This window comes from Ascidiella aspersa, chromosome 5, assembly GCF_963924565.1.
Source record: "Ascidiella aspersa chromosome 5, kaAscAspe10.2, whole genome shotgun sequence".
NCBI classification, from domain to species: Eukaryota; Metazoa; Chordata; class Ascidiacea; order Phlebobranchia; family Ascidiidae; genus Ascidiella; species Ascidiella aspersa.
In genome coordinates, this window is record NC_139451.1 from 24,646,669 (window position 1) to 24,698,176 (window position 51,508).

Genomic DNA, 51,508 nt, shown 5'->3' on the forward strand with positions numbered 1-51,508 from the left:
TGCATAGGAACTAATGAAATACGCGTACCATCATTACGTAACACCTGGGTAAAATTTCGATATTCATTGCCAGCTGACAAACTACCATCTCTCTACGTTAATTCGTTCACCTTATTATCTTTGTTTTTAACAACTTTACTCGAAAAGTTTGTACGGATAAAAGCGGTAGTAACGGTTGGGTCTGCCTCTTACCTAACTAGAAATACGTCGATTGACGATTTCGTTTACTCTGTAATTCCTAATATTTGTGACACTCATCTCACAACCCGATTACAGGTTTTAAATGACGCAGAACCTTGCAGCACAGCAGGTTGTGTTGGTGCCCTTCGCCTTTCAATCCCTGTTGGCACGATAGGTCATTATAGGACAAATGTACGCGTACATGACGACGATAATAATGTGCCCGGATGTTCAGAGCCTTATCTCAGTTTTTGGTCGACCACCCAACAGATTGGCACCATTCACCGAAAACCAAAAACTGCCCCTCGCATCTTTGTAAACATATCGCTATTTGAACCTCGTTTTTCTCACTTTTCGTCTAATGAATTAATTGTTACTATACAACAACGGGGTAATTTAAACGCTCGTCTCCTTGATTTATTTTTGTTAGCTTATCCACAAGAATGGTTTCCCAATAACACCATAATAACGAACCGTAAAGCTTCCTTTCCTGTTCGTTAGCTACGGACCGCGCATGTCTAAAAAAAAGTCGCGCCCCTTCATGTCGTTTAGCAACTGGTTCTCCAAGGGTCGCCATAGCACATAAAATAACCCTTGCCCCTTTTTGGCAATGCAAGTAATATTCCAGTAGCTCCCGTACGTTTTAGACCGACTCACTTTCGTACAAAGCGTTTTCTTTTTATGTCTTTGATTGCTTGTTTGTTTTCCGAGGCAACGATTCACTATGAAATGCACAAATTTAAAACAGAACTGAATTCTAGGCTAAATACCCTCCAAAAACAAATAGACCAAAAATTCACGGCTACTGAACTCCAGATCCAAAGCATGGCTTCTTCCTTACAACAAACAAGTTTTGCAGTTGAAGATTTACACGACGGGACAGAAGCACTCGCCCGCGACTTGCGAAACTTTGAACAAATGCAACTTTCCGAAGACCGTCAATTACTCCGCCTAATACAACAAAACCGTCTCCTTGGGCTACAAAACCAACGTGAGCAACTTGAGGCGTCTCAAATTTCTCTCGCCACTTCCACCGCTGAACGTGATTTGCTCCGTGCCTGCCTTCGTTCACTACACACCCTTGGAAACCTCACCCGGGATAACACTTCGGTTTATTCCTTCACCTTATCAAAAGGCATTCTAAGACTTTCTCGCCTTGCAAAAATTGAGTCTATGGAAGCCTCCAACACTTCCGATACGAACTTCACCGGAATAAGCGCGATCCTTCACCGACAAGACACAAACATCTCTAAGACACTTGAAGAAGACATCGCACGTCTCGACAACACAAGTATGAATCTAACGTTCACCTTTCGTCCTTTGGTTTTCACTGAGGATAGCCACCTATTCAACTTCTCGCATGACGATTTTTTTGCCGATGCTGGTGCAGGACTCAACTCAATCGAAGGCGTCCTTGACACAGGACTAAACGACGTAAGGGACGTCGTTGACAACACAGTAGATGACGCCACCGGACTTTTAGGCCAACCCCTTTTAATGGTTGCAATCATCGGAAGTTCGGCGCTAGCAGCATTTTTACTTCTCATCGGCGGATGCTACGCATGGAATCGTTTTCGTCACAGTCAAGACAATGGCAAACACCGACAAGGAATTGCGTTATCAACTCTCTAAAAAGGGGGGAAGCATGTTGCGGTCTTGCAACATCTTTAGCCGTTAGTAATTACTTAAGGAATACTAAATTAACACATTCAGTACCCAATGGGTTTTAAACATTCGTGCATTTCATAGGCGCCGGTTACCACGATATTACCTCGCGAATCTGTGTATGACTATAGCATGTGAGGTCACGCGAGGATTGTGAAATTTAAGCAAAATGGTTTGATTATGTTTCGTTATTGTTTCAGTAGTGATAAGTTTTTGTTCGAGAATGTTATAGATTGTTAGCGTTTTGTCTTTTTGTATTGATGCGGTTTTGAAGATATATTTTATGATAGGTAAAGTGTTATGTAAAATTATTTGATTAGTTGTTGATTGTTCAGTTGCTAATGTATGTAAATTATCGTTATTTGCAAGCTCGTTGTTGTGTGAATAATTAATAATGCTAATTACCTTTTTTGGTATTTTTGAGAATCAGGCAGATATTCTTACTAAGGCAGAACATTAGCGCTAAGATACAAATTATCAGAGCTCACGCTAAATTGTTGTTACAAGTCGTAAAAATAGTGTTGCTTTCTTTGCCAGAAATTACTCAAATATTCTGGATGCCCGATTTGCTAAAACTATCGAAAGTTAAATATTCGGCACATTTCTTTTTCAACAAATTGTTTGCTTGGCATGAAGTTATATTTAGATCGATTTTTTTAACTTGACGCTCGATGTCGCCTGTCTTTTTATTTTTCATCGAATGGCCTGCATTATCTTTGCTTTGTAAAGAAGTTTCAAATTGAATATTTTGCTACTAATACTTTTTTCATATAGCACTCTTTATAGTAATCTATCATCATGTCTGTTTACTCGTTTTCGAATCACATTTCCTGAGAACAAAACTTGTGCACTTTCGTCTATTTATGCTATAACCGACCTAATTTTATTTTCACGTTTAAGCACAAATACATTTTTGGTTTAGCTCTATATTATGATCAAACTTTATAGTTTCATGTAATTGAATCATTTAACATCCATTATAAGCGTTATTTGCTCACTGCATTTGTTGAAATGAAAATGTTAGGACTGAAATGTTAAGTTCTCTCTTAAACTAAAAAGAGCCCTTGAAACAAACTCTTAGTGCACCATTAACAATGCGAGAATAAATGAATGACATCGTTGCAATATAAACCAGGTGTAAACGCAATTAAACGGCACCAATGGATAAATAGAGTATATGTCCATTTTCTCCACACTGCACAAAGCCAGGAAATCATTAATTGCGGGCTACAGTGGCATAAATGGAAAACGATTCAACCGCAATTGCGTATGAATTTTTAAACTGAAAACAAAAGATATACAACAATACGTTTCTTAATACATAAAGGTTAAACGTATACACTGGTCATTATTTTAGAGAAAAATGTCACGGCTTTTTGACACTAATTGAATTGAATTCGGTTGATTTTACAGTTTTACTAATCGCAAACAAAGTGCCACGAACATAAAGGCTGAAGGTTTAGTTAAACGAAGCAGTGTTGAAAATCAATAAAAATATATCCAAAATGTTTAAAATGGTAACTATTGTGTTTGGGTTTGATATTCCTATACTAGGATGCCAAATGGTTAGAATGCTTTTTACTAAAAGACAAGAACACATAAAATTAAAAAATCCGCGTTTGACGTACAACTTAAAAATCTGCGTTTGGAACTACATGAACCGAAAAGCATTACTACAGCTGAAACGCCCACATAAATAACGTTAACCCACAGTTGTTCCCATTTAGAGTAAAACCATAATTTTTTGGAACTTAAAAAATACACACTTGCATAATACATTTTCAGGATACAACTTAACACAGCGGACGACTGAGAAAAAAACGAATGTTACGTAAATTAGGCCGTTGGCGACTCGACTATTAGCCTATATTGCAGCATCTACAGTACAAATTAAAGCAGGGTCTGTAGAGCCGTAGTCGGACTCGAGACTATTTTGGACTACGGAGTAGAGAAAGACTCTTATAGACTCTTATAGTGCGCTTGTGCAGTAAGTTTGGAATCGATAAGATCGCAACTGCAAATTGGAATGGTTGAATAACAGATGGTGAAAGATCATTCAACACCAAATTGTGGTGCTTTTGAGTTAAAGACAACCCTATAAGCGGATTACTGTATGTTTGCTTTATTTTTAGGGGGATAAGTAGCACATAGGATGATAGAGTCGGTTTCGGATTTGGGACTCGGCGGAATCGTTAAATTTGGCTCGAGTTGGACTCAGGACTCAGGAATGGGACTCATTTTTATGTTTTCGGTCAGCGTCGGACTCGGGTTGTACAAAACCGACTCCGCAACCGGCTTTAAAGCAGGGTTCGGAGTCGGACTCGAGACTCGACATATTTGGTTTGTTTAGCTAGAGTCGGACTCGAAACTCGGGACTCGAGTAAGACATTACCAAAATTTCAAACTAACAAGGCAGCCAACTGTAAATTGTAAAGGTGTACGAAAATCGCACATTTTGCCGGAGTCGAACTCGGGACTTGGAATCGGGTTAATTGTTTTGTCCGGAGTCCGACTGTTATTTTAAACCGACTCCACAGTCCTGCTGCAAAGTATCAGTTTCTAAGCCAGTCCTCCTTTCCGACACCTTTCGGTGCACATCACCAGCGCGGCGCTGAGCAGCGAACAGAAACCGATTATATAATACAGGCGTGAAGTCGGCAGAACGATGCGGTCGTTTCGTGGGAGGTAATCGAACCCATAATCGCTTTCCTCGAGCTCTATCAAGTAGCCGAAGTTGTTTAGAAACAGTTCGACCCGATTCGAATCGTTGGCCGGCACAAGAGCGGCGTCCGTGATTTGTGCGGCGAAATTCTCGGAACCGGGCCAGAAACCGCGGTGGATGATTTTACCGTTGCCCGTCGCGCGATCCATCAGGTCGTAGACTATGTGCCAAGCCTGAAAAAAAGCCTTCTTGTTGGAGCCGATGTGCCACACGAACGGGCCCATGTAGTGCAGCGTGCTCGGGTACACGTTGTCGTCGTACACCAACTTTATGTTGGTCGTGTTCTTGCCCAGTTTCGTTCGCAGGATTCCGGTAATGAACACGTCCTCCAAATGCATGTCGTACCTGTCGATCAAACAGTCAATCAAATTTTATTTGTTTAACTAGTTGTTTTCGTTTTTTTATTGTTTTTTTAAGAGCGACCCCCTAAACTAAAGTTTTAATCTATGAGAATTACATCTGATTTAACGTTCTGTCGATAACCAAACGCAAGCGTTAAAAAAATGGGTTTGAAGCAAAAATTTGCAATTATCTGATAGACCGCGCTGTTAATTCACACAAAAATTAATACGGCAATTTCGCAAATCAATTGGTGGACCTTTTGTTATCGCTAACCTCCAAACTGTGACAAGCTTTATTTTATTATTATGTTCAGAAAATAAAATGTACTGGCATCATGTTTTAAATAAATGAACAAAATACTCTTATGTTTTATATTACGATCGTGAAGCATCGATACGTTAGCTATAAGCCATCTAGTGTCACCTTGGAGTGATTTGAGCTTGCCGGTAGATGTCGCTCAACATGGGGAACATCATCACGATAAAACCTCCGTGACAAAACGGAGCCAGATGCCCGAATGAGTAGGTTTCCTTCGAGAGAGAGTACTTCCCCTCTCTGTAAAGAAAGCTTTAAAGTTAAAAAGATTCTGAAAGACTAAAACAGGTGTATTGCAGTCACGGCTGAAGTGTAAACGTTGAAATTAGTAGGACAAATACAAATACACATATTTGTCTTCAAAATAATGGAATCAGGCGGTTATGTTTAAGAAAACATTTTTGAAATTTAAATGTCTTGCTTACTTAAACCTCTACATTAAGATAAACTTTATAGTTGAAATTGTATTACATATTTATTGCCCCAATGATTTAAGACAGGGGGTTTCTAGCAGCTTATACACTGTCATTCGATTAAACACCAAAATTAAACACCTGAAATGGGCGAAAATGTAACATGTTTAAAAATAAACGTGTTTAAATTTCAGGTGTTTAGACGTTTTGCCGTTTATTCGGTCAGGTGTTTAGGGCTAGTATTCAGTGTTTCCAAATCAATTCCACAAAAATTTCATTAGGTAAACCAGTTTATTGTGCGAAAAAGGTGAAAAACAACACAAAAAGCTCAACACAGTTAAAGTTGAAAAAAAGGGTTAAACTTGAAAAGGAAAACTATACATTAAAAATTGAAGTGCTCATATTAGAAATAAAAAGAGGTAGGAAAACAGAAAACATACAATGGAAGTGTTTATGCAAACAGAAATATGTATGCGACATAAAATAAAAAAGAGAAAAAGTAAATAAAAACAACAAAAGATATATATATATATTTTTTTTAATAAGGTTGGGTCTTTAGTAGGTTGTTTGAAACCAAATTAAGTAATAGTTCAAATTTTTTTTGCAAACAAAATGTGATAAAAAAACAGAAAAAGTAAAAAAAAGCACAGAAAAAGGAGATATATTACAAAGTTAAAACCTTTATTATAAGATTTATAATTGCTATGCTTGGCAAATTTTCACGGTGGGGCCTTAATTAAGTGGTTTAAAAACATATAAACACAGAGCAACAGGGTGGATAACTTAAATCCAGTGCATATTAACAGGCTCGAATATTAATGAAATATAACTTAACAATTCGTTCAATAAGTGTTGTTCTTCCACAAATTTAATGTCCATCCACTAATATACAAATGCAGAAACGCTGCTGTGCCGTACAAAGGTTTGCCTGTTAAAGGCCTTAAAGAGTTCTTCTTTAAGACGAGTTGATCATGGCTGCCTAAAAAATAAAATGGAGATCAATATAATATACTGCAATAATTAAATTATACACTGTCACTGAACAACTTTTTATTCATTTGCTGTTATTCACCAAAACCACTACATGCCACGTCATAAAACTATGTTTTAGTTTGTCACCTATCACTACACAAGCATATTATTATGATGTGTTCTAGGTTTGGTGGCAATGTACTATTTAAGCATAGCATTAGAAAATGTATTAATTAATAGTTATGTTACACTGTAACTTAATGACAGCGCAATGATTACAAAATAAGTTCATTTTTATTTGTATTGATATTTCCATGACCCTCTAAAATTAAAAAAAAGGTTTAACCCTACTTTGAAAACCAATTAAACCATTAAATAATTTCAGATAAAAAGTAAAAATGTGGGCCAGAATATTGTATTGGCCATTATGTTCTATTAAAATAGTTGCTTAAACTAGTGATACACAATCTGACCTAAAAAATTTGCCCATTACTGGGACATGCAGACCAAACATTATACACAAGTTGTGTAACACAACACACATAAATTAAATATCCATTTAACTATGTATTTACCACAAATTTTAAAGTTCGATAAAAGAACTTAAGAAGAAAATTTGAGTTTGTTTACCTTGTGTATCAATTTCAGTAGATCTGTACTCTTTTGTTGTTTTCCGCTTGAACTTTGTCACAGACTTTCATTTTACCATCTTACACTGGATTTAAATTCCTGTAAATAAATAAAAACTATAATTATGAAAACTATATCATTTTATTAAAGGGTGAGTAGCATACCAAAAGTACTACAGATTAAATTTTACATTTAAAGCTTGAATGTAATATTTAAACAATGGAAATCATAAATTAAAACTAAAAGACATATTAAAGTACTTCAGAAATTGTACAGAGATTAAAAAAAATAATTTTCTGGCTGCTACTACCAAAATAAAAGCCAAAAGCGAATAAACTATATTAATGTAAAACATGTAAGTAAAATTTACTTACATTTTTAACCTAATCTCCTGTGAACCAAGTTTTTTTGAAGCCGAAAGAGCAAAAGTTTGCTGTCAATGATCAGCACCCTGAAACAAAGAAGTGTAATCTAAATACCTTTAATAATTATGAATTTAATAATACTTGATTGTTCAACAGAATAATTAAATTACTAGTTAGGAGTGGACAAGAAATAGCTTACAAACCTGTTTCATTTAATCTCTTCATGTCTACATGTGTAAGCACCAAACTATTATGAAATAGTCTTTTAAAACTTTCATTGCTTTTGGATTTATGAATGAAATACCTTTTCGTTTTCGCTTGGAAAACTTATTTTAACATACTTTTCACATCCTAGACCTGTCAGTCTTGCACAGCTAATGAAACATTATTACTACACTTCTATCAAAAAGCAAACCAAAATAAGTAATATTTATATACATCACCACTATACACTTTAGTATTTGTTTAACATCAATCTTAGCAACTCGAAAGCCAAAAATACGCAAAAGCTTTAACTGTAATGTATAACTTGAACGGTTCAAACTTTTTTCGGCATTTTGAAATCCCGCGTTCGTCACAGCGTCACAGACTAGTGGATATGCTTTGTTAATGTTCATCGGACCGAATCAATTTCAAATAATTTTAATCATGAGTTGATCTATTGAATGTACTTTATATGTACAATATGAAAGAAACTTGTTTTAAAACAAAACAAAATATACTATAAATAGTTAAAATATATCGTAAATCAAACATTTAATAAATAATACTTACTATTCGTCATACCTTCTTGAAAAATATATCAGCTTCATCGCGATACAGCTTTGCCCTAGAAAAAATCCTTTCCAAAGATTGTTTTCGTCACGCGTATTTTATTGCTCGCGCAATTTAAGTAGGTCATGGCGGGACAAGACCACACAGCTTCGCTTTTTTACTTTGGTGGTACAAAGTTATTCGCAAGCGACATCAATCAAATTAAATATTGGATTTAATGGCACGTCAAGAACACAAACCCGTATTTTTATGATTGTCGTTATATTTATAAAATGTAATGATGCCAAATAGGCCGAACAGATGTCAAGTTAGGAAACCAAAAATTAGGTCATTTTGTTTATTGTGTTCTGTTACGACAATACATGCTAACTTGTATGGTTAAATAAAAAATTGATAGACGAACTCGTACATAAAACAACTGATCAGTGCTTTAAAGTACCAATACCCCTCATCAACATCTTCCAACATAAATGGCTTGAGCTATTACTTACCAAGAATGTATCGAATTAAACATGTCTAACAATTGGCGTGTTGAAATTTGAAGTGTTTAATCGTAAACATGTTTAAATACGTCAATTGTGCTTAAAATCACCCAATAATCGTTGTTAAACACGTCAAAATATCAGGTGTTTAACATAAAATCGTTCAGGTGTTTGTAATTTAAACACCAAAACTAAAATTAAACACGAAGGTGTTTAAATTAGGTGTTTAAGTGTTTAGATTTTAAACGTGCATAGACCGTTTTGGTGTTTAAATTTAAACACCGTTCTGACAGTGTAGTTTTAGGAAATGCTCCACTGTAATAAGCGGTGGCGAAAAAATTAACTTCAACCCTAAACCCCGTGAACACAGTTTATTTTTTTTGTTGTTATCGTAATTTATTTGTTTATAATTCTTGTAAAATAGCGTTAGAGAAACGGAACTCTACCTTGCAGGTCCAATTTGTGCGCTGTACATGAATGGACAGTGCATCGTTCCGTCTTTGACGAACTTCCGCTGATTGGTTGTGAAGTAATCGTACGTCAGCGCCATATTGATGACGCAATCGTCGTCCGTAAACGCGTAGTAATCGCTGACATCACCAGTGACGTAGGTGACCCATTGGTAGGCTGCCAACACTTTGTCGGGCAAGGTGGCGTAGTCATCATTGATGTCACATTGGAGAATGTCGCCGTATTCTTTGTTTTCCGCTTCTATTGAAGCCTGTAGTGTTTTGTTTTCTACTCTTCCCACAAGGAACAATGTGACAAACCTTTAAACAACATGAAAATCGTTAAGTTAATCGGAAGCCAATGCCCGATACCAAGGTGTACTATTAGTATTCATCCAATACTATGGGGCAGACTTGGGCAACTAGATTTATTTTAGCTTTTTAAACTTAGATTAGAATTAAAATTAAAGCATTTACTGAAATTTCTAAAAAAATAATTTTCAACTAGAATTTGATTTAATGGTAATTTATTCTTATAAGAACGTGAATAATAAGTATTTGTGTGCAATTTTTTATGGTTTTTAGACAGTAAAAATTACATAAATGTCGTTCAAACCAAAGTGTTTAAATTTAAATTCTGTGTTTTAACTAAGAGACTAAAAATGCCGTTGGACAAAGTAGGATTTTTGGTGAAATCTGAATTAGATTAGAACTAGAATTTCACAAATTAGATTAGAAATCGAATTAGCCGCATTTGCTCTAATTCAATGAATTTAAAAACTAGAATTATTTGGAAGTCTGTGGTATCTGATATAGGGTGGTAAGGACCGATGCGATATAAAATTTATCTAGGAATCTCAGCCGTGATTTGCTATTCAATGGGGGAAATCCGAAAGATAAGTTTATCAAAAAATGTTTGGGTAGAAACTGGAAGTAAATAAACTTATTAACGATAAATTTCGGTCTAATAACCTAAAACAATACTTAATTTAATTTGGTATCGAATCAGATCGCAATAATTTTATGATAAATATCGGGAATTCGGTATCGGAATAAAATGACAAATACAGGGAATCCCTATTAATATGTATATAGCTTTGATCTTACCACCTCGTGTGATATATCAGCGAGTTGTTTACTAAAGAAGACTTGCCTGCGATGAGGTAATAGCACCTCAGCCAAAGTAAGCTACTTTAAACCAGTGTTTTGAAAGCACGTTGTACGAAGGGTACATTTTATAGTGTCTACTAAAATTACATCGAACGCTATATAGTTCTGGTAGTTTGGTCAAGAGTTGTGAAATTGGAGCTTTTGTACACCAGTGCTCGTTCGAAATCACTTCAATTTCGTACACCTGAAGCATATAAACTGGCACCTGATATACCGTCAAAAACGGCAGCCTGCATTTATTAAAATTTATGTCGTCAGATAAGCAAAAATCAAATCGAAGACACAAACCCATGACATTTGTCAGGGCGGTCTACAAATGCGTTAGTTTAGCAATCACGATGCCAGGATGATACAATGCATGTGGTTACCCCAAAGCGCCCAATCGTTCTTGGCCGATGCGGCTTCCTAACCAGCACGGTGTTAATTAGCACAGATGTTAAAATCTTCATTTAGCTCACACCTCTTACTTTCTGTTGTTAATTTTTGCTACAGCGCCCCACGACTGTCTAACGTTGTTTCTTCGCTCTCTCGAATGCACAGCCGTTTTCACGATGATCAGCATGAATATTTTCCCTTTACTGAAGTCGAAAGCATTCGGTCTGCACATGAGAGCACAACAATAATAATCTGTTAGACACAGACACGGTGATAAATCCGCAAAACATAAACTTGCATTATACATGCGCAAATTTAGTAAGCGCACTTTTCGTAGCCTTGAAAATCCATTTTACTGGTCACCCCAACCTTTCGTAAACATATTTTTATTTAAAGAAATCGACAACTTAAAAGCACCGCAAGTCCATGTGCTTCGACAGTAAATTAGTTACATTATATTAAATTACCTATTATATTCATATAAATTACAAGGCCACGGACAGCTGATCCTTCGTCTCGTAAAACTTTAGCATGAAGAGAAACTAGGCCTACTTGTGAGGATTCACTCGATAAACGCTCTAGTCCAGTGGTTCTTGGTTTTTATGTGGTTTTCTGTGCAGCCTTACTCCTGTGGAGTCAATATCTTCGCAACTTGTTTGTCCAAATGAGCTCGACAAAAACCAACACAGAGAGCTCGAGCAATTTTTTGTGTGCCCATTACGTCTGGTCTTCTATATAAAAGGTTACCCTAATCAAACCAAATAAAGGCTATTTTTTGTCGCGCGATTAAGAGTTAATTTTTTGTATTTTTCTGTTATCTTAGTGATACGTAATCGCAAAATACGGAATTGCTTTTAGTATGATATTTATTTTATGTGTACGGGGACGCATTACCAAAGGGGGGACGGTAGAAAAAAGAACCACTTCTGACCCTAATTTCTAAAGTACTTATTCGCGTTCATTTGAGGACTTGCATAATATAAAAATGGGCGACTTCCGAAGTTCATGCTTCAAGCTAACGATAGGTTAATATGTGCGTATTACCTTCAGGTTAATTAATTCGGAACTTAAAATCTTGTTTAATTGTTGTCGCCCCTTTATGAGGATGCAGCTGACAGCGATATCGCCCGATAGTGTCGCGCCTTCCTATTTAAAGACGGCGGTAAAACGACACTCCACATATGGTTAAGTCAGTGTTTCTCAACCCTTTTTAGCGGCCACCCTAATACTAAGCGTAGGTACAACAGTAGTCCAATTATCTTCACTGAACTTTTTATAATCGAACAAGAAAAGAAAATAACATTTTTAAGTTCAAATTTAGTTAACATAATCCATGTCTTTGTATTGCTTTCGCAGTTTTCCTAAATTTAGAAAAATTAAACTATGTCCTGCTCAGAACCAATTTCAATAATTCTAATCAGGTGAACTACTGCAGTCGGCGACCAAACAAATACAACGGCGACCCAATTTGGGGTCGCGACCCATAGATTAAAAACACTGGAGGTGTTTTTGAACTATCCCACAGGCTAAACGCGCTAAATGTATATTAACCTGCCCAACTTACGAAGTCACCAACACCAAATTTGGTGGAACTAACACAAATTTGGAAACCCGGTGTTTTAAAAAAGACTGATTTTAATCCGTTCCGGTGACCGATGTTTATGTTGAAGTTATTTTTCAACATGACTTACCTATCTCAGGTTAATTCAACAAAGTCAAGTTAAGGTATTCGAAAACTTCGACACCGTACGCGTCTGGTAATAGTATAAATTGCTTACTGCAACAGCCATTTGCTGGTAATATTCCTGGGCTTGTGTTCCTTTTTAAAGTTGTCCGGCACATTATTGAATTCCGTTCTTTTGTCTGGACCGTCCAGCAACTTACGCTCCAATTTCCTAAAAACAATAGTCCAGATATAAGGGCATCTTTTCTGCTGAAAAGAGTTGTCCATATCGTGGTGCAATATGACCATATTGTATCGTACATAACGCCTGAAAAAACTATTTTGTCGACTTTGCGAGTTAGGTCGAACGCAGGAAAACAGCAGGTTTTTAGTAATTATTTGTTTTGACGGCGCCACGTAATGACGAACCAATTTTAACATGAAAGTTTAAAGCATTTGACACGCGAAACGCGTGTATTACATTCCTGGAGTTAGTATATTCATGGTTTCATTTGGCACTAAAAGCGGTTTGAGTTTGATTGTTCTGGTGCGACAAAAAAGTTTACCTGTTTCATATTATTCTAGTTCAGTTACAATGGCCCAAAGTGTCTCGATATTAATTGCAAAGCTTATACACACAGTACAGTGTTGCCAGTTGCCCCATGTCTGATTTAGCTACTTTCTACTCTACTGTGAGTTTTTCATATTGTGAGGCTCACCGGACAACAAAATGTGGCTAAATAACAATTGCCCAATACGTTGGGTTTTCTTTGTTGTTTGAGCATTTTCAAAATTTAGATCAATAGTAAAACAATCTTGTAGCCATTTAGAGTAAAATACTTGGTCTATTTAAACCAAAAAGCTCAAATATATTTTGGCTTCGCGCGGGACTATGGTGTAGAATCATTTTTTATCTTTCTCTAGTAAAGGATGGCAAAATATTGTATTTTTAATAGGGCCTATATATACATTTGTTTTTTTTAGTTTTTTTTTTAACTCGAAAAACAAAACGCTATGGCATAATATCTAAACCTGTTAAATTAAGTTTAATATGTTTGCCGCCTTCTTCTTGCATTTATTTAGACTTTACTTCAGTTATATATTTTTTGACTCAAATTAGCAGGTTTCTTAGGTCTTCCTGTTTTGTCAATTTATGACGTCCTCTCTGAACAATTGCATGCCGACCCTGGTCCACGCGAACCAGAAATATTTTTAGTGGTTCGGGTTAAAAAGAAGTTTAGGAAGTTTAATAACCCCTGCCTTAAATCGACAAAATTTCTCACCTGAGTCCTTTATTTCTTTGCGTTTCGACAATCAGACGTGCTGGCTGAATGTGTGAATATATCTTGTTGCTAGTAAATAAACAAAACAAAAAACGTTTGAACAACAAAAGCCGTTTATTAGGATTCAATAACTATATGTATTTCAAAATCACATAGCCTACTTTAGGGTCGGGGTAGATTTGAGCCCATTTGTTTTAAGTGGATTAGGGCCTATTAGTTTGGAACTTTTTAGTTTGTACGAAACTTCGCATTCAAGCATTCAAAAGACTCGTGGAAACTTTACAGTCGTCGAAATCGCACCACGACTTTGGCAGCAATTTGTCAGATTTAAAACGGAAATTTTCGTGTTCGACGTTGTCAGTTCTCATCGTTATGTAGTTAAGCCGGAAATACTATTAGGATGCTACATTGGTATTGCTCGCAACATTACACAAGATAAGCGTAGCACATTTTTGCCGGTCATAGACCCATCTAAACTTTTTAATCCTAGATTTCTGGCAGAATATTTGGCAACAATTTAAAGCTGCCTTACAGCACTTACATTTTAAAGCTCATTTTAATGCCATTGGGTCAAGAAATACTTTATTACATAATTGTTCAGCATTTAGATGTTCTGAAACTGCCTATATAATCGATCGCGTTGAAACTATGATAGAATTTAGTATGACCCCTTTTTGAAACAATATTTAGCATTCTATTTTCTAACCATGAGAATTTCGCTTTCGACAACATTTTATCGACAAATATGTTTGTTTTGTAAAAGTTGTCTAGAAAGAAAAGACCCTAATTAATCTGTCAAAATAAGTTATCCAATCGTACAATGCTGGACACAAAGAGTTATTGAAAATGTTATGTACTTGTAAACAGGAATTCCGCGCTTATGGTCTGTCAGAGTTGGCTGTCTTTTCTGTCGAGGAAGCTGTTTTTGCCACAGAGAATTCACGTTGCGTTCCATCGCGATGAACAAAGCAGTGCATGCGATCCCGATCAAAAATACGCTGAACAAAAAACGATTCTTGTACATAATTGACCCTAAACCGACTCTGTAAAACATAGTCAACTCACATAAAACAACATTCATTTGTCCTCGATTTATTTCTAAACCTGATGTTCTACGAATGTCGCATCTGTCTTAAAATTCTTCGAAAGATAATTAGGCGGCCTCTTATGTTTCAAGCTTATGTTGCCTTTTCGACTGGTAGATATGATAGACTGCATAAACGTCGTTTTTTATGGACCGTTCTTGTTACATCTAAGCTGCTTTCAATACGTTCACAAAAGCGTGTTTTTACTCATACAAGTTTCTTCCACCAAAACGACAACCAGACGTTTTCGTGAAGGATTAAAACAATGCTGGTCCAACCAGGGATGACGTCAAAGTTACAAGCTGCGACTGTTTTCCAATATACAACTCATTTTTTATAAGAAGAGTTCAATTACGGTATACTATAGACCAGTGATCGGCAACCGCCGGTCTGCAAGGAGTTCGTTACCGGTCCGTAGCAGGGTTGCCCGATTGAAATTTTGATTTAAACCCAACTCATCGGTTGTATTCATAATGTTTCTTTCTTTGCGAGAAATTACTCAAATATTCTGGATGCCCGATTTGCTAAAACTATCGAAAGTTAAATATTCGGCACATTTATTTTTCAACAAATTGTTTGCTTGGCATGAAGTTATATTTAGATCGATTTTTTTTAACTTGATGCTCGATGTCGCCTGTCTTTTTATTTTTCATCGAATTGCCTGCATTATCTTTGCTTTGTAAAGAAGTTTCAAATTGAATATTTTGCTACTAATACTTTTTTCATATAGCACTCTTTATAGTAATCTATCATCATGTCTGTTTACTCGTTTTCGAATCACATTTCCTGAGAACAAAACTTGTGCACTTTCGTCTATTTATGCTATAACCCGACCTAATTTTATTTTCACGTTTAAGCACAAATACATTTTTGGTTTAGCTCTATATTATGATCAAACTTTATAGTTTCATGTAATTGAATCATTTAACATCCATTATAAGCGTTATTTGCTCATTGCATTTACTGAAATGAAAATGTTAGGACTGAAATGTTAAGTTCTCTCTTAAACTAAAAAGAGCCCTTCAAACAAACTCTCTTAGTGCACCATTAACAATGCGGAAATAAATGAATGACATCGTTGCAATATAAGCCAGGTGTAAACGCAATTAATCGGCACCAATGCATAAACAGAGCATATGTCCATTTCCTCCAAACTGCACAAAGCCAGGAAATCATTAATTACGGGCAGTGGCATAAATAGATTAGGCGCAAATTAATAATTAAAGTTAGAATTCGCAGTGGACAAAATGACAACAAAAATACGCTACATCGCAAACAAAGTGCCACGAACATAATGGATCAAGGTTTAGTTAGACGAAGCAGTGTTGAAAATCAATAAAAATATATCAAAATGTTAAAAATGTTAACTATTGTGTTTGGGTTTGATATTCCTATACTAGGATGTCAAATGGTTAGAACGCTTTTTACTAAAAGACAAGAACACATTAATTTTTTGGAACTTAAAAAGTACACACTTGCATGATACACTTCAGGATATAACTTAACACAGCGGACGACTTAGAAAAAACGAATGTTACGTGAATTAGGCCGTTGGCGACTCGACTATTAGCCTATATTGCAGCATCTACAGTACAAATTAAAGCAGGGTCTGTAGAGCCGTAGTCGGACTCGAGACTATTTCGGACTGCGGAGTAGAGAAAGACTCTTATAGTGCGCTAGCGCGGTAAGTTTGGAAACGATAAGATCGCAACTGCAAATTGGAATGGTTGAATAACATATGGTGAAAGATCATTCAACACCAAATTGTGGTGCTTTTGAGTTAAAGACATTGATGTAAGTCCACCTTATTGATGTACGTCCACCTTATTGATGTACGTCCACCTTATTGATGTACGTCCACCTTATTGATGTACGTCCACCTTATTGATGTACGTCCACCTTATTGATGTACGTCCACCTTATTGATGTACGTCCACCTTATTGATGTACGTCCACCTTATTGATGTACGTCCACCTTATTGATGTACGTCCACCTTATTGATGTACGTCCAGCTTATGTTTAGGTAGATGTGTTGCATATAGGACTATAGAGTCGGTTTCGGATTCGGGACTCATCTGAATCGGTAAATTTGGTTACTTCGATTCTATTTTTCGGCCGAAGTGGGATTCAAGTGTGTTTAACCCCGAAAGCCCGGCTTTAAATCACAAAGATATTCAGCAATCCACTCATAGGTGTCACATAACTGTTCCACCCATAATACACGGTGGGGAAATATTACACCATTTGCTATTACACTTTTACAATTTACAGTTGGTTGCCTTACCAGTTTCGAAATTGGTAATGCGTACGTCGGACTCGACACCAGTTTTTTGTAGTCTTACTCGAGTCCCGAGTCCCGCGATTAAAGCAAAACAAACCGAATCCATCGGGTCCCGATTCCGACTCAGCAACCCTGCTTTAAAGCATAGCGTTAAGGAATCGGGTTAAATGTTTTGCCCGGAGTCCGACTGTTATTTTAAACCGACTCCACAGTCTTGCTGCAAAGTATCAGTTTCTAAGCCAGTCCTCCTTTCCGACACCTTTCGGTGCACATCACCAGCGCAGCGCTGAGCAGCGAACAGAAACCGATTATATAATACAGGCGTGAAGTCGGCAGAACGATGCGGTCTTTTCGTGGGACGTAATCGAACCCATAACCGCTTTCCTCGAGCTCTATCAAGTAGCCGAAGTTGTTTAGAAACAGTTCGACCCGATTCGAATCGTTGGCCGGCACAAGAGCGGCGTCCGTGATTTGTGCGGCGAAATTCTCGGAACCGGGCCAGAAACCGCGGTGGATGATTTTGTCGTTGGTGGTCGTGCGATCCATCAGGTCGTAGACTATGTGCCAAGCCTGAAAAAAGGCCTCCTTGTTGGAGCCGATGTGCCACACGAACGGGCCCATGTAGTGCAGCGTGCTCGGGTACACGTTGTCGTCGTACACCAACTTTATGTTGGTCGTGTTCTTGCCCAGTTTCGTTCGCAGGATTCCGGTAATGAACACGTCCTCCAAATGCATGTCGTACCTGTCGATCAAACAGTCAATCAAATTTTATTTGTTTAACTAGTTGTTTTCGTTTTTTTATTGTTTTTTTAAGAGCGACCCCCTAAACTAAAGTTTTAATCTATGAGAATTACATCTGATTTACCGTTCTGTCGACAACCAAACGCAAGCGTTAAAAAAATGGGTTTGAAGCAAAAATTTGCAATTATCTGATATACAGCGCTGTTAATTCACACAAAAATTAATACGGCAATTTCGCAAATCAATTGGTGGGTCTTTAGTTATCGCTAACCTCCAAACTGTAACAAGCTTTATTTTATTATTATGTTCAGAAAATAAAATGTACTGACATCATGTTTTAAATAAATGAACAAAATACTCCTATGTTTTATATTACGATCGTGAAGCATCGATACGTTAGCTATAAGCGACTGATCAAACCATTTAGAAAATGCAATTTTTTAAGCTAGGTTGTAAACCGACCGTGTCCCTCTAGTGTTACCTTGGAGTGATTTGAGCTTGCCGATAGATGTCGCTCAACATGGGGAACATCATCACGATAAAACCTCCGTGACAAAACGGAGCCAGATGCCCGAATGAGTAGGTTTCCTTCGAGAGAGAGTACTTCCCCTCTCTGTAAAGAAAGCTTTAAAGTTAAAAAGATTCTGAAAGACTAAAACAGGTGTATTGCAGTCACGGCTGAAGTGTAAACGTTGAAATTAGTAGGACAAATACAAATACACATATTTGTCTTCAAAATAATGGAATCAGGCGGTTATGTTTAAGAAAACCTTTTTGAAATTTAAATGTCTTGCTTACTTAAACCTCTACATTAAGATAAACTTTATAGTTGAAATTGTATTACATATTTATTGCCCCAATGATTTAAGACAGGGGTTTCTAGCAGCTTATAGTTTTAGGAAATGCTCCACTGTAATAAGCGGTGGCGAAAAAATTGACTTCAACCCTAAACCCCGTGAACACAGTTTATTTTTTTTGTTGTTATCGTAATTTATTTGTTTATAATTCTTGTAAAATAGCGTTAGAGAAACGGAACTCTACCTTGCAGGTCCAATTTGTGCGCTGTACATGAATGGACAGTGCATCGTTCCGTCTTTGACGAACTTCCGCTGATTGGTTGTGAAGTAATCGTACGTCAGCGCCATATTGATGACGCAATCGTCGTCCGTAAACGCGTAGTAATCGCTGACATCACCAGTGACGTAGGTGACCCATTGGTAGGCTGCCAACACTTTGTCGGGCAAGGTGGCGTAGTCATCATTGATGTCACATTGGAGAATGTCGCCGTATTCTTTGTTTTCCGCTTCTATTGAAGCCTGTAGTGTTTTGTTTTCTACTCTTCCCACAAGGAACAATGTGACAAACCTTTAAACAACATGAAAATCGTTAAGTTAATCGGAAGCCAATGCCCGATACCAAGGTGTACTATTAGTATTCATCCAATACTATGTGGCAGACTTGGGCAACTAGATTTATTTTAGCTTTTTAAAATTAGATTAGAATTAAAATTAGAGCATTTACTGAAATTCCTAAAAAAATAATTTTCGACTAGAATTTGAACTAGAATCACATTTAATTATTTACAATTAATTTGATTTAATCGTAATTTATTCTTATAAGAACGCAAATAATAAATATTTATGTGCTATTTTTTTTGTTTTTAGACAGTAAAAATTACATACATGTCGTTCAAACCAAAGAGTTTAAAATTGAAATTCTGTGTTTTAACTAAGAGACTAAAAATGCCGTTGGACAAAGTAGGATTTTGGTGAAATCTGAATTAGATTAGAACTAGAATTAGAGCAAACTAGAATATTACAAATTAGATTAGAAAACTAGAATTATTTAGTCTGTGGTATCCGATATAGGGTGGTAAAGGACCGATGCGATATAAAATTTATCTAGGAATCTCAGACGTGATTTGCTATTCAATGGGGGAAATCCGAAAGATAAGTTTATCAACAAATGTTTGGGTAGAAACTGGAAGTAAATAAACTTATTAACGATAAATTTCGGTCTAATAACCTAAAACAATACTTAATTTAATTTGGTATCGAATCAGATCGCAATAATTTTTATGATAAATATCGGGAATTCGGTATCGGAATAAAATGACAAATACAGGGAATCCCTATTAATATGTATATAGCTTTGATCTTACCACCTCGTGTAATATATCAGCGAGGTGTTTACTAAAGAAAACTTGCCTGCGATGAGGTAATAGCACCTCAGCCAAAGTAAGCTACTTTAAACCAGTGTTTTGAAAGCAGGTTATACGAAGGGTACATTTTATAGTGTCTACTAAAATTACATCGAACACTATAGTTCTGGTAGTTTGGTCAAGAGTTGTGAAATTGGAGCTTTTGTACACCAGTGCTCGTTAGAAATCACTTCAATTTCGTACACCTGAAGCATATAAACTGGCACCTGATATACCGTCAAAAATGGCAACCTGCATTTATTAAAATTTATGTCGTCAGATAAGCAAAAATCGAATCAAGGGCACAAACCCATGACATACCAAAGTTAATTTGAAGTATACTCTACAACAGAGGTTCCCAACGTGGGCGGTACCGCCCCCTTGTGGGCGTTGGCGAGTTACAAGGGGGCGTTTTGAGTCTTTTCATAATTTGGGGGGCGCTGAATGCACATAAGGGGGCGTTACATAACAGTACTTATATCAAAATTTTTATAAAAAGTTCACATAAAAATAGTAACAAACAGCACTGTTGGACATAGGTAACTTTTAACCTTGAATGGCAACTTCCGTACTGCGAACAGTAGTAGTTTCCCGACCATTGTTACGTAATAATTGGCTTTCTTATGTAAAGCTATTGGTTGCTGTTGCGTTTTACCGTTTTATATGCGGCAAAATGTTTCTATATTTAAAACAGGGGTCGCCAACCTACGGCCCTCGACCCGCCGCCTCTTTGACAACGAGACACGAGTCCATTTTAAATACTTTTTGACTATTTTAACCTAGTACGGGTGAAAAATTTACGCGCTTCGCGCGAATTATGTTTCTGCTTCCAGTTTGTTTACGTTTTGATGCTGTCTTTGCACTAGATCTGCGCTTCTTTACCATAGGGACGTGGAAGGCTGCCAAGTGTGTCGCGGACAAACGGAAAACGTTTTCAAAAATAGACATATATTTTTTAATATTTTTTATTTTTTGGCCAATGTAATAAAAACTATAGCAGGAAATTTAAAAGAAATGCCGTTATACCCCCCAAAAAATAATGTATGTATAAATTCCAATAGTGAATGTATGTTAGACAGCCTTAACTATGACTGACAGCTTATCGATACGAAAGTGAAGACCATATGATGTCAGACTACGATTATTATAATACTTTACTGTAACGCAAGATTAGGGGGCGATATGAAATAATATTGAGCCCAAGGGGGCACTAGTGCAAAAAAGGTTGCGAAACACTGCTCTACAACAATGACTGCTGAGGGTATTCAGGGCAGTGTTCCCCAATCTTGTAGCACATTTAAGAATCTCTATATAGGCACACTATACTGTGCCGCGGCACACAGTTTGGGAATCACTGATTAGGAGCATAGATTAATTTGGATACAGGCTCTGGACATTTGCATACTTCAGATGTGTTCATACTATGGGGCGAAACCAGGCGTTTGATTCAGGGATGAGCGTTTACAATTTCCTAAAATTTGCATGATTTTAGTGGAATTACACCTAATTACGTCGTGTTTACAAAACACACAAAAACAAAATTCAGGTTGCGGTATCCGCGTTTGGCAGGGCGGTCTACAAATGCGTTAGTTTAGCAATCACGATGCCAGGATGTACAATGCATGTGGTTACCCCAAAGCGCCCAATCGTTCTTGGCCGATGCAGCTTTCTAACCAGCACGGTGTTAATTAGCACAGATGTTAAAATCTTCATTTAGCTCACACCTCTTACCTTCTGTTGTTAATTTTTGCTACAGCGCCCCACGACTGTCTAACGTTGTTTCTTCGCTCTCTCGAATGCACAGCCGTTTTCACGATGATCAGCATGAATATTTTCCCTTTACTGAAGTCGAAAGCATTCGGTCTGCACATGAGAGAACAACAATAATAATCTGTTAGACACAGACACGGTGATAAATCCGCAAAACATAAACTTGCATTATACATGCGCAAATTTAGTAAGCGCACTTTTCGTAGCTTTGAAAATCCATTTTACTGGTCACCCCAACCTTTAGTAAATAATTTTTATTTAAAGAAATCGACAACTTAAAAGCACCGCAAGTCCATGTGCTTCGACAGTAAATTAGGTACATTATATTAAATTACCTATTATATTCATATAAATTACAAGGCCACGGACAGCTGATCCTTCGTCTCGTAAAACTTTAGCATGAAGAGAAACTAGGCCTACTTGTGAGGATTCAGTCGATAAACGCTCTAGTCCAGTAGTTCTTGATTTTTATGTAGTTTGTTTCTGTGCAGCCTTACTCCTGTGGAGTCAATATCTTCGCAACTTGTTTGTCCAAATGAGCTCGACAAAAACCAACACAGCGAGCTCGAGCAATTTTTTGTGTGCCCATTACGTCTGGTCTCCTATATAAAAGGTTACCCTAATCAAACCAAATAAAGGCAATTTTTTGTCGCGCGATTAAGAGTTAATATTTTGTATTTTTCTGTTATCTTAGTGATATGTAATCGCAAAATACGGAATTGCTTTTAGTATGATATTTATTTTATATGTACGGGGACGCAAGGAACATGACAATTACCAAAGGGGGCACGGTAGAAAAAAGAACCACTTCTGACCCTAATTTCTAAAGAACTAATTTGCGTTCATTTGAGGACTTGCATAATATAAAAATGGGCGACTTCCGAGGTACATGCTTCAAGCTAACGATAGGTTAATATGTGCATATTACCTTCAGGTTAATTAATTCGGAACTTAAAATCTTGTTTAATTGTTGTCGCCCCTTAATGAGGATGCAGCTGACAGCGATATTGCCCGATAGTGTCGCGCCTTCCTATTTAAAGACGGCGGTAAAACGACACTCTATGGTTAAGTCAGTGTTCCTCAACCCTTTTTAGCGGCCACCCTAATACTAAGCGTAAGTACAACAGTAGTCCAATTATCTTCACTGAACTTTTTATAAGCGAACAAGAAAAGAAAATAACATTTTTAAGTTTAAATTTAGTTAACATAATCCATGTCTTTCTATTGCTTTCGTAGTTTTCCTAAATTTAGAAAAATTAAACGAAGTCCTGCTCAGAACCAATTTCAATAATTCTAATCAGGTGAACTACTGCAGTCGGCGACCAAACAAATACAACGGCGACCCAATTTGGGGTCGCGACCCATAGATTAAAAACACTGGAGGTGCGAATTGAACTATTCCACAGGCTAAACGCGCTAAATGTATATTAACCTGCCCAACTTACGAAGTCACCAACACCAAATTTGGTGGAACTAACACAAATTTGGAAACCCGGTGTTTTAAAAAAGACTGATTTTAATCCGTTCCGGTGACCGATGTTTATGTTGAAGTTATTATTCAACATGACTTACCTATCTCAGGTTAATTCACCAAAGTCAAGTTAAGGTATTCGAAAACTTCGACACGCGTCTGGTAATAGTATAAATTGCTTACTGCAACAGCCATTTGCTGGTAATATTCCTGGGCTTGTGTTCCTTTTTGAAGTTGTCCGGCACATTATTGAATTCAGTTCTTTTGTCTGGACCGTCCAGCAAGTAACGCTCCAATTTCCTAAAAACAATAGTCCAGATATAAGGGCATCTTTTCTGCTGAAAGGAGTTGTCCATATCGTGGTGCAATATGACCATATTGTATCGTACATAACGCCTGAAAAAAACTATTTTGTCCACTTTGCGAGTTAGGTCGAACGCAGGAAAACAGCAGGTTTTTAGTAATTATTTGTTTTGACGGCGCCACGTAATGACCAAACCAATTTTAACATGAAAGTTTAAAGCGTTTGACACACAAAACGCGTGTATTACATTTCTGGGGTTAATATATTCATGGTTTCATTTGGCACTAAAAGCGATTTGAGTTTGATAGTTCTGGTGCGACAAAAAAGTTTACCTGTTTCATATTATTCTAGTTCAGTTACAATGGCCTAAAGTGTCTCGATATTAATTGCAAGGCTTATACACACAGTACAGTGTTGCCAGGTGCCCCATTTCTGATTAAGCTACTTTGTACTCTACTGTAAGTTTTTCATACTATGAGGCTCACAGGACAACTAAAGGTGGCTAAATAACAATTGCCTTAATATTAAAACAATTTGTATCCTTTTAAACTAAATACTTGGTCTATATAAACCAGTGGTTCTCAACTGGGGTCCGCGGTCATTTTGGAGTCCGCGAGACAATTTTCGTGGACCGCGAAGGATCTAACCAAAAATCAACACGACGCTCCTGATGAAGAAAACTTTTTGTGCAATAAAATTTTCAGGCAACTTACTTTTCAAAACAAAGCTGAATATAGTTATTTATTAAAGTAATTGTACGCTTAGAGTTGAATTGTCCATTGTGACGTCATAGTGTTGCGTTGTGCTAATGAGAATTGCGTTTTCACAGCTTGCTGCGATGACACTGTGGGCTGTACGGTCAGTCACGTTTTTAAAATTGTTTGTGATTGCTTTACTCAAATAAAGTTATTCGTTAGTTAGAGGTTAACATAGCCCAGCTGAAAGCAAAGAAGCAGGTAACCCGTCCCATTTATACCATTAAAAACAAATGTTATTTTGTGTATATTTTTGAGGGACCGTGAGCGATTTAAAGAGTTGCTGAGGGGCCGTTGCGTAATTTTTTTTAAAAAGTTTGAGAACCACTGATATAAACCAAAAAGCGCAAATATTTTTTGACTTTATACGGGACTATGGTGTAGAATATTTTTTTATCTTTCTCTAGTATAGGAAGGCAAAATATTGTATTTTTAATAGGGCCTATATATACATTTGTTTTTTTTTTGGTTGTTTTTTTTTAACACGAAAAAAAAACCGCTATGGCTTAATATCTAAACCTGCTAAATTAAGTCTAATATATCTTTGCCGCCTTCTTCTTGCATTTATTTAGACTTTACTTCAGTTATATATTTTTTGACTCAAATTAGCAGGTTTCTTAGGTCTTCTTGTTTTATCAATTTATGACGACCTCTCTGAACAATTTCATGTCGACCATGGTCCACGCGAACCAGAAATATTTTTAGTGGTTCGGGTTAAAAAGAAGTTTAGGAAGTTTAATAACCCCTGCCTTAAATCGACAAAATCTCTCACCTGAGTCCTTTATTTCTTTGCGTTTCGACAATCAGACGTGCTGGCTGAAAGCGTGAATATATCTTGTTGCTAATAAATAAACAAAACAAAAAATGTTTGAACAACAAACGCCGTTTATTAGGATTCAATAACTATGTATTTCAAAATCACATAGCCTACTTTGGGGTCGGGGTGGATTTGAGCCCATTTGTTTTAAGTGGATTAGGGCCTATTAGTTTGGAACTTTTTAGTTTGTACGAAACTTCGCATTCAAGCATTCAAAAGACTCGTGGAAACTTTACAGTCGTCGAAATCGCACCACGACTTTGGCAGCAATTTGTCAGATTTAAAACGGAAATTTTCGTGTTCGACGTTGTCAGTTCTCATCGTTATTTAGTTAAGCCGGAAATACTATTAGGATGCTACATTGGTATTGCTCGCAACATTACACAAGATAAGCGTAGCACATTTTTGCCGGTCATAGACCCATCTAAACTTTTTAAGCCTAGATTTCTGGCAGAATATTTGGCAACAATTTAAAGCTGCTTAACAGCACTTACATTTTAAAGCTCATTTTAATGCCATTGGGTCAAGAAATACTTTATTACATAATTGTTCAGCATTTAGATGTTCTGAAACTGCCTATATAATCGATCGCGTTGAAACTATGATAGAATTTAGTATGACCCCTTTTTAAAACAATATTTAGCATTCTATTTTCTAACCATGAGAATTTCGCTTTCGACACAATTTATCGACAAATATGTTTGGTTTGTTAAAGTTGTCTAGAGAAAAAGACCCTAATTAATCTGTTAAAATAAGTTATCCAATCGTACAATGCTGGACACAAAGAGTTATTGAAAATGTTATGTACTTGTAAACAGGAATTCCACGCTTATGGTCTGTCAGGGTTGGCTGTCTTTTCTGTCGAGGAAGCTGTTTTTGCCACAGAGAATTCACATTGCGTTCCATCGCGATGAACAAAGCAGTGAATGCGATCCCGATCAAAAATACGCTGAACAAAAAACGATTCTTGTACATAATTGACCCTAAACCGACTCTGTAAAACATAGTCAACTCACATAAAGCAACATTCATTTGTCCTCGATTTATCTCTAAACCTGATGTTCTACGAATGTCGCATATGTTCTACGAATGTCGCATCTGTCTTAAAATTGTTCGAAAGATAATTAGGCGGCCTCTTATGTTTCAAGCGTATGTTGCCTTTTCGACTTGTAGATATAATAGACTGCATAAACGTCGTTTTTTATGGACCGTTCTTGTTACATCTAAGCTGCTTTCAATACGTTCACAAAAGCGTGTTTTTACTCATACAAGTTTCTTCCACCAAAACGACAACCAGACGTTTTCGTGAAGGATTAAAACAATGCTGGTCCAACCAGGGATGACGTCAAAGTTACAAGCTGCGACTGTTTCCCAATATACAACTCATTTTTTATAAGAAGAGTTCAATTACGGTATACTATAGACCAGTGATCGGCAACCGCCGATCTGCAAGGAGTTCGTTACCGGTCCGTAGCAGGGTTGCCCGATTAAAATTTTGATTTAAACCCAACTCATCGGTTGTATTCATAATGTTGCTTTCTTTGCGAGAAATTACTCAAATACTGTGGATTCCCGATTTGCTAAAACTATCGAAAGTTAAATATTTGACACATTTATTTTTCAACAAATTGTTTGCTTGGCATGAAGTTATATTTAGATCGATTTTTTTTAACTTGATGCTCGATGTCGCCTGTCTTTTTATTTTTCATCGAATTGCCTGCATTATCTTTGCTTTGTAAAGAAGTTTCAAATTGAATATTTTGCTACTAATACTTTTTTCATATAGCACTCATTATAGTAATCTATCATCATGTCTGTTTACTCGTTTTCGAATCACATTTCCTGAGAACAAAACTTGTGCACTTTCGTCTATTTATGCTATAACCCGACCTAATTTTATTTTCACGTTTAAACACAAATACATTTTTGGTTTAGCTCTATATTATGATCAAACTTTATAGTTTCATGTAATTGAATCATTTAACATCTATTATAAGCGTTATTTGCTCACTGCATGTACTGAAATGAAAATGTTAGGACTGAAATGTTAAGTTCTCTCTTAAACTAAAAAGAGCCCTTCAAACAAACTCTCTTAGTGCACCATTAACAATGCGGAAATAAATGAATGACATCGTTGCAATATAAACCAGCTGTAAACGCAATTAAACGGCACCATGCATAAACAGAGCATATGTCTATTTCCTGCAAACTGCGCAAAGCCAGGAAATCTCTAATTACGGGCTACCCCAGTCAAAAATTTATCTTGGGCCTTTACTTCATTTATGATTGATTATCTACTAAATATATATGGCCCAAGTATATCGGGCGTATAAGTTTCAAATGTTACAAGGGCCCATATATGCGCCACACATAAAACTTCTTACTTGATTCCTGTGTGATCAAGTGTGGTTCTTGTAATATTCTAACACTACTTATCTCACAAACTTCTACACTTTGCCACAAAAATCACTTTAGCACAGTTGGTTTTATTGATACACAATAAACACTCAATGTTGGTCAGTAGCTCGAAGTTGTCGGCCACCATCCCAATCCCTAACACCGTTGAATACTCTTTTTATTGCAAGGGCAATCTCTTCATATTTAGTACTCATGTGGGCAGTGAACTGCAACAATTCTAAACAACGCAAGAGTAAAACGTGTTAAATGTTTTTTTTTTTTTTTTTTTTTTTTTTTTTCACTGTAGTCTGTAATATACTTAAAAAACTTATTACATAAAAAAATACTAGTGCAACGTAACAATTCTTAAATTATTTTTAGTCACTTTATTATAAGCTAACTTTTATAGAGGTGAATTGTTAAATTGAGTTTGACATAAGGTGTATAAACAGACGACCATTTATTGGAACTACAACAAAAATCAATTGGTTATATGGTATCATATGTTGCTAGTATGCATGTGGGTGTGTTATACATTATAGTTAAGCTACTCTTATTTAACTATCCGACTACTACTATAATTGTACATGGAAGTTATCTTAGGACAATTAACTGAGCAACCTATTAGCGGGCAAGAGTATGATAGGTAGTTTAACAATTATTTTAAAACAACTAGCCAATTTAACTATTTGTTCTTTTAAAGGTGTAACACTTTAAAACTAACTTTGCCAGGAATACCAAAGTGATTAGTGTATTAATAAACCTTGCTAACCATAAAAAGCAAAGGTTTGTCACAATACACACTCAGTCCATAAATTTTTGTAAAAATTGAAATGAAATATTGCACCAGTAGAGCATTATTTGTTTAATTAGAATGAATAACTTTATAGACATTGCTTACCATGAAACATTGAATGGAGTTGGTGCTGTTTAAATGAGACTTAGGCTTACAGCCTTTCTCCCATTTCCGAGCCCAGACCAGGAAAATTTTTCTGCTAGATCCTTTGTCATAAAAGTCCTTAAAAAGTTTTTGAAAGTGCCTCTCAAACGTCGCACTTCTACCTTTCTTGCAAGAGCTTTAAGATCCTATGAAAAGAAACAACATTTAAACTTAAAAAGAGAACACACAACAGGACCTACAAATCAACAAAATCCTTAGAATTAAAATCATCAAATATTATGGCTTTAGTATTTTTATTGAAGACAGAACAACATCTAAAATTGTCTAAATAAGACCTAAACCTGTCGGAATACTTTCTAAATTCATCGAAATAAGGCCTAAATGGACAAAATAATGCCTAACACTGTTGGGAGAGGGTATGGGACGATTGGGGGACACCTGTCTGGCATTGGCCGCTTTGGTTTCAACATACGGGTGCCCTAGTTTGAATGGGGGCGTTTGCCTCTGTTTGGGATTAGGGACAGTTAATGGGTGAGGATGAAGATTGTGTTTGGGTTGAAATTGAGTATTATTATTAATATTATTCTGATTTAGACACTAATAAAACTTATTAGGTATTAGACCTATTTTGGTCTTTTCCTAAATTGTGTTTTATCCGAGATTATTGTTGTTTAAAATCTTATGGCCGGAGTCCCTTACAGAGCCACTAATATACACGACTTACAAAATTATTCTTTAGGTTTTCATTTAATTCATCTGTACTGTTTGCTTGTTGGATTTCCCATCGATCACTTGAGGATCCAGTGCTAATGGATTGGTTTAGGTCTGATAATTTGTCCAATTTTTCATTTAGTGCACTAAACTCCTTTCGAATAAATGAATAACCCTTGCGTATTTCTAGAAGTAAAACCTCATGATCTGCCGTGGATTGATTTGGCCCTTTTGTTCGGTAATCTATACTGTTGGAACTCTTCCTGCATAATAAAAATGGTCTGAAACCTATTCTATAAAATATATTACAAGAAACAAACCTTTTCTGGCTTGGAGCACCTTTTACATTCTGAATGTAAATGCTATCACTATCTGTTCTGACAAGTGGTGGTGGATTCCAATCTTCATCACCAGAAGTATCACTTAATAGGCATGATTTATATGCTCTATCTTCAAACTTTTTGTATTTACCTTAAAAAATGAAGTTAATTTGCTTAATTGCTCTGTAAATTAACTTCACATAAAAATAAAACTTACTTGATTGGCATACAACAGTACATGAACTAATTGTCTTTATGATTCTTTAACATGCCAAGATAACTTTCAAACGGAAAACAGGACACATTATCCAAATTACCATATCTAATACAATCATAGGTAATATGAATAAGCGAGTGCACATTATAACTTACAAAAGCTTTTCCATAAAATAAAGTAGAGTCTCTAACAAATCTATACAAACAATCGGATGACATTTGCAATTTTGCAGTTGAAGAACTAGTTGAAAGTAGAATTCTAAATGCACAGCATAACTTTAAAAAATGTAAATATTTAGTATTACATAAAGCTGTTTGGCTTTTTAGCACAACAGGTCCAACATAAAGCATAAACAAACAAAATTCCATTGCCTTCCAGTGTAAAATATCCTTAAGAGGGTGCAATTTTCTGTTAAACTCTTTAGGTATATATTTCTGGTAATGTAATATTTTTAGAGATATAAAATTTAATGCATTTAGAGACAATTTTGCCTGTAATTGTTGTCGGACACCTTTCCACCACAACAACAAACGTCTCATTACCCCTAAGCAAGCCAAATGCATGTAATCTAATACAAAATTGGACACCATGTAGACATTTCTTTTTGCTAAAATTGATAATCCAGTGTGATGTGTTTTATCGTTTTGTGCCTTGAAATCCTCATCGGTTCGAGATGTACAATCTATTTTCGGAAAACAAACTCGGTGGCAATGATATTCCTCTTTCACTGTACATCTCTCACAGCTGTATTAGCCTGAATGAGACTTAATCAGTTTAAGGCTTGCACGAGCAGGAGCATCACATACATAAATTCCATTATTGCCCAATTTATTAGTAGTAGTATTATTCACAATCGGATGTTGAAAGAGGGCGTCAAGATCACTGAGAAAATTCTTAAGATAAATATCGGGCAATGGGAGTTCTCTGTCAGTAGACTTGTCTGTGCAATAAATTCCAGCACAAAGGCAGTTCATTTCTGTCAAATACACCTTTACTAAAATAGGATACAGCTTATAGTCTGGGGATGATTTAAATAATGGAAGCCCATCAATGTTAATGACCAAGTAATAAGTAAGTTCATGGTCTTCTGTGTCATCCATTGAGATCAATATTTTTTTAAATCCATCTAACCAATTAGGGAAGTGTACATAAGTTCCTTCATTCATTTTATAAAAGTTTAACTTTGATTGTGGCAATAAAGTGGAAAATGAAACAGGCAAATCATCATGAAATGTTTGGAGTCGTTTCAGTAAATTCGAAATTGCGCTCTTTGGAACATTTGGTTCAGAGAGATTCCATGCCTGTAAAGAATTATACAAACTGTTTCTAGCTGTATGCTGCATAACTTGTCTTGAACAAACTAAATGAGAATCCTCATCATACTCAGGTGAAAATGATTCCAGTAAATGTGGGGAATTACTCGCAATACTTGAAATCATATTTTCGTAATTATACTCATAATTAAATTCTTCTCCAGAATCACTATGGTTTGACGATTGTAAAGTGTTAGTCATTTGCAAATTTTCAACTAATATTTTATGCTTTCTCTTTCTCTTCCATTTTTGTTGTCTCGAGAGTTCTCTTGGCATTTGAACATACACAAATTAAATAAAGCAACTACGTTTATTCAATGTCAAAAAAGTTCTGAATTTTACGACAGGTTTCGTCTAGGATCCGAATTTTTTTTTCACCGCACTTCAAAAATCAAACGACCACGTGGTTACGCATGAGTAATTATTAAACATTTCGAATATAAAAACGGTTCCGATAAATTTAAACACAAAAAATATAAAAGTCATGGAACTGTGGTATGATTATTAAACACATTAGAAAATTTATATATACTAAATAATATTTTTTTTATCATTTTAAAGTTGAACTGTCGATCTAAAAAAAAATAGAACAATTTTAGAAGTCGATGCTCCAGTGCACTCCCCGGTCATTTCTTAAACATAGAACATTATATTTCAAATGTTCAAGAATATTTTGTGAAAAAACTTTTTTTTCTACATGTTAACTAGGTGGTATGGAGGGCAAGATTACACTTCAAATATAAAGGAATGGCCATACAAGGGCCCAACTTGCAATGTATGGCATATGATGGTTTTATCAACACAGGGCCCTACCTGAGATAAGCCAATGATAAATGACATATGGGCCAAAGATAATCTGTCTAAATTTTTGACTGGGACAGTGGCATAAATAGAATCTGACGGTTCAACCGCAATTACGTATGAATTTTTAAACTGAAAACAAAAGATATACAACAATACGTTTCTTAATACATAAAGATTAAGCGTTTACACTGGTCATTATTTTATAGAAAAATATCACGGCGTTTTGATACTAATTGAATTGAATTCGGTTGATTTTACAGTTTTACGAATCGCAAACAAAGTGCCACGAACATAATGGATCAAGGTTTAGTTAGACGAGGCAGTGTTGAAAATCAATAAAAATATATCCAAAATGTTTAAAATGGTAACTATTGTGTTTGAGCTTTGATATTCCTATACTAGGATGTCAAATGGTTAGAACGCTTTTTACTAAAAGACAAGAACACATTATTTTTTTGGAACTTAAAAAGTACACACTTGCATGATACACTTCAGGATATAACTTAACACAGCGGACGACTGAGAAAAACGAATGTTACGTAAATTAGGCCGTTGGCGACTCGACTATTAGCCTATATTGCAGCATCTACAGTACAAATTAAAGCAGGGTCTGTAGAGCCGTTGTCGGACTCGAGACTATTTTGGACTGCGGAGTAGAGAAAGACTCTTATAGTGCGCTAGCGCGGTAAGTTTGGAAACGATAAGATCGCAACTGCAAATTGGAATGGTTGAATAACAGATGGTGAAAGATCATTCAACACCAAATTGTGGTGCTTTTGAGTTAAAGACAACCCTATGAGCGGATTACTGTATGTTCGCCTTATTTTTAGGGGGATAAGTAGCACATAGGATGATAGAGTCGGTTTCGGATTTGGGACTCGGCGGAATCGTTAAATTTGGCTCGAGTTAGACTCAGGACTCAGGAATGGGATCATTTTTATGTTTTCGGTCAGCGTCGGACTCGGGTTGTACAAAACCGACTCCGCAACCGGCTTTAAAGCAGGGTTCGGAGTCGGACTCGAGACTCGACATATTTGGTTTGTTTAGCTAGAGTCGGACTCGAAAGTTGGGACTCGAGTAAGACATTACCAAAATTTCAAACTAAAAAGGCAGCCAACTGTAAATTGTAAAGGTGTACGAAAATCGCACATTTTGCCGGAGTTGAACTCGGGACTCGGAATCGGGTAATTGTTTTGTCCGGAGTCCGACTGTTATTTTAAACCGACTCCACAGTCTTGCTGCAAAGTATCAGTTTCTAAGCCAGTCCTCCTTTCCGACACCTTTCGGTGCACATCACCAGCGCGGCGCTGAGCAGCGAACAGAAACCGATTATATAATACAGGCGTGAAGTCGGCAGAACGATGCGGTCTTTTCGTGGGACGTAATCGAACCCATAACCGCTTTCCTCGAGCTCTATCAAGTAGCCGAAGTTGTTTAGAAACAGTTCGACCCGATTCGAATCGTTGGCCGGCACAAGAGCGGCGTCCGTGATTTGTGCGGCGAAATTCTCGGAACCGGGCCAGAAACCGCGGTGGATGATTTTACCGTTGCCCGTCGCGCGATCCATCAGGTCGTAGACTATGTGCCAAGCCTGAAAAAAGGCCTCCTTGTTGGAGCCGATGTGCCACACGAACGGGCCCATGTAGTGCAGCGTTCTCGGGTACACGTTGTCGTCGTACACCAACTTTATGTTGGTCGTGTTCTTGCCCAGTTTCGTTCGCAGGATTCCGGTAATGAACACGTCCTCCAAATGCATGTCATACCTGTCGATCAAACAGTCAATCAAATTTTATTTGTTTAACTAGTTGTTTTCGTTTTTTTATTGTTTTTTTAAGAGCGACCCCCTAAACTAAAGTTTTAATCTATGAGAATTACATCTGATTTACCGTTCTGTCGATAACCAAACGCAAGCGTTAAAAAAATGGGTTTGAAGCAAAAATTTGCAATTATCTGATATACAGCGCTGTTAATTCACACAAAAATTAATACGGCAATTTCGCAAATCAATTGGTGGGTCTTCAGATATCGCTAACCTCCAAACTGTAACAAGCTTTATTTTATTATTATGTTCAGAAAATAAAATGTACTGGCATCATGTTTTAAATAAATGAACAAAATACTCTTATGTTTTATATTACGATCGTGAAGCATCGATAGGTTAGCTATAAGCCATCTAGTGTCACCTTGGAGTGATTTGAGCTTGCCGATAGATGTCGCTCAACATGGGGAACATCATCACGATAAAACCTCCGTGACAAAACGGAGCCAGATGCCCGAATGAGTAGGTTTCCTTCGAGAGAGAGTACTTCCCCTCTCTGTAAAGAAAGCTTTAAAGTTAAAAAGATTCTGAAAGACTAAAACAGGTGTATTGCAGTGACGGCTGAAGTGTAAACGTTGAAATTAGTAGGACAAATACAAATACACATATTTGTCTTCAAAATAATGGAATCAGGCGGTTATGTTTAAGAAAACCTTTTTGAAATTTAAATGTCTTGCTTACTTAAACCTCTACATTAAGATAAACTTTATAGTTGAAATTGTATTACGTATTTATTGCCCCAATGATTTAAGACAGGGGGTTTCTAGCAGCTTATAGTTTTAGGAAATGCTCCACTGTAATAAGCGGTGGCGAAAAAATTAACTTCAACCCTAAACCCCGTGAACACAGTTTATTTTTTTTGTTATTATCGTAATTTATTTGTTTATAATTCTTGTAAAATAGCGTTAGAGAAACGGAACTCTACCTTGCAGGTCCAATTTGTGCGCTGTAGATGAATGGACAGTGCATCGTTCCGTCTTTGACGAACTTCCGCTGATTGGTTGTGAAGTAATCGTACGTCAGCGCCATATTGATGACGCAATCGTCGTCCGTAAACGCGTAGTAATCGCTGACATCACCAGTGACGTAGGTGACCCATTGGTAGGCTGCCAACACTTTGTCGGGCAAGGTGGCGTAGTCATCATTGATGTCACATTGGAGAATGTCGCCGTATTCTTTGTTTTCCGCTTCTATTGAAGCCTGTAGTGTTTTGTTTTCTACTCTTCCCACAAGGAACAATGTGACAAACCTGCACAAATTTAAACAACATGAAAATCGTTAAGTTAATCGGAAGCCAATGCCCGATACCAAGGTGTACTATTAGTATTCATCCAATACTGTGTGGCAGACTTGGGCAACTAGATTTATTTTAGCTTTTTAAACTTAGATTAGAATTAAAATTAAAGCATTTACTGAAATTCCTAAAAAAATAATTTTCAACTAGAATTTGATTTAATGGTAATTTATTCTTATAAGAACGTGAATAATAAGTATTTGTGTGCAATTTTTTATCGTTTTTAGACAGTAAAAATTACATACATGTCGTTCAAACCAAAGTGTTTAAATTGAAATTCTGTGTTTTAACTAAGAGACTAAAAATGCCGTTGGACAAAGTAGGATTTTTGGTGAAATCTGAATTAGATTAGAACTAGAATTTCACAAATTAGATAAGAAATCGAATTAGCCGCATTTGCTCTAATTCAATGAATTTAAAAACTAGAATTATTTGGAAGTCTGCGGTATCTGATATAGGGTGGTAAGGACCGATGCGATATAAAATTTATCTAGGAATCTCAGCCGTGATTTGCTATTCAATGGGGGGAATCCGAAAGATAAGTTTATCAAAAAATGTTTGGGTAGAAACTGGAAGTAAATAAACTTATTAACGATAAATTTCGGTCTAATAACCTAATACAATACTTTATAAATTAATTTGGTATCGAATCAGATCGCAATAATTTTTATGATAAATATCGGGAATTCGGTATCGGAATAAAATGACAAATACAGGGAATCCCTATTAATATGTATATAGCTTTGATCTTACCACCTCGTGTAATATATCAGCGAGGTGTTTACTAAAGAAGACTTGCCTGCGATGGGGTAATAGCACCTCAACCAAAGTAAGCTACTTTAAACCAGTGTTTTAAAAGCACGTTGTACGAAGGGTACATTTTATAGTGTCTACTAAAATTACATCGAACACTATATAGTTCTGGTAGTTTGGTCAAGAGTTGTGAAATGAAATTGGAGCTTTTGTACACCAGTGCTCGTTAGAAATCACTTCAATTTCGTACACCTGAAGCATATAAACTGGCACCTGATATACCGTCAAAAACGGCAACCTGCATTTATTAAAATTTATGTCGTCAGATAAGCAAAAATCGAATTGAAGGCACAAACCCATGACATTTGTCAAGGCGGTCTACAAATGCGTTAGTTTAGCAATCACGATGCCAGGATGATACAATGCATGTGGTTACCCCAAAGCGCCCAATCGTTCTTGGCCGATGCGGCTTCCTAACCAGCACGGTGTTAATTAGCACAGATGTTAAAATCTTCATTTAGCTCACACCTCTTACCTTCTGTTGTTAATTTTTGCTACAGCGCCCCACGACTGTCTAACGTTGTTTCTTCGCTCTCTCGAATGCACAGCCGTTTTCACGATGATCAGCATGAATATTTTCCCTTTACTGAAGTCGAAAGCATTCGGTCTGCACATGAGAGAACAACAATAATAATCTGTTAGACACAGACACGGTGATAGATCTGCAAAACATAAACTTGCATTATACATGCGCAAATTTAGTAAGCGCACTTTTCGTAGCTTTGAAAATCCATTTTACTGGTCACCCCAACCTTTCGTAAAAATATGTTTATTTAAACAAATCGACAACTTAAAAGCACCGCAAGTCCATGTGCTTCGACAGTAAATTAGTTACATTATATTAAATTACCTATTATATTCATATAAATTACAAGGCCACGGACAGCTGATCCTTCGTCTCGTAAAACTTTAGCATGAAGAGAAACTAGGCCTACTTGTGAGGATTCACTCGATAAACGCTCTAGTCCAGTGGTTCTTGATTTTTATGTGGTTTGTTTCTGTGCAGCCTTACTCCTGTGGAGTCAATATCTTCGCAACTTGTTTGTCCAAATGAGCTCGACAAAAACCAACACAGCGAGCTCGAGCAATTTTTTGTGTGCCCATTACGTCTGGTCTCCTATATAAAAGGTTACCCTAATCAAACCAAATAAAGGCAATTTTTTGTCGCGCGATCAAGAGTTAATTTTTTGTATTTTTCTGTTATCTTAGTGATATGTAATCGCAAAATACGGAATTGCTTTTAGTATGATATTTATTTTATATGTACGGGGACGCAAGGAACATGACAATTACCAAAGGGGGCACGGTAGAAAAAAGAACCACTTCTGACCCTAATTTCTAAAGAACTAATTTGCGTTCATTTGAGGACTTGCATAATATAAAAATGGGCGACTTCCGAGGTACATGCTTCAAGCTAACGATAGGTTAATATGTGCATATTACCTTCAGGTTAATTAATTCGGAACTTAAAATCTTGTTTAATTGTTGTCGCCCCTTAATGAGGATGCAGCTGACAGCGATATTGCCCGATAGCGTCGCGCCTTCCTATTATAAGACGGCGGTAAAACGACACTCTACATATGGTTAAGTCAGTGTTTCTCAACCCTTTTTAGCGGCCACCCTAATACTAAGCGTAAGTACAACAGTAGTCGAATTATCTTCACTGAACTTTTTATAATCGAACAAGACAAGAAAATAAGATTTTTAAGTTTAAATTTAGTTAACATAATCCATGTCTTTCTATTGCTTTCGTAGTTTTCCTAAATTTAAAAAAATTAAATGAAGTCCTGCTCAGAACCAATTTCAATAATTCTTATCAGGTGAACTACTGCAGTCGGCGACCAAACAAATACAACGGCGACCCAATTTGGGGTCGCGACCCATAGATTAAAAACACCGGAGGTGCGAATTGAACTATCCCACAGGCTAAACGCGCTAAATGTATATTAACCTGCCCAACTTACGAAGTCACCAACACCAAATTTGGTGGAACTAACACAAATTTGGAAACCCGGTGTTTTAAAAAAGACTCATATTAATCCGTTCCGGTGACCGATGTTTATGTTGAAGTTATTTTTCAACATGACTTACCTATCTCAGGTTAATTCAACAAAGTCAAGTTAAGGTATTCGAAAATTCGACACCGTACGCGTCTGGTAATAGTATAAATTGCTTACTGCAATAGCCATTTGCTGGTAATATTCCTGGGCTTGTGTTCCTTTTTAAAGTTATCCGGCACATTATTGAATTCCGTTCTTTTGTCTGGACCGTCCAGCAACTTACGCTCCAATTTCCTAAAAACAATAGTCCAGATATAAGGGCATCTTTTCTGCTAAAAAGAGTTGTCCATATCGTGGTGCAATATGACCATATTGTATCGTACATAACGCCTGAAAAAACTATTTTGTCGACTTTGCGAGTTAGGTCGAACGCAGGAAAACAGCAGGTTTTTAGTAATTATTTGTTTTGACGGCGCCACGTAATGACGAACCAATTTTAACATGAAAGTTCAAAGCGTTTGACACGCGAAACGCGTGTATTACATTCCTGGAGTTAGTATATTCATGGTTTCATTTGGCACTAAAAGCGGTTTGAGTTTGATTGTTCTGGTGCGACAAAAATTTTTACCTGTTGCATATATTCTTGTTCAGTTACAATGGCCCGTAAGTGTCTCAATTTTAATTGCAAGGCTTCTAAACACCGTACAGTGTTGCCAGGTGCCCCATGTCTGATTTAGCTACTTTCTACTCTACTGTGAGTTTTTCATATTGTGAGGCTCACCGGACAACTAAATGTGGCTGAATAACAATTGCCCAATACGTTGGGTTTTCTTTGTTGTTTGAGCATTTTCAAAATTTAGATCAATAGTAAAACAATCTTGTAGCCATTTAGAGTAAATACTTGGTCTAATTAAACCAAAAAGCTCAAATATATTTTGGCTTCGCGCGGGACTATGGTGTAGAATCATTTTTTATCTTTCTCTAGTAAAGGATGGCAAAATATTGTATTTTTAATAGGGCCTATATATACATTTGTTTTTTTTCAGTTTTTTTTGTTTTTTTTAACACGAAAACAAAACGCTATGGCATAATATCTAAACCTGTTAAATTAAGTTTAATATGTTTGCCGCCTTCTTCTTGCATTTATTTAGACTTTACTTTAGTTATATATTTTTTGACTCAAATTTGCAGTCTTAGGTCTTTTTGTTTTATCAATTTATGACGACCTCTCTGAACAATTTCATGCCGACCCTGGTCCACGCGAACCAGAAATATTTTTAGTGGTTCGGGTTAAAAAGAAGTTTAGGAAGTTTAATAAACCCTGCCTTAAATCGACAAAATCTCTTACCTGAGTCCTTTATTTCTTTGCGTTTCGACAATCAGACGTGCTGGCTGAAAACGTGAATATATCTTGTTGCTAATAAATAAACAAAACAAAAAATGTTTGAACAACAAAAGCCGTTTATTAGGATTCAATAACTATGTATTTCAAAATCACATAGCCTACTTTGTGGTCGGGGTGGATTTGAGCCCATTTGTTTTAAGTGGATTAGGGCCTATTAGTTTGGAACTTTTTAGTTTGTACGAAACTTCGCATTCAAGCATTCAAAAGACTCGTGGAAACTTTACAGTCGTCGAAATCGCACCACGACTTTGGCAGCAATTTGTCAGATTTAAAACGGAAATTTTCGTGTTCGACGTTGTCAGTTCTCATCGTTATGTAGTTAAGCCGGAAATACTATTAGGATGCTACATTGGTATTGCTCGCAACATTACACAAGATAAGCGTAGCACATTTTTGCCGGTCATAGACCCATCTAAACTTTTTAATCCTAGATTTCTGGCAGAATATTTGGCAACAATTTAAAGCTGCCTTACAGCACTTACATTTTAAAGCTCATTTTAATGCCATTGGGTCAAGAAATACTTTATTACATAATTGTTCAGCATTTAGATGTTCTGAAACTGCCAATATAATCGATCGCGTTGAAACTATGATAGAATTTAGTATGACCCCTTTTTGAAACAATATTTAGCATTCTATTTTCTAACCATGAGAATTTCGCTTTCGACAACATTTTATCGACAAATATGTTTGTTTTGTAAAAGTTGTCTAGAAAGAAAAACCCTAATTAATCTGTTAAAATAACTTATCCAATCGTACAATGCTGGACACAAAGAGTTATTGAAAACGTTATATACTTGTAAACAGGACTTCCGCGCTTATGGTCTATCACAGTTGGCTGTATTTTCTGTCGAGGAAGCTGTTTTTGCCACAGAGAATTCACGTTGCGTTCCATCGCGATGAACAAAGCAGTGCATGCGATCCCGATCAAAAATACGCTGAACAAAAAACGATTCTTATACATAATTAACCCTAAACCGACTCTGTAAAACATAGTCAACTCACATAAAACAACATTAATTTGTTCCCCATTTATTTCTAAACCTGATGTTCTACGAATGTCACATCTGTCTTAAAATTGTTTGAAAGATAATTAGGCGGCCTCTTATGTTTCAAGCTTATGTTGCCTTTTCGACTGGTAGATATAATAGACTGCATAAATCGTTTTATGGACCGTTCTTTTTACATCTAAGCTGCTTTTCAATACGTTCACAAAAGCGTGTTATTACTCATACAAGTTTCTTCCACCAAAGCGTCAAAAAGCGTTTTTGTGAAGGATTAAAACAATGCTGGTCCAACCAGGGATGACGTCAGAATTACAAGCTGCGACTGTTTCCCAATATACAACTCATTTTTTTATAAGAAGAGTTCAATTACGGTATACTATAGACGTGGCTTAAAGGAACTATATTTGGTATATTTCTTAGTTTAAACCTTTCTTGATCTTAAATTGCTTACGCTAACTTCTAAGCACCTTTTCCTGTCGTAGCGTGTACCGTCTGGTTTCAGACAAAACCATTTTGCTCAATGGTATAAAACTTTACTAAACCTAAAATAAAAACCTGAAAAAAATTGCCTTTTTGCGATTTTGACAACGCTATTCTGTCAAACTATCAAACCTTTACGCTCAGGGTTTGGGCTAAGGTAACTGTCGCAATACCTAAATATTAGAAGGTTTAGGTAATGAGATATCACTTTAAAAATTCCGTAATATTCGTAGTAAAAACATTCAGTAGAATGAGAAGGTCTAAAACTTTGATTATAAATCTGCCATTCGCCATATAAATGATTGGCGTAATCAGTTTATCTGTACAAATAAATAGTAAAAAATATTAAAAGGGCGAAAAAAAATAAACAAAATACATCAAAGACTATCATAGACAAAGACAAGCTTTAACGACAACCATAAGTAAAAAGAATAAAGAAAAGAATCATGATATGTAAAGCGGCCGGTTTAAATAACCACGACCCAGAATATATGCGGTATATGTAAATTAGTAATGTAACGAAAATAGGGAAACACCCACACCATAAGTTTTACGGTGAATTTCGTTGAGATGCCAAACACCAGCAAGCTCGATGAATGCGAGGCTAAATGGTTAAAAACTGACCAGAGCCTCAATTAACATTCAAAAAAATATATTATTCCAAATTCGGTAGCTGTCATGGGCGCCCCATGGGGGGGAGCACTCCCCCCCTGAAATTTCAAAATGCGATTATTAGTATTATTTGTAGTCGTATTAACCCCCTATTTGTAAGTTATATTATCGTTTTTTGTTCGTTTGTGTCATGGTTTAGCATACTGTTCGAAGCGGCGTGCTTTTTAAGTAATTGAGTCACTCGTCTTCAGGGCTGCCACTCTCAAAATTAAAAAAAACACTAGATTGGGTAATAAAAACCACTAGACTCGGAAAAAAACACTAGATTGTTATCGCGACATTAAATGGCCATTTTTATGTTGGTTTAACACAGGGAGTCGAACCGGAACCGAACCGGAACTCTATGAACCGGTTTTGGGTCAATTTTTTCCGAACCGTAACCGAACCTGAACCGTTTTTTATAGGAATTTAAGGAGCCGAACCGGAACTGAACCGAATAATTTGAAAGTATCTGAACCTTAACCGAACCCGAACCTATAAACAAAAGCGGTTCGCTCCAGCATGACGTCACAACTTCTATTTTAGAGAGTCAAGTTACGCCATGTTCGAAATTTTATGAAAAAAATATGAATATTGAATGAAAAAATTGTTGATTGTTTATTTTTTTAGATATTTAAATAATGAGTTGCTGTTTTTTTTAATAAGTCACGTAACTTAGATTAAATGACTTACAATTCAAAGATTATTTTCTACATTTATCGACCCACATTTTGAGATTTAACGCAAATTATATTGTATCTGAACCGGAACTTTATAAACCGGTTTTGAAATAACGATGGTTGAACCGGAGCTGAACCGGAACTGAACCGGATTCCGAAACGGTTCGACTCCCTGGTTTAACATCGCCAGACGTTTAATCAACTTAAAAAATAGATTATTTAAGTGTGTGTGCCATAATTGCTTTATTAAAGCCACTATTTTTTATGAAAGCCACTATTTATTATGAAAAGTTAAAAAATAACAAGCATTTGAAAACATTATTACAAAGCGAGATAATTTGTTGTTTTTATGCTTAACGCTCTCTTTGTCAATTTTGTTTGGTTGTTTTAACTTTATATCGCAAACTTGGGATATTGCTATATATCTTTACATATTTGCTGTAGGCTATATCCGATTTTAAGCAGGTTTTAAAGTTGCCATTATTCAACCAATTCGGGCTAAAAAGGTTGGCGATTAAAACTTGTTTTTTCGTGGTGTCACCACTTATACAACATCCTCAAAGTCTGCTATATCCGACTAGGACATCAAATGAACTGTAAAGTACAATAAAATGGTACGGTCTATTATAACTGACCCTGGGGGTCCTAGCGAGGGATTGCAAGAAATTCCTCCCTAGAAGCAAACTTTTTGAAACCAGCATTAACTATAGCATAGAATAGATAGACAATTAAACATGCTTCTTTCTTTCACTCCCCTCTTCCCCCTTAAGCATCTTTGGTTGGCAAGCGGTGACTAAGTAGGCCCACACCCTACAGATTTCGTGCAGCACTAAACCTGTAGGAATTTCTAGACAAAGCATGCTGCCTGACACTGACAGTAATCAGTAGAGCAACTTGTTGTTAACAAGCATCTAATCATTTTTTTCATTTAGCTACTACCATTTTTAACAATGGTAAGAAAACCACTATACCACTAGATTATTTTAAAAAACACTAGATATATTGGAAAGGAAAACACCATTGTCATTTCGGCGAAATAAATTGTTGTTATTTGTTCCAATTTTTTTTACATCAGTTTACCACAATACATTAACGTCTCTTTTTTGATACTTACTTCAAAATAAGCTGAAAATTGCAGAAATGCGAGTCTAAACATATCTTATTTGAATGGCATTGGTCTCTAACTCTACCCATTCACCGTTTTCCAACGAAATAACTTTTTCGAAGACTAATTACTGCGAATTACGCAAAGTAACGCCACCTAACCAAGTTTAGCAAACGCCAAATATTTTTCCTTATTGCAGAATGAGCTGAAAATTGCAGAAATGCAAGTCTAAACATCTCTCATCTAAATGACATTGGTCTCTAACTCTACCCTTCACCGTTTTTCAACGAAATACGTTTTTCGAAGACTAATTACTGCGAATTACGCAAAATAACGCCACCTAACCAAGTTTAGCGAACGACAAATATTTTTCCTTGTTGCAGAATGAGCTGAAAATTGCAGAAATGCAAGTCTATACATCTCTCATCTAAATGACATTGGTCTCTAACTCTACCCATTCACCGTTTTTCAACGAAATAACTTTTTCGAAGACAAATTACTGCGAATTACGCAAAATAACGCCACCTAACCAAGTTTAGCGAACGCCAAATATTTTTCCTTATTGCAGAATGAGCTGAAAATTGCAGAAATGCAAGTCTAAACATCTCTTATCTAAATGACATTGTTCTGTAACTCTACCCATTCACCGTTTTCCAACGAAATAACTTTTTCGAAGACTAATTATGGCAAAAAACGCAAAATAAAGGCGGTGAACCAAGTTCAGCGAACGACAAATATTTTTCCTTATTGCAGAATGAGCTGAAAATTGCAGAAATGCAAGTCTAAACATCTCTCATCTAAATGACATTGGTCTCTAACTCTACCCATTCACCGTTTTCCAACGAAATAACTTTTTCGAAGACTAATTGCTGCGAATTACGCAAATAACGCCACCTAACCAAGTTTAGCGAACGACAAATATTTTTTCCTTATTGCAGAATGAGCTGAAAATTGCAGAAATGCAAGTCTAAACATCTCTCATCTAAATGACATTGGTCTCTAACTCTACCCATTCACCGTTTTCCAACGAAATAACTTTTTCGAAGACTAATTGCTGCGAATTACGCAAATAACGCCACCTAACCAAGTTTAGCGAACGACAAATATTTTTCCTTGTTGCAGAATGAGCTGAAAATTGCAGAAATGCAAGTCTATACATCTCTCATCTAAATGACATTGGTCTCTAACTCTATCCATTCACCGTTTTCCAACGAAATAACTTTTTCTAAAACTAATTATGGCGAAATAAGATAGGCAGCGCTGAAGTTTTATACGCTGTGTGAGTGGATTAACCTTTTTTCGTTATGCTGGAATACCTTCATAACACGTGTGTCGACGTCGTGTACTCCTGTAGGCTATATGACTTCTTGCAGTGTAATGGATTGTTTCTTACAAAATTTAACCAAAATGGAGAAAGATTTAGTAGCTAAGCTGAGACATTTTTCAAAACTTAAGGTGAAGAAATTGGTGCCTCATTATCTAGGAACCTCACCGCACGTCACTGCTTCAGAATAAGACCAAAATAGGACTAGGACTAAGTCGATCACCTTGTCCATGGCCAGCACGTTCTACGAGGGAATGTTACTTTCAACTTACCGCAGTTAGGGGAATTGCGCACTCCGCACCTGGAATAAACATTAGTCGCTCGCCCGATAACGAATGATTAACACTTAATTACTAAGCGAAAGTTATCGCGAAACGCGAAGTAAATGTTCGCCCGAAAATAAGCTGAAACTGCAATACCAGGATACATTTAAAGCAAGCACTATTAATGTGTCGCCACTGCAACAGGCCTTTATCTAAACTTGTAACTCGCGTATGTACAATCAGGCGCAACCATCGGTGGTGAAACATAAAAATATATCCGTTCCAATTGGGAACACACAACAAGACCTAAAAAACAACAATATCTAAAGCCAAATATATAAAACCATAGTACTAAGACCAACGTCAAATAATGAAACCAAATGCGCAATAATATCTAAATTCAATGAAACATTCACACATATGTGTGTTAATACTGAGATCTAGCCCTTTGAAGCTGCTCTTTGACCAACGACTACGGCTTACGTATTATTAGTACACCGAAAGCCATCGCAGATCCAACGAATCTGTTCATCTATGATGCAAGCAGGGCAGAATAGAAAAACAACTAGCCTGCAGTGAGGTTTGAACTCACGACCTCCGGTCAAGCCGGGACTGTCGCTCTACCAACTGAGCTACAAAGGCTCAGAGAGGAGCGAGTCGAGAAACAACCATACACCAATGCTTGCTCAATCTGTTAGTACAAGCAACCTCATTGAAGGGGATCCACTGTACCATATCATTTATTCAATAAAACATTCACACAAATGTGTGTTAATTATTAGCTCAGTTGGTAGAGCGACGGTCCCGGCTTGACCGGAGGTCGTGAGTTAGAACTTCACGGCAGGCTAGTTGTTTCTCTAGTCTGCTCTGCTTGCACCATAGACCAACAGATTCGGTGAGTCTACGAAGGCATTCGGTGTACTATTATCTAAACTCAACGGTATAAGGCCTGATAGGCCAAAATAACGCCTGTAACTAAAGGTAAAGGGTATGGGACAATCGGGGGCTATGGGTGTGATATCGGCCGTTTGCAACTGTTAGGTTGTCACAAATTTAATTATGGTAGCCCTTTGAAGCATAACTAATGTGTTAGGCCGCGGGAACTGCCGTCCGGGTCGGGTACCCGTCGCCACGGTTTCCCCTCAGGAATAGGACATTGTGTGAATTTCGCAGTTTCGGTTTTCTCAGCGCTGCGTGACATCTTTGTGTCGATTTCGTTCGCTATTGCGTGGTGTCGTTTTGGTATCATTCGTCGGGTGGATACCGAGAGAATCGGACGCATTTTGAGCACAGTTTGCAATCTCGTGGGTTAGAGACAAGCTGTAGCCTTATGCGAGCACTTGGTGTGCATGGTTATTTGCCGAATACTGATTGTCGTTCTGTCCAATAAACGTCTTGCTCGAGAAAGTAAAGTCATTCCTATCCTTAGCAGCTACTTTGGGGATCGTGTCCCGATCTAGTCTGCGACAACTGTGGGCTCGTCCGGGATTTAAAACAAGGTTTGACTTAGAGACCTCTTCAAGACGTGGTAGAAATGGACAAGATAGTCGAGGCAGGAAAGAGCATGGGACTCACAGGTGATGACCTGGTGAAGTTCGTGCAGCAGGCCGCAGAACGCGAAGAACGTCGCTTGGATCGCGAAGCAGCGGCCAAAGAAAGGCGGGCCAAAGAAGCTAAGAAAGACCGCAGAGAAGCTCGAAGAGAAAACGAGTTTCGGTTAGAAATGAATCGGTTGGAAGTTGAAATAGCTCAACTTCAGCATCGGAGCCCAGTCCTATTAAAGCTGGTCCCAGTTGTACAGCGACTTCGGAAGCGGAAAACGAAAGGCGTTGTGATGACGCCCAGTTGTACAGCGAGGCTTCGGAAGCGGAAAACGAAAGGCGTTGCGATGACGCCCAGTTGTACAGCGAGGCTTCGGAAGCGGAAAACGATAGGCGTTGTGATTACGCCCAGTTGTACAGCGAGGCTTGGGAAGCCGAAAACGAAAGGCGTTGTGATGACGCCCAGTTGTACAACGAGGCTTGGGAAGCGGAAAACGAAAGGCGTTGTGATGACACCCAGTTGTACAGCGAGGCTTCGGAAGCGGAAAACGATAGGCGTTGTGATGACGCCCAGTTGTACAGCGAGGCTTCGGAAGCGGAAAACGATAGGCGTTGTGATGACGCCCAGTTGTACAGCGAGGCTTCGGAAGCGGAAAACGATAGGCGTTGTGATGACGCCCAGTTGTACAGCGAGGCTTGGGGAGCGGAAAACGAAAGGCGTTCTGATGACGCCCAGTTGTACAGCGAGGCTTGGGAAGCGGAAAACGAAAGGCGTTGCGATGACGCCCAGTTGTACAGCGAGGCTTGGGAAGCGGAAAACGATAGGCGTTGTGATGACGCCCAGTTGTACAGCGAGGCTTGGGGAGCGGAAAACGAAAGGCGTTGTGACGACGCCCAGTTGTACAGCGAGGCTTTAGAAGCGACAAACGAACGTAGGGTTGAATACGTTCAGTTGGGCTTTGAATCATTGGAAGCAGCCGATAATTCGAAGGTATAGGAGTGCGTGTAAGCAGATGATGTTCGAAAGGCAGGAATCGGGGTCACACTTTGCACCTCTTACTCAGAGGATGACGTGGAGCTGGAGTTCTTGTGCATTGCGGATGGTCTACGGGCGTTTTCGAAGGTGGTTCAGGTTGGAATCAAGGTCATTACGCCGAACAACCTCAACAGGATCTTTGACATGTCACCGGTTGCGCAATATGTGCGGCCCTCACCGGACAGAGACAAAATTGAGCGGCGCGCGTTAAAATGGGTCATGGCGATGACCAGAGTTGTGTAAAGTTAAGCGACTGTAAATGTGCATGCGACGTTTTCTCGTCTGTTGTTTTTCATTTCGTGATCTTTACAATTTGTGCTTTGACGTGTATGTATCATGGGACAGCTTTAAAGAGAGATAAATTTCGTCTCTCGTATGCGAATTTGCTAGTATGTTTGTCTTGATTTTGCTGGCTTTCTTAGTTTTGTGTCTTGCTAAAATGTAAACATGGCAAAGTCGTCTTAAGTTGGGGTAAAGTGTGGACTGCAGTTTGTTAATGTTTGCTGGAAATTTGTGTTGTAAATTTACTGTGTGCCATCGCGAAGTTAACTTGGGCTAAAGAGTGTATCGTACTTTTTATTTTTACTTCGTTTTAAATTTGTGTTTCGTGAAATTAGCCAATCGCAAGGATTGTCTTTAAGAGGGGGTAAATGTCACAAATTTAATTATTGTAGCCCTTTGAAGCATAACTAATGTGTTAGGCCGCGGGAACTGCCGTCCGGGTCGGCTACCCGTCGCCACGGTTTCCCCTTAGGAATAGAACATTGTGTGAATTTCGCAGCCTCGGTTTTCTCAGCGCTGCGTGACATCTTTGTGTCGATTTCGTTCGCTATTGCGTGGTGTCGTTTTGGTATCATTCGTCGGGTGGATACCGAGAGAATCGGACGCATTTTGAGCACAGTTTGCAATCTCGTGGGTTAGAGACAAGCTGTAGCCTTATGCGAGCACTTGGTGTGCATGGTTATTTGCCGAATACTGATTGTCGTTCTGTCCAATAAACGTCTTGCTCGAGAAAGTAAAGTCATTCCTATCCTTAGCAGCTACTTTGGGGATCGTGTCCCGATCTAGTCTGCGACATAGGTATTTAGGCCCTAGTCCTATTTTGGTCTTATTCTGAAGCAGTGACGTGCGGTGAGGCACTATTCACCTTAAGTTTTGAACAATGTCTCAGCTTAGCTACTAAATATTTCTCCATTTTAGTTAAATTTTGTAAGAAACAATCCATTACACTACAAGAAGTCACATAGCCTACAGGAGTACACGACATCGACTCACGTGCTATGAAGGTATTCCAGCATAACGAAGAAAGGTTTCATAGTTGTGACGTCATAATTGCGACATGTCTCCAATCACAGCTTACTCGTTTAATGTTTTCTGGGCGACTTTGCGAAAGAAAAAGGCACGCACACAGCGCATGAAACTTCAGCGCTGCCTATCTTATTTCGCCATAATTAGTTTTAGAAAAAGTTATTTCGTTGGAAAACGGTGAATGGGTAGAGTTAGAGACCAATGTCATTTAGATGAGAGATGTTTAGACTTGCATTTCTGCAATTTTCAGCTCATTCTGCAACAAGGAAAAATATTTGGCGTTCGCTAAACTTGGTTAGGTAGCGTTATTTTGCGTAATTCGCAGTAATTTGTCTTCGAAAAAGTTATTTCGTTGGAAAACGGTAAATGGGTAGAGTTAGAGACCAATGTCATTTAGATGAGAGATGTTTAGACTTGCATTTCTGCAATTTTCAGCTCATTCTGCAACAAGGAAAAATATTTGGCGTTCGCTAAACTTGGTTAGGTAGCGTTATTTTGCGTAATTCGCAGTAATTTGTCTTCGAAAAAGTTATTTCGTTGGAAAACGGTGAATGGGTAGAGTTAGAGACCAATGTCATTCAAATAAGATATGTTTAGACTCGCATTTCTGCAATTTTCAGCTTATTTTGAGGTAAGTATCAAAAAAGAGACGTTATTGTATTGTGGTAAACTGATGTAAAAAAAATTCAAACAAATACCAAAAATTTATTTCGCGACAATGGTAGGAAAACCGTCCACTAGAAGTTGCAGTTTGCAGCTAACGCGAAACCAAAATCGAGCGCAAAACGCCGTTTTTCGTCTTTTGTTTGGTCGACCGTAAACGCTGCATAGTTTTTTCTCTTCGGTTTTTCGTTTAGGTTTAGGTTGACTGATTAGCAAGTGTGCCTTCGACAATTGACAACGCCAAGTCAAATCATTTCTTTTTTTTCTCGCTAAAAACGCCGAGTTAGGCGCAGTTATTGTTCCTCGTTGTTCGGTCTCTGCGCTAATATCTGATGTTGGTGTAGCATCGGCATTAGTTGAAGCAGATTCTTAAAAGGAGATAAAATGATGACTATCGTGCGCGTTTCAAAGTCTAAATTTTTCTGTAATGGTAGTCACTGCAAAATCATTCTATATAAGCATATTATAAGACCGCATGTCTAGTGTGCAATGACATAACTTTATTTCCCACAACCGCAGCTTGCAATTTGGCTGACTTGGCACACTGCTCGGCGCAGATTTTGCGCCAATCGTGGCATAATAACACCCGGGAAAAACGTTCTTCGTTTTGTATTGCAGGTGGCGTAAGACGTACTTGTAACTTAGTGTGGTCCCGTACATAAAACTTGCGCTGCTGATAGTCGAATTATGTATGATTCTACCACAATCAATCAGGCATATTTCACGGTCTTGGTTTATTTTTCGCCTAAAGTTAAGATTGCAGACTAAGCGGTTTCTCAGCTGGCGCCAGTGGCGTTACTGGCGTAGCAGTCACTTGGCGGTTCTGGCTCTGCGCCAGGGGCGGCAGGCTGCAAGGGGGAGGCAAAATGAGGCTGCACAGTGCACACAGCAAAGAAATGAAGTTATGCAAAAATAAATAAAAAGTAAAACAAGAAAATGATTTACAAAGAGACAGCTAGCACACGATTCTTGCGTGATGTTGGATAGCTGTAGCCTGTACTCCGTCTGTTGATCAATTCTTAGTAACATTTATTACGTCATAAATCTGTTGTTAATTCTCACGCGCTGCTGCAAAGCGAAAGTCACTATGGATTCACCAACGCTTTTAAAAGCACTTATGACGACGAGGTGGAATTGTTGGAGTTAGCTGTGGAAATTAACAGATGGCTGGTGCGAAGCAATGAAACCATGCACGTTTGATCATAATGCAACAGCGTGTGATGTTTTACAGTGGCTAGCTAAATCACACCTACTTGATTCGACACCATATTTATGCTTGTGTCTGAAACTTTATCTTACCATTGGTGTTTCAATTGCGAGCTGTGAGGGGAGTTTCTCAAAGCTCAAAAAGATAGTGTCGTATTTACATTCTACCATGAATGATGATCAGCTATCAGCTATATCGATTCTTTCTATAGAAAGAGACTACGTTCAAAAACTTGATTTTGAATATATTATCGCTGATTTTCTTCGGCGAAAGCTCAAAAAGTTCAATTTTCAGGTGGCTATTGATCTTTTATTTGCCTAATACATTCGTTCTCCATTTTTTGTCTTTTATTTTTGGCCTTAACGCTGAGATGAGGCTTTTTTCTCAAGAAATGTAGAACTTCTGAGACGCGGCACATTATTTGTAATTAGTTTTATTGAATAGATTGCTTGAACATGAAACTATTTGAAAATTTGCTGCATTCTACTTGAGGCGGCATTTTCAACGAAAGCCAGGGGCGGCAGCATATGCTCCACGCTACTGGCTTGCGCCTGACAGAATTGTCGACGACGCACGTGTTCGCTTTGCGTCTATCGGTTTGCTTTTGCTGAACGTTATTTTGGCAGTTTCTGGTTAGTTTTTTTATGACGTCTTGCCATCACCATTCGATGACGTCATACTGTCACCGTCTTATGACGTCATTGTTCAATAACGTCAGACGTAAAATAGGGGAATTCCCTAAGTTAAAAATTCACGACCCTCCTTTTTGATTTTCTGGACACGCCCCTGATTGCCCCCCCACCTGGAAAATTTTCTGCGGGCGGCTCAGGTAGCTGTGTTTTTCGTCTTTCGGTTTTCGTTTTGCGTTGTAACGCTTTATTTTTGGGTTGTAAGTTTTATACCGTTTCCTTGCTAATCTGTTATTTTATTTTGCCTTTCTCCGTCATCCGATTTCCTCATCTACCGTGCTTCTCTAGTTTAAATTATAAAAATGCCCTTAACTAGTTTTAGCGGCAAAACCCGT

At 37.3% G+C, this 51,508-nt stretch overlaps 4 protein-coding genes, 1 long non-coding RNA gene and 1 pseudogene across 5 annotated transcripts; all 6 read right to left on the reverse strand.

Moving 5' to 3' along the window:
* Positions 1 to 4,404: 4,404 nt before the first annotated feature.
* LOC146145556 (uncharacterized) lies at positions 4,405 to 23,726 on the reverse strand. The gene is made up of 11 exons (XM_083390612.1): positions 23,533 to 23,726; positions 21,840 to 21,971; positions 18,950 to 19,273; positions 18,390 to 18,521; positions 17,487 to 17,909; positions 13,801 to 13,869; positions 12,633 to 12,749; positions 10,947 to 11,078; positions 9,307 to 9,630; positions 5,333 to 5,464; positions 4,405 to 4,912 (listed from the first exon to the last, which is right to left on the reverse strand). The coding sequence occupies exons 1-11, from the start codon at positions 23,724 to 23,726 to the stop codon at positions 4,405 to 4,407; spliced, it is 2,487 nt and encodes an 828-aa protein (XP_083246738.1).
* Positions 6,309 to 7,906, reverse strand: LOC146145557 (uncharacterized). The gene is made up of 4 exons (XR_014498743.1): positions 7,808 to 7,906; positions 7,614 to 7,690; positions 7,240 to 7,338; positions 6,309 to 6,616 (listed from the first exon to the last, which is right to left on the reverse strand). It is a non-coding gene; the product is annotated as an uncharacterized LOC146145557 (long non-coding RNA).
* A 4,006-nt stretch (positions 23,727 to 27,732) lies between the features above and the next one.
* LOC146145558 (uncharacterized) lies at positions 27,733 to 29,642 on the reverse strand. The gene is made up of 3 exons (XM_083390613.1): positions 29,604 to 29,642; positions 28,574 to 28,708; positions 27,733 to 27,849 (listed from the first exon to the last, which is right to left on the reverse strand). Exons 1-3 carry the CDS (start codon positions 29,640 to 29,642, stop codon positions 27,733 to 27,735), a joined length of 291 nt encoding a protein of 96 aa, XP_083246739.1.
* A 155-nt stretch (positions 29,643 to 29,797) lies between these two features.
* LOC146145559 (uncharacterized) lies at positions 29,798 to 31,210 on the reverse strand (annotated as a pseudogene).
* Positions 31,211 to 32,568: 1,358 nt separating this feature from the next.
* LOC146145560 (uncharacterized) lies at positions 32,569 to 34,148 on the reverse strand. Its single transcript, XM_083390359.1, has 2 exons — positions 34,072 to 34,148; positions 32,569 to 33,651 (listed from the first exon to the last, which is right to left on the reverse strand). Exons 1-2 carry the CDS (start codon positions 34,122 to 34,124, stop codon positions 33,144 to 33,146), a joined length of 561 nt encoding a protein of 186 aa, XP_083246485.1. The 5' UTR covers positions 34,125 to 34,148; the 3' UTR covers positions 32,569 to 33,143.
* A 480-nt stretch (positions 34,149 to 34,628) lies between these two features.
* On the reverse strand, positions 34,629 to 36,548 carry LOC146145561 (beta-1,3-galactosyltransferase 4-like). Its single transcript, XM_083390614.1, has 3 exons — positions 36,526 to 36,548; positions 36,290 to 36,421; positions 34,629 to 34,956 (listed from the first exon to the last, which is right to left on the reverse strand). Exons 1-3 carry the CDS (start codon positions 36,546 to 36,548, stop codon positions 34,629 to 34,631), a joined length of 483 nt encoding a protein of 160 aa, XP_083246740.1.
* Between the last annotated feature and the right edge of the window lie 14,960 nt (positions 36,549 to 51,508).

Excerpts from the sequence above, each read along its gene's own strand:
- LOC146145556 (XM_083390612.1), bottom strand. The coding sequence starts at position 23,726 with ATGGTCATATTGCACCACGATATGGACAACTCCTTTCAGCAGAAAAGA. Across the intron at positions 13,870-17,486 it reads GTTCTGCCGACTTCACGCCT|CAACAAGATATATTCACACA; the intron begins GTATTATATAAT and ends TTTATTTACTAG. Across the intron at positions 9,631-10,946 it reads GCAAAAATTAACAACAGAAA|GTTTGTCACATTGTTCCTTG; the intron begins GTAAGAGGTGTG and ends TGTTGTTTAAAG.
- LOC146145558 (XM_083390613.1), bottom strand. The coding sequence starts at position 29,642 with ATGAAGATTGGAATCCACCACCACTTGTCAGAACAGATA. Across the intron at positions 28,709-29,603 it reads ACCACTTGTCAGAACAGATA|GATCTTAAAGCTCTTGCAAG; the intron begins GTGATAGCATTT and ends TTCTTTTCATAG. Across the intron at positions 27,850-28,573 it reads TCGGAAATGGGAGAAAGGCT|TTCACTGCCCACATGAGTAC; the intron begins GTAAGCCTAAGT and ends GAATTGTTGCAG.
- LOC146145560 (XM_083390359.1), bottom strand. The coding sequence starts at position 34,124 with ATGATGTTCCCCATGTTGAGCGACATCTATCGGCAAGCTCAAATCACT. Across the intron at positions 33,652-34,071 it reads CAAGCTCAAATCACTCCAAG|GTATGACATGCATTTGGAGG; the intron begins GTGACACTAGAT and ends TTTGATCGACAG.
- LOC146145561 (XM_083390614.1), bottom strand. The coding sequence starts at position 36,548 with ATGGATTTTCAAAGCTACGAAAA. Across the intron at positions 36,422-36,525 it reads GATTTTCAAAGCTACGAAAA|ACCGAATGCTTTCGACTTCA; the intron begins GTGCGCTTACTA and ends TCTCATGTGCAG. Across the intron at positions 34,957-36,289 it reads GCAAAAATTAACAACAGAAG|GTTTGTCACATTGTTCCTTG; the intron begins GTAAGAGGTGTG and ends AAATTTGTGCAG.